The 62,071-nt window shown below is 48.6% G+C and overlaps 7 protein-coding genes across 7 annotated transcripts; 3 read left to right on the top strand and 4 right to left on the bottom strand.

Moving 5' to 3' along the window:
* Positions 1-2,369: 2,369 nt before the first annotated feature.
* Positions 2,370-2,780, bottom strand: LOC149278959 (histone H3-like). The gene has a single exon (XM_089501524.1). It carries the CDS (start codon positions 2,778-2,780, stop codon positions 2,370-2,372), a length of 411 nt encoding a protein of 136 aa, XP_089357650.1.
* Positions 2,781-4,793: 2,013 nt separating this feature from the next.
* On the bottom strand, positions 4,794-5,174 carry LOC149278958 (histone H2B 1.1-like). The gene has a single exon (XM_089501526.1). The coding sequence runs from the start codon at positions 5,172-5,174 to the stop codon at positions 4,794-4,796; it is 381 nt and encodes a 126-aa protein (XP_089357652.1).
* Positions 5,175-5,525: 351 nt separating this feature from the next.
* LOC149278957 (histone H2A type 2-B-like) lies at positions 5,526-5,900 on the top strand. The gene has a single exon (XM_089501578.1). It carries the CDS (start codon positions 5,526-5,528, stop codon positions 5,898-5,900), a length of 375 nt encoding a protein of 124 aa, XP_089357704.1.
* A 16,048-nt stretch (positions 5,901-21,948) lies between these two features.
* On the top strand, positions 21,949-22,575 carry LOC149278956 (histone H1.01-like). Its single transcript, XM_089501596.1, has one exon. It carries the CDS (start codon positions 21,949-21,951, stop codon positions 22,573-22,575), a length of 627 nt encoding a protein of 208 aa, XP_089357722.1.
* Positions 22,576-23,048: 473 nt separating this feature from the next.
* On the bottom strand, positions 23,049-23,459 carry LOC149278955 (histone H3). The gene has a single exon (XM_089501554.1). It carries the CDS (start codon positions 23,457-23,459, stop codon positions 23,049-23,051), a length of 411 nt encoding a protein of 136 aa, XP_089357680.1.
* A 2,052-nt stretch (positions 23,460-25,511) lies between these two features.
* Positions 25,512-25,892, bottom strand: LOC149278954 (histone H2B 1.1-like). Its single transcript, XM_089501542.1, has one exon. The coding sequence runs from the start codon at positions 25,890-25,892 to the stop codon at positions 25,512-25,514; it is 381 nt and encodes a 126-aa protein (XP_089357668.1).
* A 336-nt stretch (positions 25,893-26,228) lies between these two features.
* LOC149278953 (histone H2A type 2-B) lies at positions 26,229-26,621 on the top strand. Its single transcript, XM_089501560.1, has one exon. The coding sequence runs from the start codon at positions 26,229-26,231 to the stop codon at positions 26,619-26,621; it is 393 nt and encodes a 130-aa protein (XP_089357686.1).
* The last annotated feature ends 35,450 nt before the right edge of the window (positions 26,622-62,071 follow it).

The following is a 62,071-nucleotide window of genomic DNA, read 5'->3' as shown; positions in this document are numbered from 1 at the left end:
GAATTAAAAGTGTGATGAGACGTTTACGCGCAAACGGTATATTTTCCTTTCAACCCCTCCCCCTTTCCCCTGAATGCAAATCCAGCGATGCCCCTGCAGCATGGGGAGGTTTCAGAAACGGCGTCCAATCATAGACTCGCAGGCTACCGCTCATGAACCAATGAATGTGCGGCAGCTTGTCTATAAAAGCCAAACTTCTGGCGGTTTAACTCCGTGTTTACGTGCATTGAGATGGCTGAGACAGCTCCTTCCCCGGTGCCTCCGCCGGCAGAAACCTCTTCCAAGAAGAAACAGCCGAAGAAGCCGGCAGCTGCAAAAAGCCGTCCTGAAGCCCACGGGGGCCAGAATGGACTAGAGTGGGCCCTGACAGAGTGCTGAGCAGGGCTAGGCTAAGGCAGGAATTGTGGATTTTAGGGGAGGAGTTTTGGTAGGAGGATATTTAAGTTTGGTGATCACAGGGGTAAGGATCCATTTTGTTTAACCTTACCTGGTGGTGTTTGTCCCACCCTCCCTCCCATTATGTGGTTGAGATTGTGGAGTAGTGTTGCTGCGTTAGTCACAGTTGTGGGCGGTAGCTTGCCAGGTATCCATGGGGTTAATGTGGTGGTATGATCCTTGGTGGTCATAACTGGTGGGAGGTTCCTTGCAAGGAGTGGTGCTCGGAACCTCGGGTCCGGGTTGGGGCATCCTGGTATGTCCCTTCCCAAATTGGTGTATGGTATGGTGTTGCTGCATTAGTCACAGTCGTGGGCGGTAGCTTGCCAGGTATCCATGGGGTTAATGTGGTGGTATGATCCTTGGTGGTCATAACCGGTGGGAGGTTCCTTGCAAAGAATGGTGCTTGGAACCTCGGGTCCGGGTTGGGGCATCCTGGTATGTCCCCTCCCAAATTGGTGTGTGGTATGGTGTTGCTGCATTAGTCACAGTCGTGGGCGGTAGCTTGCCAGGTATCCAAGGGGTTAATGTGGTGGTATGATCATTGGTGGTCATAACCGGTGGGAGGTTCCTTGCAAGGAGTGGTGCTCGGAACCTCAGGTCCGGGTTGGGGCATCCTGGTATGTCCCCTCCCAAAATTGGTGTGTGGTATGGTACCTGGATAACTTGGCAAGCTAGGTTGGTTTTGGTTACGTCATTGTCTCTGTTAACGCATCTATGTTTATTATTTCAGGTTTTACAGGACAATGACTGTTAAATAAAACGGCTGTGGCCTTTTCAAACCCATCTTGTGTGTTGGTGTTTTATTTAATTGAGCAAATGAGCCAAGCCTGGCCCGTGAGTCGAAGCTACATCTGTCATGTGAAGTCCGGTCCCAGTGTCTCCGAGCTTATTGTGAAAGCAGTCTCTGCGTCCAAGGAGCGCAGCGGAGTGTCTCTCGCAGCTCTTAAAAAAGCACTCGCTGCTGGCGGCTACGACGTAGAAAAGAATAACAGCCGCCTGAAGCTCGCTCTCAAGGGTCTGGTGTCTAAAGAGACCCTCATCCAGCTGAAAGGAAGCGGTGCCTCTGGCTCTTTCAAGCTGAATAAGAAGCAGCTGGAGAGCAGAGAGAAGACATCAAAGAAGAAGGAAACTCCCGTAAAGCCTAAAAAAGTAGCCCCTAAGAAGGTTGTGAAGTCGCCCAAGAAAGCCCCTGCAGGAGTGAAGAAAAGCCCGAAAAAGATCAAGAAACCGTCGGCCGCTGCCAAGAAGCCTAAGATTAAGGCGAAGAAAGCTGGCAAGAGCCCAGCTAAGAAGGCCACAAAGCCCAAGGCAGCCAAAAGCTCCTCAAAGCCCAAGACATCCAAAAGCCCCTCAAAAACCAAGGCTGCCAAAAGTCCCTCAAAGCCCAAGGCAGCCAAAAGCCCCGCTAAGCCCAAGGTTATAAAGGCAGCCCCCAAAAAGTGAGAAGGGGGGGGGGTTTGGAGCGCCTCTGGTGTGTGCTTTCCCACTTAATTCTTCACACAAAAGGTTCTTTTCAGAACCATCATATCCTCCGAAAATGAAAAAAAAAGCGTTTAATCACCCGGCCGCGACTGTGGGCCACCCGCTGAGAGTCTAGCCCCATACTTGTGTGTTAAGCGTGGATTGACATATTCGGCCAGCGGTCTCGCTCGGAGCCCTGTCCGTAACAGAATAGAGATAAGGGGCGGGCTTAAAGATTGTGCTTTGCCGTTACTCGTTATGCCCAGCCGGGGACTCGGCCGCTTAACGGCTCGCTCGGTACTGGGAGAATGGTGTGAGAAGTTTCAAGCTTGGCCGCGAGCAACAGGGTTGATTTCGTGCATGCGAAGGGAAACACAAAACACAAGCTCGTTTGAGTGACAATGTGGTGGCTCTTAAAAGAGCCTTTGTGGGAGGATGAGGGGGAAAGAGTTCGCCCACACCGCGTTTACTTAGGCACGTTCACCTCTGATCCTGCGAGCCAGCTGAATGTCTTTTGGCATGATAGTAACCCGCTTAGCGTGAATAGCGCACAAGTTGGTGTCTTCGAAAAGCCCCACCAGGTAAGCCTCGCTGGCTTCCTGGAGGGCCATAACAGCAGAACTCTGGAAACGTAGATCGGTTTTGAAGTCTTGAGCAATCTCACGGACCAGCCGCTGGAAAGGCAGCTTTCGAATAAGCAGTTCCGTAGACTTCTGGTAACGGCGGATTTCCCTAAGCGCTACGGTGCCCGGGCGGTAACGATGTGGTTTTTTCACGCCACCGGTAGCCGGAGTGCTTTTCCTCGCCGCTTTGGTCGCCAGCTGCTTCCGAGGAGCCTTTCCTCCGGTGGACTTACGGGCTGTCTGCTTGGTGCGAGCCATACTGATGCGTGCCGATACGATTCACCGACGGATACAACGTAACTGTAACGATTCTGTGGCCAACTCAAGCCCTTTATAGAGTAGCGGTAAATGTGATTGGATACGCTTAATCACGCCCCTCTTTTTCATAGGCTAGGACGATGGTTTGGAAAGCCAGCCTTTGATCAAGAGACTTCGGTGTGGAGCGTTATCTTTTTTTAATTTATTTAAACTAAATGCTCGAATCGGTCATTTATTCGTTAGCTGCGGTTCTTTTTTTTATTTATTTCTTCTCCTCTCTTTTGTTCAGCCTCCTACCTAGTGAACCTGTGTACTGGCTGACCGTTAACAGCGATACGGCGACAGCTAAAAGCCCGCCTTTATCTTGGCCGCCGTTTAGCGTTTATTTACAGCGATATGCTGCCACCTAGTGGTAAATGAGGGATCGTCGAAAGCGATCACGTGGAGGTGAGGGAGGCAGAAGCTTAAGGTACTTGATGCAGTAGAGAGGTTTAATTAATAAAGGCTAGGCATCTTTGAAAGCAGATGCGGGCTTGGTGTAGGGAGTGGCGCAAAGGAGGTTGGTTTGAATTGTTCATATCCGGTTTCCTTTGATATTCCTAAATAGCCAATCGGTGTCTGAGGCACGCTTGGAAGCATCTCCAGCCAACCAACGTGAAGCATATATCAAATAGCAACGCCCCCTTGAGGCATCATGGTGCGGTTCCCTATCAGGTCCGTCTAGTATGTATAAAAGAAAGCGGGCTGGCCGTCAGTGAGTATTGTGCGGTGGAACTTGTGGAGTAAGCGTGATCATGTCTGGCCGTGGCAAAGGAGGTAAGGGACTCGGGAAAGGTGGCGCAAAGAGGCACAGGAAGGTGCTTCGGGATAACATCCAGGGTATCACCAAGCCTGCTATCTGCCGTTTGGCTCGTAGAGGAGGCGTAAAGCGTATCTCTGGGCTGATCTATGAGGAGACTCGTGGTGTGCTCAAAGTGTTTTTGGAGAACGTGATTCGTGACGCAGTCACTTATACTGAGCATGCCAAGAGGAAAACCGTTACCGCTATGGACGTGGTGTATGCCTTGAAACGCCAAGGCCGTACTCTGTACGGTTTCGGAGGTTAAGCTTGTTGACTCGTGGCCCTGAAACACCCAACGGCTCTTTTCAGAGCCACCCACACACTCTCTTAGGCTATGATCATGTCCCCGTGTCTGCCCGTGTTTTTCTATGCTCGCCTTGAAATAACCAGCTGAGCAGTGACTGGGTGCTATAGGTTTAGCTACTGGCAGCATCGGAGTGCTGGGAGTTGGGCCCGTTTGCAGAACATGTGCTGGAATCGATAGCTGGTGTCCTCCAAAGGCGTGCACGGGGCTCGCTTGAATGGGGGCCAGGACGGCCCAGGTTTAATAGGTGCCGTCTGTGGTAGATATCTGAACTCTGTATTTCCCGGTATGTGTGAGATTTTTATTATGCCTTTGTCGTCCCCTCATGTGTTATCCCTGTCCGTGTGCCACATGTCCTGCCCACGACACTACCGAGTCATGTCTTATTGGGGAAAGCCCGTATACTACAGCGCCACCGAGGTTCCTGGAGAGCTGTGTCCTCTGCTAGGATCACGCATTGTCCTTTTCAGGACAATAGACCCACGATGTAGCTCAGCTTCAGCTAGCCCCAGTGTTAAAGAAGCCCCTTCTCTCTGCAACGCTGGGTCTGTCTGGCGGTGAAGGGGTTAATCTCCGGCTTCCCAGCAGGAGAAATCAGCGATTAGCTGGAATACCCAGTCAGAGTACAGGTCGGTGCCGTCACAGGAGCCCCTTCACCTTGGGCTTCTCTTCCCAAGCAGTCTGGTCGATGGGCACGATACCCCAGCTAACCTGGAGGAGTGAGAAACACACTTCAATGCTCACAAATGCTCTTCCCAGACCTAGCAGTCCCACAAAAGCGCTAGATCATTTACATAGCTCTGAGATAGACGATGTGTATGGCTCTCAAAAGAGCCTTTGTTTATAAAGTGAGAGAACGAGGAGAACTTTACTTGGCGCTGGTGTACTTGGTAACAGCCTTGGTGCCCTCTGACACAGCGTGCTTGGCCAGCTCTCCAGGAAGGAGGAGGCGTACAGCAGTCTGAATCTCCCGAGAAGTGATGGTGGAGCGCTTGTTGTAGTGGGCTAGGCGTGAAGCTTCCCCGGCAATGCGCTCAAAGATGTCATTGACAAACGAGTTCATGATGCCCATGGCCTTGGAGGAAATGCCAGTGTCGGGATGCACCTGCTTCAGTACTTTGTACACATAAATCGCATAACTTTCTTTTCTGCTTTTCCTGCGCTTCTTCCCATCTTTTTTCTGGGTCTTTGTAACAGCTTTCTTAGAGCCTTTCTTCGGAGCATGCACAGATTTCGCTGGATCAGGCATCGCGTCTGCTGTCCTTTCAACACGCAACGCAGAAGAACGAGATGAACACTGAAGCGTTACTGCGCTGGGCCCTTCCCTTTATAGGCACAGCATGCAAATAAGGCCGTTCTGCTGTCTCGCGTCCGATTCGATGAGGATGTCACGTGAGAAGATGCGGCCGCCCATGAACCGCAGTGCCTACACCGATTGGTGTCTCAGACTATTCCCATCCGATTGGCTGTTTTGGAAAGGAACCAATCAGTGACTAATAGCGTCACGGGGGGAAGCTACAAATAGCTGGGTAAGTAAGCGGCGTTTTTTGTAACGTACTTCTTAATCACTTGTTCGCGTGGTCGGTTGTCGAGTGAAAGCATGTCTGGCAGAGGAAAACAAGGTGGAAAGGTTCGTGCTAAAGCGAAGACACGTTCTTCCCGTGCTGGTCTGCAGTTCCCTGTTGGCCGTGTGCATAGGCTTCTTCGCAAGGGTAACTATGCCGAGAGAGTAGGCGCCGGCGCACCCGTGTATCTGGCAGCGGTGTTGGAGTATCTGACTGCTGAGATACTGGAGTTGGCTGGTAAAAAGACCCGTATCATTCCTCGCCACCTGCAACTCGCCGTTCGTAACGACGAGGAGCTCAATAAGCTGCTCGGAGGGGTCACCATTGCTCAGGGAGGTGTTCTACCCAACATCCAGGCGGTGCTCTTGCCCAAGAAGACAGAGAGCCACAAACCTGCCAAGAGCAAGTGAGTGCAGTAATCGGTAACCGCAGGGCAATTAGCCAGCACCACCAAAGGCTCTTCTCAGAGCCACCCATAATCTCTGGAACAAGCTATATCTTCCCTTGCTATAAACTTGCTGCAAACGTCTTTAAAGGCAACTGCTTTCCACTGCAGTTTTTCAGCCCGATGTTTAGTTGCTGAGCTTAACGGTGGCTAAACACCATTCATACAAGCTACATCATACACCCTACCCCCCCCCCCCCCCCCCCGTCGGTTTCTGGGTTAATATTCGAGGCAAAGCTGCCAGCACTTAAATGGATAAATATGGTTCTCAAGAAAGGTGGGTGGGCAAGTGCGACCACACGGTGGCAGCATTCCATAGGAAATTGTGGTTTACCGCAAATTAAAGTGGCAGAAGCTGGGGAATACCTCAACTGTGTGATGATCGTGTAGCTGGCAATGGTCTGGGGAGCGAATTAATGAATTTGATAATCACTGTGAGAGAGACCCGTGAGTAGCTCCACTGTAGACATCTCCCTTGCCTCTGAAAGCTTAATTGCTAAGAAAGAATTAACCCTTCATATACCCCAAAGTAGTGATACGAAGTTCGCATCAGTAAAGTGAATCGGATCATTTCGAGTCATTCATTGAAATGATCCGATTCATGATCCGAATCTTTTGCCCAGTCCCTCCCTGCAGTCAAACTAACGATTGGCCCCGCCCCTTTCATTAGGGTCAATGAACCCTCCTGCCTGCCTGCCTACTCTAGCGATGTCACTGAAGGCAGAGAATCGTTCAGAGATTCAAACCATTCAGAGAATATCACTGACACCTCACTTTTATAAATAAATACATTAATAATTTTCACTGCCCCCAGGATTTAGATTCCCCTTAGATTGTCCACCTTTAGATTGCTTTACCTCTAACTGCACCTTTAGTTAACTTTATCAAATTACCGTATTTTTCGCTCTATAAGACGCACCTGCTGATAAGACGCACCTAGATTTTAGAGGAGAAAAAAAAGGAAAAAATATTTTGAGCTAAAAAATGGGCTAAAATATTTATTACAATAACTGAATAAGCTATGAACACAGTAAGACACACACAGTAAGACACACACAGACACAGTAAGACACACAGACACAGTGAGACACACACACACACACACAGTAAGACACACACACACACAGTAAGACACACACACACACAGTAAGACCTCCCTCCCTAACCCCCCTTCTCAGTATCTCCCCTCTAACTCCCTAACCCCCCCTTCTCAGGATCTCCCCCCCCCCCCGCCCCGGTCACTTACCTTAAACTCCTGTGTTGGAAGCGTGAGGCGTTTGTCTCGGGTGCCGGCGCTTCACTGCTGAGCGCCGGCGTCTGACGTCATATGCCGGCGCCCAGCGTAAAGCGCCGGCACCTGAGACAAACGCTTCCAACACAGGAGTTGAAGCGCTGAGGCAGGCGGCGGTGGCGGTGGCGGCCGCCGCCAGCAAAGGATTCCTGTATATCTGTCAGGCAGGGGGGCCCGAGAGTTGCCGAGCGGTTGTCTTCAGCAACCGCTCGGCACCCCTTGGGCCCCCCTGACTGGCAGAAATCCAGGACTCCTCTGCTGGCGGCCGCCGCCTCAGTTGCGACCCCGGATTTATCGGCGTATAACACGCAGGTAGTGTTTAAGCTCCGGATTTTAGTTAAAAAAGTGCGTGTTATACGCCGATAAATACGGTATATCGTTGCCCCCCCCCCCTCCCTCCCTGCCTGCATCTTCGCTCCATAAGACGCGGCTGATTTTTCATCCTACTTTGGGAGGAAAAAAACTGCGTCTTATGGAGCGAAAAATACGGTAACCCTCAGTCCTCAGCATTAAATTAACCCTAAACATCCCATTAACCATTACTGCCCCTAAATACCCTCATTAACCATAACTGCCCCAGCGCGGCTATCGGACCCACGCCGGCTGTCCCGCGGTCCATCCCGGGGGAAGCGTCAACCTACTGCCGCTCGGCTCCCCTTCCCGTCCTACCTCATCCATGTATCTGCATAGGTTGGAGGCTTGGGCTGGGATGTGGCAGATGAGGTTCAACACAGATAAATGTAAGGTTATGCCTGTAGCGACCAGTGTCAGGCAGCTGCTGCTAAGGCAAATAAAATCATGGGGTGCATCAAAAGGGGCATAGATGCCCACGACAAGGAAATAATTCTACCACTGTACAGGTCACTGGTCAGACCACACATGGAATACTGTGTACAGTACTGGGCACCAGTGTACAAGAAAGATATAGTGGAGCTGGAGAGGGTTCAAAGACGGGCAACCAGAGTAATAAGGGGAATGGGAGGACTACAGTACCCAGAAAGATTATCAGAATTAGGGTTATTTAGTTTGGAAAAAAGACGGCTTAGGGGGGATTTAATAACTATGTATAAATATATAAGGGGACAGTACAGAGATCACTCCCAGGACCTATTTATACCCAGGACTGTATCTATAACAAGGGGACATCCTCTACGGTTGGAGGAAAGAAGGTTTCTACACCAGCACAGACGGGGGTTCTTTACAGTAAGAGCGGTGAGATTATGGAACTCTCTGCCAGAGGAAGTGGTTATGGCAAACTCAATAAAAGAGTTCAAAAGGAGCCTGGACGTGTTTCTTGAAAGCAATAATATTACAAGTTATGGATATTAGATTAATAGGGACAGAACGTTGATCCAGGGATTTATTCTGATTGCCATATTTGGAGTCGGGAAGGAATTTTCCCCCTGGTAAGGGGCAATTGGAATCTGCTTCATAAGGTTTTTTTGCCTTCCTCTGGATCAACACAGTAGGGACACAATATGTATATAGGTTGAACTTGATGGACTTTGGTCTTTTTTCAACCTTATGAACTATGTTACTATGTTACTATGTTACCTGCTCTACCCATGGACTTCGGCTCTCGTAGCCCAGACACCCTCGCAGAGACTGGGGATCCCTTGTCACTGGAGCCGCTAGAGAGGTGGCGATCAGGCGGTGCGGCTATCGTACAAATGCCGGCTGTCCCGGGGAAACTTCGATTTGCTGCCGCTCGGGGTCCCTACGGATATTGCGGGGCTCGGTTGCCTAAGCGTGGCGCCGGACCGTCTGGGCAGGAAGGGAAGATGTGTGCCTGATTTATGACCTTTTTATCACCTAACCTGTATATAAGCCTGTGTGTTTCCCCAATAAAGTCTGTTACTTCACTGGAACGTTAGTTTCGTCTAATGCTTCAGGGACCCGCTGGATTACTAATTGTCATTTTCAGGACAATTACGGCACTGTACTCAGCTACGCCTCGGCGGGCTGCGGTGCCGTGAAGCTAGGGTCACCGGACCAGCTCGTGAGCCCTGCTCCGCTAGTGTCGGTGTGACGGACTGACCAGGGACCTCAGGTTCTCCCTCTCCACCAAGAGCGACTTCTCCCTTCAGGACAATAATTCCCCGCAATCTGTAGGCAACCGGCACCACTAAGTCTTGGAGATAAAGAGCACACATTATCTTTATTAGATTATCTCTCAGACCTTAGTGTGCCGTGTGCAAACTTTTACAAAATAAGGCAATAATATACATTTTTATTAATAACACATTAAAGAGTTTCATGTCACTGGATAACATTAACTGAGGGGTAGGGTGACTCTAGGAACCATCACATTACTCCCCCCTTTGTTTCCAGTGACAGACCCGGCTAGACGGGTCGGCTTAGGGCTGTTTCTTTGGTTAGGTGGCTAACTCCGATTGCAACGCGCAAGCATAGTCCTGGAGGCCATCGAGGAGTCGATCTATCATCCTTTGGAACGTCGCCGGAGCGTTCTTCAACCCAAACTGCATTACCCTAAATTGGTATAGTCCCAATGGGGTGATGAAGGCCGATCTCTCTTACCACGAGAGATGCGGTGTAACAAATCATCTACTCGGGGCATGGGGTACGTGTCAGTCACAGTCCGATCATTGAGCCTGCGGTAGTCTACACAGATGCGGGTCGTCCCATCTCTCTTAGGCACTAGGACTACCGGAAAAGCCAAGGGGCTCTCGGACGGCTCAATCACTCTCAGATCGAGCATCTCCCTAATCTCCATTAACATCCCTTCTCGGACAGACTCAGGAACTCGGTACGCCGCTTGGCGTAATGGGGTCTGCCCTGGAGTCTCCACGCGGTGGTGCATCCGGGGAGGGCAGAGAGTAAGCCGCCTCTCTGGTCTAACAGCTGGTGAACTTGGGCCTTCTGGAATTCCCCTAACTGCACCGCTAACTATATCGTGCCAAGTTCCCTCGTCCCCTACGTTACCTGGGGCAACGGTAATCCCTCAGGGTCATCTATCGCCGGGGTGCAAATAACTGCTACTTCCTCGGGACGCTCCTGGTAGGCTTTCAACATGTTCACACGGAAGGTTCGCTGGATCCTTCTGTCTGCACATTTAGCTACCATGTAGGTGGTGTTGCACAGTTGCTTCACCACCCGATACGATCCCTGCCACACCACCTGCAGCTTATCCTGACGGGATCGTTTAAGCGCTAGGACCTTCTGCCCTACTTCAAAGGCGCGGCTCCGGGGCGGTCCGGTCGTACCACCGTTTCTGCCAACCTTGCGCCACTTGAAGGTTTTCCTGGACCATGTCCAACACATACTCTACTATGGTCGGCCCTTCGGTCCCTGCCAGTGCTCTCTAAGCAAATCTAGGGGGGGAACGGGTGGCATGGTCCACGAGAGTGAGGATAAATTTCCCTTGTTACTCCCGGTAGCATAGGAGATAGCTCCGCCTATCCGAATAGGGCAGGGAAGATTTAAACCCCCAGAACCTCCCTTTTACCCACAGTTCTTTCCTGCCCTATCCTGGTAGGTACATCCCCCATTTGTTGTTTTCAGAGCTCGTGGCAGAGCTCTCCTGTCCAGCGCTGCAGTCCTGCTTTGGGTAGCGGTCAAGCGTTTCTCGGCCATTTTAGCCCTCTCCGGTCCGGTCCTCGGTAGGAACCTGTTTACCGGAGCAGGGAAAGGCTCCTTCACTTAGGGTCCTCGGTAGGACTCTAGCCTACTTACCTTTAGCAGCCCTTGGGCGGGCTAACTGGAAGCAGAACGCCGGGACTCTGCTTCAGTCTGCCGACGATTTCAGACAGGAAGCGTCTGATCTTTGCGGTGGCGTGCTTCCGGGTTCATCTCAGTCTGCCAGGAGGCATCTGAGGTCAGGAAGGGGGCAGATCTGTAAGCAGCTCTCAGGTCAGAGAAGGTTTTTTGGCGGTTTTCTGGACCTTTTTCCCTTGGTTTGGTAAGGTTTTTTATTAGCTTGTACTGCTTTTAGTTTGTAGTTTTCTTCTGATGAAGAGTCCTGGCTTCCTGAGATTTTCTGTTCTGGTGTTTTCTGCCTCTTAACCCAAGTAGGTTATGAGTCTATGGGAATTTGTCTGCGTTTGTTTTTTCTTTTTGTTTTAACCGTCTCCTATCCTTTATTATCAGGATGTCACTAGATAAGCCAGACCTCCCTGAAGAATCACCAGCCCCTAGGAAGGCTGCATCCAAGACGAAACATTTTGCCTGTAAAAACTGCAAGGCTACAATGTCTGACGCCTCTAGGAAATTTTGCTCATCCTGCCTCAAAGCCAGAAAGGAGTCCATTTCAGAATCCAAGGAATGGATGAAGGCTGAGCTTCAGTCCACGTTTCTGCAGATTAAAACCTCTGTTATGTTTTCTTTACCTCAGCCTAGACCCTCGGCCTGGGTTCCGGCCCTCTGGTCAGGATCCTTACACTTCAGATTCTGAAAAGGAATGGCAGATGTAAGATCCCAAATCCCTAGAGGATGGGGAACTATCGGAAGAATCCTTCTTATTTCCAGCAGAAGAAGTAAACAAGCTGGTTACTGCCGTAAGGGCTGTTCTGGATCTGGAAGAAGAGCAGCCAAAAGACAAACCAGGGCTCCTTTAAGAAACCTAAGGTTTTTCCTATTCATGAAACCTTAAAATCCATAATCACTGACAGGGCTGGCCCAAGGCAAAATGCCGCCTAGGGCGAATTTTAAAATGCCGCCTAGGGCGAATTTTAAAATGCCGCCCCCCCCTCCCCTTATCTACCCTTCCTCTCTCTCCATCCCTGCCCCCCCCCATTATCTACCCTTCCTCTCCCTCCCTCCCTCCCGCTCGGCTCCATTGTCGGGCCGGCCCTGATCACTGACCAGTGGAAGGCTCCGGAAAGAAGGCTAACTACCTCTAAAAGGGTGTCCAGACTCTTTCCTTTTCCAGACGATTTATCTGAGCTCTGTTCATTCAACTCCCAAAGTTGATGCTCCAGTGGCCAGAGCCACCGGAAGATCTGCTATACCTTTAAAAGATTCCTCTCATTTTTCGGATCCCATGGATAGGAAGGCAGAAGGGGCAGCTAAGAGATCTTTTGAAGCCTCAGCAGCTATCTTTAAGCCAGGCATTGCAGCAGCCTCAGTAGCTAGGACTATGCGCTTATGGCTTCAACAAATTGAAGATGATATCCTAAGCGGTGCAGGAGAAGAGGATATCCTCCGTGGCATCTCAGATGTGAAGAGCGCTGCTGATTTTTTTATGTGACACATTTGTGCGGGATTCCCTTTTCTGGCAAAGATCTGTTTGGGAAAGAGCCTAAACGTAAACCCTTACCTCGTTTTCGTCCAAATTGTTCGTTCAGGTCCTCCAGAGGTCAAGATTCCGACCCCAGGCTCGGTTTCGTGGTAGGGGCAGACCCTTCCCATCTAAACATGAAGATGGAGCCGCTAAGAGACCTTGACGCCAGGAGTTGTGCGGTAGGGGGCAGGCTGAGAATTTTTTTTCCACCTTTGGGCTCTTGTTTGTCCAGACCTTTGGACCCTGGGGATCATTTCCAGAGGGTACGGTCTGGAGCTTGTCAGCACTCCCCCAGAGCGTTTTATGATGTCTACACCTCCCGCGGATCCTTCCAGGAGAAAGGCACTTTTGGATCTGGTGCAGGATTTTGTCAAGAAACAAGTACTTATCCCAGTGCCTGCTGCCCAAAGAGGAAGAGGTGTTTACTCCCACATCTTCGTGGTTCCCAAACCATCAGGAGACTTCAGGCTTATCATAGACCTCAAGGTTCTAAATCAATTAGTGAGTTCCAGGAAGTTCCAATTGGTTGATGCCAGAGGAAGACCCTGCAGGTGACCAATAGGCTCACTTGCACGGTCTTTGTAACCCCTGACAGCGAACCTATGGATTTCCGCTCCCGTTAACCCCTTCGATGCTGCGTTATCTAACACAGCATCGAAGGGGTTAACGGGAGCGGAAATCCATAGGTTAAAGGGCCGTGCAAGCAACCAATAGGCTTACTTGCACGGCCCCTTAACCCTTTAAAAAACAAAGTTAACACCTAACTAATTGAACAGGGAGGGAGACCAGTGGTATCAGCCAGGTAAATTGCAGCATTGAGGTTTTAAAACACCAATGCTGCAACTTACCCTGCCGATGCCACTGATCTCCCTCCCTGTTCAATTAGTTAAATGTCCGTACAAGCGACTTTATTGGTCGCTCGTACGGACATTTAATTAATTGAACAAGGAGGGAGACCAGTGGGATGTGCTGGGGAGGTTGCAGCATTGAGGTTTTAAAACCCCAATGCTGCAACTTACCCTGCCGATGCCACTGATCTCCCTCCCTGTTCAATTAGTTAAATGTCCGTACGAGCGACTTTATTGTTCACTCGTACGGACATTTAATTAATAGAACAAGGAGGGAGACCAGTGGGATGTGCCGGGTAAGTTGCAGCATTGGGGTTTTAAAAGTCTGCACGAGCGACCAACAGAGTCGCTCGTGCAGACTTTTAAAACCCCAATGCTGCAACTTACCCGGCACATCCCACTGGTCTCCCTGTTCTATCAGTTAAATGTCCGTACGAACGACTTTATTGGTCGCTCGTACGGACATTTAACTGATAGAACAGGGAGACCAGTGGGATGTACCGGGTAAGTTACAGCACCAGGAGCCTAAAAGTCTGTACGAGCGACCAACAGAGTCGCTTGTACAGACTTTTAAAATCCCAATGCTGCAACTTACCCGGCACATCCCACTGGTCTCCCTGTTCTATCAGTTAATAAATGATAGAACAGGGAGACCAGCGGGATCTGCCGGACAATTACGGCACCAGGAGTTTAACAGTCTGTACGAGCGACCCTGTTGGTCGCCAGCAGGGGGCTCGTCTGCCATCAACCAATGGCAGACGAGCCCCCTTCTGACGACCAATAGAGTTGCTCATACGGACATTTAAACTCCTGGCGCCAGAGCGGCTTTAACCCCGTTTTAACCCCTTAACCGGGGAAAACGAAGAAAACCCGAACACGAAGAATGTCCGCGAATATTCGCCCGAAGAGAAGACAGGACCAGGCGAATATTCGCGGAATACGAAGTTGTTTTTTTTTGCCGAAGACGAGCACGAAGACGAACACGAAGAGCCCCCTGGTGCCCAAGTCTAGTTATTATTATTATATTTATTTGTAACCTGTTTGAATGTAGCTGCAGCTCCAACCTTCAAAGAGACGATCCTGTAATCCGTCTGGGGCTCTTAATCAGCCAGCACAGCCCTGTCTGCCCAGGCGGCACCCGCACTACAGGGGGGATAACACAGGTGGGGGAAACCCATTGTATCTCTTAATCTCCTCACCCGATACATCCCCTGGAAACTGATGGGATTTGTGATGGGATGTGGCTGATGGGATTTGTGATGGGATATGGCTGATGGGATTGGGGGTTGGGTTCGGTGCTCATTGAATTGAGATTGTATATAAATTCTGTGTGTAATAAAAGGAGAGTTCTGTTTTAACCTCAAAGCATGAAGTCCTGTCTCATGATTGAGGGAAGTGCTGGTCTGTGACTGCTTTCTTCGGACAGCCACAGCGTGTCCGCTGACTGGGAGAGGGAAGGAGCTGGCTGGCGGATGTGTCCAGTCTGGGGCACAGGACGTTCCGTCACAAGGTCTCTCTAAAGATGTAGCTGATACCTTGATGAAGAGCCAGAAACAAGGTACCAACCTCGGTTACCACGCCGGCTGATCTCTGCTCTCCTGGCAGCCCCAGCAGCCGGTAATCTATAGGAGGCCTCTTCCCCGAACCACCCCTGGTCCGTGCCCCCACCACCCGTGGGGTATCTCACGGTCCGTCACGGAAACTTTGAACTGCTGCCGCTCGGGGTCCCTTCGACCGATCGCCTAACCTTTTGGACAGGATATACTCAGGACCCCGAGCTATCGGCACCCGGGGATCGCCGCCGCTCCTTCAGGATCACCCCCGAAAACACCGGTTTAATGTGGTACGGCCATTGCGGGGCTCGGTGGCCCTGATAAGGGCAGCACCGAGGCTTAACTAAATAGCAAGACGAGACTCGTAGTGAGGCAAAACGGGGACTCTTTATTTGGGAAACACACGGGCTTATAAACAGGTTAGGTACACCCGCCAGACGTTACTTCCCTCTGCCCATAGTCACCGGACATAGACTTGGATTAACAGGAAATACAGCCTATCAGGAACCTCGTCAGCACTCTAGTATACGGAAGTGTAGCTGTCATGATTAACTCATATAATGTAGTGGATACATGGAAGGATAATCCAGCAGAGGTGGTTAATTCCTTTGTGTTAGCAATGTTGATCTAAATCAGTTTCTTTGTACATGCCCTCCATATCTGATCTGGCAAGAGGTGTCATCTTCCCAGGACCCCTGTGGTGATTCATGGCCTAACTGATAAGGATCCTTAGTCGTAGGAATTCCATTCCTATCTTAAGTGGAGGGGTTTTCCATCACCTTTACCCCACCATAATTTATTGGCACATCAAAGATGGGAACCAATTCTTGGAAAAGGTGTCATCTAATTGGCCATGTGGTCAGAGGGATGTTTTCTTGAAACAGAATCTGATTTAGGGGCAATGCAGCGACCTCAAAGCAGAACTTCACGATAAACTCTGATCGGAACAACATTGTAAGAAACCATCTGGACTTAACGAGTACCCACAGGCCGGCTTATTGAAGAAACCCGTGAGTGAGGGTCCTGTGTTTAAGTCCCATCGTTTTAAGAACTGTTTGCCATTTTGTTTTTCTTTTGTACGTCTTGTTTTTTTGTAATTGTGGCACTGTGTAATCTTTGTCTTTTTGTTATTAAAATATTCATAATCCAAGTCTGTCTTTGGGCTCTAGTCAGGGCCGGCCTTAGGGGTGTACGACCTGTGCGGCCGGGACTTAAATTAAACCATTGTTTTTTTAGTTAGTTTTTTTTTTTTTTAACTTTATTTAACATCCTCCATGTTAAATACAGTTTTTAACTTTATTTAACATATTTAACAACAAAAAACCTCCCCAATGTTTTAATTTAAATCCTGGGCAGGGGTGCCGAGCGTCGCTCGTGAAGTTTTCAGCAACCGCTCGGTGCCCCTCACTCTCCGTGACTCCGTCCGGTGCCGGCGTTTCATGCTGAGCACCAAAATATGATGTCATATTCTAGCGCTCAGCTGTGAAGCCAGAGCCAGAGGTGGTTGATAGTGAGATGGGGCAGAGGTGGTAGATAGTGATAAAGGGGGAGAGGGGATAGATAGTGAGAAAGGGGAGTTTCCTTTCTTTTTGGGGGATGGGGGGCCATCAGAGGAGTAGTCCGCACAGGGGCCAGAACACCTAAGGCCGGCTCTGGCTCTAGTATAGATATCCACAAACCCTAAGAGAGGATAACACGTTACCGTATTGTTATTAAGTTCTAGAGGATATATACCGTATTGGTCGCACCCTAAAAATTTGGTGCTTTTTTAAAGAAAAAAAATTCTGCCACCCCCGAGATATGCTGCCACTCTATCCCCCCCTTCCCGAGATTTGCTGCCACTCTACCCCCTCCGCCGCGGGAAGTACCGGAAAGGAAGATTGTTAACGTACATCACACAGATGTTCACCGGCTGCGGCGACGCGAGCATAAACAACCTCCGGCAGGGGAGGCTGTCTGAGCGTATCAGAGAGTAGAATGCAGGTCCCCTGCACCGCTGCGGGGGATCTGTATCATAACGGGACGCATGTCCCGGGCGTCGGGCGCTAGACCCCGAATATAGGCCGCACCCCCACTTTAAAGACTTAAAGGGGGGGGGGTGCGGCCTATATTCGGGCAAATACGTGGTGGGTTGATATATATAGAGAGAGATAAATGTTCTAGTTCGGATTTCTCACAAATCCGGTATCAAAATCGTGAGCGGTGGCAGACTACCTGAGGGGATAAAGGCAGGATTTGGGGGTTCATTTGGTGTGACGGCCCCGGGTTAATCGGTGCCGTCTGTGATAGTTCTTGTTTGTGATACCTGCATTTCCCAGTATATGTTGTTATTATGGTGTGTGCTTTTGTTCCCCTTGTTTGCTACCCTGTCCAGGTGCCACATGTCCTGCCCCCTCCCTCCTTACACAGACTACAGTAGAGACCCCCTACTGGGCTGAGTGCTAATACTCAGTCATATGCAAAGGAGGGCAGGATGTAATTCCCTTGTGTTTATTGGACGCAATTCCCTTGTGTCTATTGGACGCAATTCCCTTGTGTGTCTATTGGACGTAACTCAATCCCTTGTACTGTTTAAATACCCCTGTGTTCCCAAATAAAGAGAGTTCCTGTTTTCACCTCAACATGAGTGTTGCCTGATGCTTGGGGTGGGCTGATATGATCCTGTATTGTCCTTTTCAGGACAATAACCACACTGTGTAGCTAAGCTTCGGCTAGCCACAGTGCCAAGGGAGCTCCGGTGCAGCGAAGCCCCCCTTCTATCTACAACGCTGGTTATGCCCGGTGCTGAAGGGGTTACTTGTTGGTGTCCCGTCAGGAGGAAGCAACGTTTGGCGGGAGTACCCAGTCGGGGTACAGGTCGGTCCCGTCACATTTGGTATAACTGATGCCTTGTTAAGTGGTGAAGATAGTAAATACAGAGGACTGGTGCTATTAACCACTTCCTCCCCAGGGCCGGCCTTTGGGGTGTGCGACCTGTGCGACCGCACAGGGCGCCACACTCCAGGGGGCGCCGCGGAGTCCTCCTACGCCGCCGCGGGGTCCTCCTCCGATGCCGCCGCGGGGTCCGCTGCCGCCCCCTCTGCACCTAAATGAAAACATAGTTGGTTTTTTTTGTTGTTGTTTTTTATTTAACATCCTCCATGTTAAATTAAGTTTTTTTTTACTTTATTTAACATGGAGGATGTTAAATAAAGTTAAAAAAACCAACAATGTTTTCATTTATGTCCCGGGCAGGGGCGCCGAGCGGTTGCTCGTGAAGTTCTCAGCAACCACTCGACGCCCCTTACTCTCCGTGACTCCGTTGCGGTGCCGGCATCTCATGTTGAGCGCCGGACTATTCCGGCGCTCACTATGAAATGCCGGCAGGACTCCTCAAGGTAAGTTAGGATAAGGAGAAGTAGGGAGAGCGGGGGGGATAGTTTGAAGGAAGGGGCAGGGGGGGTAGTTTGAAGGGGTAGTTTTTGAAGGGGCAGAGGGGGGGTAGTTTGAAGGGGCAGAGGGGGGTAGTTTGAAGGCACAGGGGGGTAGTTTGAAGGGGCAGAGTTGGGGGTAGTTTGAAGGGACAGGGGGGGTAGTTTTAAGGGGCAGAGGGGGGTAGTTTTAAGGGGCAGAGGGGGGGCGCCAGAGGAGTAGTTTGCACAGGGCGCCGGAACACCTAAGGCCGGCTCTGTTCATGCCCACACCCTCCACACCGTCACAGCTTGGCAAGTAGTCCTGACCGTGACATATGTGGTGGCAGCGGTGGGATAACTAAAATATTTACTATCTTTTTCTGTACCAGATTTCAGTGTTGCCGGATTTGCTAGTTAATCCAGGCACTAAAAAGAAATTGTTTCTCAATTTCCAAAGTCTGAACTCTTGCATACTTGCATATGCATACTTAGTATATTTACACCTCAACAGTGTGATGGAGTGTGTGACGGAAGGGTCCATCACTGGGGCCCCTTGAGAGGACCGAACGCAGGCCTGCTACCCACAGATTATGGACCCTGCCTCCCTGCCCTGGCGAGTGGGACTGTTGTCCTCGTCTGGGGGGTTAAAAGGCCACATTTGAGAGGTGTGCATTTTTCAAATTGGAAATGTGACGTGTGGTCACTGCCCCCCGTGTTATTTGGGACATTGTTGAACCCGGCCAATTCAATTTACCCATCAAATCATACATTTTAAAAAAAAACACTGGAAAACCCATGGACATTTAACACGCTAGCATTTTAACTCTTTTCACGCAAGAATTGTCTGACACCGGCCAAACCATTCTTTTCTTTGGCCAATAATATATAGTGGACGTGGAGACCCCATTGTATTGTTAATCACTTTAATGGCCCTATTGCCCCTGGGAGTCCAAATTACCCAGATTAAGGGGGCCGGTTCTGTAGCCGTTGTAATCCAATACCTGACTGTTTATGTTAATGTTCGCTTTGCTGGCTATATCTAGCCATGTGTGTAAAAAATAAAGTGTTCTTCATTTTTATATACCCTACACTGCTAGTGACTGGGGAATCTGGGAAGGGAGTGTTGCCAAGGCTAAGGGAGCACAAGTCAGCGGAGGTAGTCGGTCGTACTAGCCAGCTCTGTGACATTACTGACATGGAACGACAACATATTTTCACAGGAATGCAGGGGTAACTGGGGCCTGATCACAGAATTAAAGAAGAGTCTGGGCATCTGTCTGCCTTTACTAACTATGGCATAACTTTTACAGTAAATCAAAGAAATAACATTGGGAAGCGACAATGAATATATATATATGACATTATCAAATAGAATGCACAATGTAACAAATATGCCACAATTATATAATACTGTAACAGAATACATTAACATACTCTGCAGCACCGTATATAGTATGTCAGTGTAATTTATTTATCGAACAATACTACTACTCTGAGCCATCACATATAAATGGAACTAACTTTATTTATATATATAATACATTGCTGGTATAAATACACATTATGAGGCCAGGAAGCGGTGAGAAGGGGCCCCCAAGTGGCAGTCCGGAAGCTGTGGGAGGGGGGCCCCCAAGTGGCAGTCTGGAATCCTTGGGAGGGGGGCCCCGAGTGGCAGTCCGGAAGCAATTTGAGGGGGTTCCCCCATTGGCCGTTTGGAGGGGGCCCCCGGGTGGCCCCCTGGAATCATTGGGATATGGGCCCCCAAATGGCAGTCTGGAAGCTGTGGGTGGGGGCCCCCGAGTGGCCTTCTGGAGGGGGGCCCCCGAGTGGCCTTCTGGAGGGGGGGGGCCGAGTGGCCATCAGGAAGCTGTGGGAGAGTGGCCCCCGCGTGGCAGTCAATCATCCGAGTCGCAGTCAGGGAGCTGTGTGAGCTTTCTCAATCCGCACGGAGAAGCGTCCCCTCCTGTTACGTGACAATTAAAGGAACGTTCGGCACCCTCTCCTCGCCGGCATTCATTTATCACAAAACCAAGTCAATGAACGCCTGGACAGCTGCCAAACCGCAACCAATCAATACACCGGGACTGCTGCCAAAACGCAACAAGAACACCGGGACTGCTGCCAAACCGCAACAAGAACACCGGGACTGCTGCCAAACCGCAACAAGGACACCGGGACTGCTGCCAAAACCATCAAAGTACTCAACAAGAACAACAAGAAACTAAATACCTAAGGAGCGGGACTCGGCTCCCTAGTCAAGGCAGGAATCAATTTAAAATGTTATTTAAAAAATATATTAAAAATGTAATTTCACGTCCATCCGCTCTCTCCCTCCTCCAACTTTTTCTTGCCTTGAGCAGATCTGGGATCTCCAGAAGACACAAGAAAGGAAGGGGTTGATCCAAACAGACACTCGGGGGAGGGGCTAGGAGAATGAGAGAGGTAGTAGACGGCTAGATTGTCCCTCCCCTGTCTCCGTATTGGTGCCGGCTGCTGAAGAGGAAGCCCCGCCCTCTTCAGTAAGTCTGGTGCCGGCTCCCCCTGTCACAAAAATACAGGCTTCGAAGGGCTGATTACAGGGCAGGGGGAGGGGGACACGCTAGTCTGCTGCTCTGGGCCCCCAATATTAACGTATAGTCATAAGTCAGTCTGTGTGTTACTATACAGAGGTCAGGGGGTTTTGTATAGAAGTCAGGCTGTGTGTTACTATACAGAGGTCAGTCTATATGATCATAGATGTAAAGCTGTGTTTTACAGAGTTCACACACACACACACAAACAAACAATTCACAAGGATCTTTCCTGTTATTATTTAAAGAAATAGTATATACATCATTAATACGCAGTGGTGCATGCACACAAACACATTCTCACGCATAACCCTTTCCTCACTGACGTATGCTCACGCGCTAATACACACAAACACACTCTCGCACATAAAACGTCCTGATAAGACAAAACCTAATCTTAATAATTACTTTTATTATTTTGAATAATAAATAAATAATATAATATGTTAATAATAAATAACCCCTAAGTAAACTCCTGTCAACTACGAGTCCTAAGACCGGCAGGCAGCCAGACACTAACAGTAGAAATACAATTTATTTTAAATTATTTAATTGATTATTATTAGTTAAAAATATTCATCATTTGTAATGTTATTCTTTAATGTATAAATATTAGGCTATTCTTAATATAATAATTAATAATAATTAATGATTGGGTTATATAAATTTATAGATTAAGTTTAAGGGTAAATTAATATTTAATAGGTGAAATGAAATAATTTATTTTATTAATTATCTGTATTCATTATTTTATTTATTTATTATTTCACACCTCTTGGGTGCTGTTCCCTGGCAGTTTTTTTTTTTTTCCGGGGGGGGTGGGGGCTGCTTGGTGTAGGAAATTCAACTGCTTTGAATTAGAAGTGTGATGAGACGTTTACGCGCAAACGGTAAGTATATTTTCCTTTCCACCCCCCCCCTCTTCCCCTGAATGCAAATCCAGCGATGCCCCGGCAGCATGGGGAGGTTTCAGAAACGGCGTCCAATCATAGACTCGCAGGCTACCGCTCATGAACCAATGAATGTGCGGCAGCTCGTCTATAAAAGCCAAACTTCTGGCGGTTTAACCCCGTGTTTACGTGCGATTGCAACTCTTTCGTGGCGGGATCCAGGCATTGAGATGGCCGAGACAGCTCCTTCCCCGGCGCCTCCGCCGGCAGAAACCTCTGCCAAGAAGAAACAGCCGAAGAAACCGGCAGCTGCAAAAAGCCGTTCTGTGAAGTCCGGTCCCAGTGTCTCCGAGCTTATTGTGAAAGCAGTCTCTGCGTCCAAGGAGCGCAGCGGAGTGTCTCTCGCAGCTCTTAAAAAAGCACTCGCTGCTGGCGGCTACGACGTAGAAAAGAATAACAGCCGCCTGAAGCTCGCTCTCAAGGGTCTGGTGTCTAAAGAGACCCTGATCCAGCTGAAAGGAAGCGGTGCCTCTGGCTCTTTCAAGCTGAACAAGAAGCAGCCGGAGAGCAGAGAGAAGACATCAAAGAAGAAGGAAACTCCCGTAAAGCCTAAAAAAGTAACCCCTAAGAAGTCTCCCAAGAAAGCCCCTGCAGGAGTGAAGAAAAGCCCGAAAAAGATCAAGAAACCGTCGGCCGCTGCCAAGAGTCCCAAGAAGCCAAAGATTAAGGCGAAGAAAGCTGGCAAGAGCCCAGCTAAGAAGGTCACAAAGCCCAAGGCAGTCAAAAGCCCCGCAAAGCCCAAGGCGGTCAAAAGCCCCGCAAAGCCCAAGGCTAAAAAGGCAGCCTCGAAAAAATGAGGAGGGGGGGCATGGGTTTTGGAGCGCCTCTGGTGTGTGCTTTCCCACTTATTTCTTCACAAAAGGTTCTTTTCAGAACCATCATATCCTCCGAAAAAGGAAAAAAGCAGATAATCACCCGGCCGCGGCTATGTGGGCCTCCCGCTGAAAGCCTAGCCCCATACTTGTGCGTAGATTGACATATTCGGCCAGCGCTCTCGCTCGGAGCCCTGTCCGTAACAGAATAGAGATAAGGGGCGGGCTTAAAGATTGTGCTTTGCCTTACTCGTTATGTCCAGCCGGGGACTCGGCCGCTCAACGGCTCGTTCGGTAGTGTGATAATTGTGTGAGATGTTTCAAGCTTGGGCGCGAACAACAGGGTTAATTTCGTGCATGCGAAGGGAAACAAGCTCGTTTGAGTGACAATGTGGTGGCTCTTAAAAGAGCCTTTGTGGGGGCTGTGGGGAGATCGCGTTCGCCCACACAGCGTTTACTTAGGCACGTTCACCTCTGATCCTGCGAGCCAGCTGAATGTCTTTTGGCATGATAGTAACCCGCTTAGCGTGAATAGCGCACAAATTGGTGTCTTCGAAAAGCCCCACCAGGTAAGCCTCGCTGGCTTCCTGGAGAGCCATGACAGCAGAACTCTGGAAACGTAGATCGGTTTTGAAGTCTTGAGCAATCTCACGGACCAGCCGCTGGAAAGGCAGTTTTCGGATAAGCAACTCCGTAGACTTCTGGTAACGACGGATTTCTCTTAGAGCTACGGTGCCCGGGCGGTAACGATGTGGCTTCTTCACGCCCCCGGTAGCCGGAGCGCTTTTCCTCGCAGCTTTGGTCGCCAGCTGCTTCCGGGGAGCCTTTCCTCCGGTGGACTTACGGGCTGTCTGCTTGGTGCGAGCCATACTGACGCGTGCGGATACGATTCACCGACAAATACAACGTAACTGTAACGATTCTGTGGCCAACTCAACCCCTTTATAGGGTAGCGGTAAATGTGATTGGATACGCGTAATCACGCCCCTCTTTTTCATAGGCTAGGACGATGGTTTGAAAAAGCCAGCCTTTGATCAAGAGACTTCGGTGTGGAGCGTTATCTTTTTTAAATTTATTTAAATTAAATGCTCGAATCGGTCATGTATTCGTTAGCTGCGGTTCTTTTTTTATTTATTTCTTCTCCTCTCTTTTGTTCAGCCTCCTACCTAGTGAAACTGTGTACTGGCTGACCGTTAACAGCGATACGGCGACAGCTAAAAGCCCGCCTTTATCTTGGCCGCCGTTTGGCGTTTATTTACAGCGATATGCTGCCACCTAGTGGTAAATGAGGGATCGTCGAAAGCGATCACGTGGAGGTGAGGGAGGCAGAAGCTTAAGGTACTTGATGCAGTAGAGAGGTTTGATTAATAAAGGCTAGGCATCTTTGAAAGCAGATGCGGGCTTGGTGTAGGGAGTGGCGCAAAGGAGGTTGGTTTGAATTGTTCATATCCGGTTTCCTTTGATATTCCTAAATAGCCAATCGGTGTCTGAGGCACGCTTGGGAGCTTCTCCAGCCAACCAACGTGAAGCATATATTCAAATAGCAACGCCCCCTTGAGGCATCATGGTGCGGTTCCCTATCAGGTCCGTCGAGTACGTATAAAAGAAAGCGGGCTGGCCGTCAGCGAGTGTTGTGCTGTGGAACTCGTGAAGTAGGCGTGATCATGTCTGGCCGTGGCAAAGGAGGTAAGGGACTCGGGAAAGGTGGCGCAAAGAGGCACAGGAAGGTGCTTCGGGATAACATCCAGGGTATCACCAAGCCTGCTATCCGCCGTTTGGCTCGCAGAGGAGGTGTAAAGCGTATCTCTGGGCTGATCTATGAGGAGACTCGCGGTGTGCTCAAAGTGTTTTTGGAGAACGTGATTCGTGACGCAGTCACTTATACTGAGCATGCCAAGAGGAAAACCGTTACCGCTATGGACGTGGTGTATGCCTTGAAACGCCAAGGCCGTACTCTGTACGGTTTCGGAGGTTAAGCTTGTTGACTCGTGACCCTGAAACACCCAACGGCTCTTTTCAGAGCCACCCACATCCTCTCTTAGGCTATGATCATGTTGTCCCCGTGTCTGCCCGTGCTTTTCTATGCACACCTTGAAATAACCAGCTGAACAGTGGCTGGGTCTGGCTATAGATTGAGCTACTGGCAGGATCGGAATGCTGGGAGTTGGGCCCGTTTGCAGAACATGTGCTGGGATCGGCAGCTGGTGTACTCCAAAGGCTTGCGCGGGGCTCGCTTGAATGGGGGCCGGGACGGCCCAGGTTTAATAGGTGCCGTCTGTGGTAGTTATCTGTATTCTGTATGTCCCGGTATGTGGGTGAATTTTATTATGCCTTTGTCGTCCCCTTATGTGTTATCCTGTCCGTGTGCCACATGTCCTGCCCACGACACTACCGAGTTATGTATTATTGGGGAAAGCCCGTATACTACAGCGCCACCGAGGTTCCTGAAGAGCTGTGTCCTCTGCCAGGATCACGCATTGTCCTTTTCAGGACAACAGACCCACGATGTAGCTCATCTTCGGCTAGCCACAGTGATAAAGCAGCCCCTTCTCTCTGCAACGCTGGTTCTGTCTGGCGGTGAAGGGGTTAATCTCCGGCATCCCAGCAGGAGAAATCAGCAATTAGCTGGAATACCCAGTCAGAGTACAGGTCGGTGCCGTCACAGAGGAGGCGTAAAGCGTATCTCTGGGCTGATCTATGAGGAGACTCGCGGTGTGCTCAAAGTGTTTTTGGAGAACGTGATTCGTGACACAGTCTGGATACCCCAGCTAACCTGGAGGCGTGAGAAGCACATTTCAATGCTCTTCCCAGAGCTAGCATGTCCCCGACAAAAGCGCTAGATCAGTTACATAGCTCTGAGATGGACGATGTGGGTGGCTCTCAAAAGAGCCTTTGTTTAAAAAAGTGAGAGAACGAGAACTTTACTTGGCGCTGGTGTACTTGGTAACAGCCTTGGTGCCCTCTGACACAGCGTGCTTGGCCAGCTCTCCAGGAAGAAGGAGGCGTACAGCAGTCTGAATCTCCCGAGAAGTGATGGTGGAGCGCTTGTTGTAATGGGCTAGGCGTGAAGCTTCCCCGGCAATGCGCTCAAAGATGTCATTGACAAACGAGTTCATGATGCCCATGGCCTTGGAGGAAATGCCAGTGTCGGGATGCACCTGCTTCAGTACCTTGTAGACATAAATCGCGTAGCTTTCCTTTCTGCTCTTCTTGCGCTTCTTCCCATCTTTTTTCTGTGTCTTCGTAACAGCTTTCTTAGAGCCTTTCTTCGGAGCAGGCGCAGATTTCGCTGGATCAGGCATCGCGTCTGCTTTCGTTTTCGCACGCAATTCAAGAGAACATGATTAACACTGAAATTACTGCGCCGGGCCCTTCCCTTTATAGGCACCGCATGCAAATAAGGCCGTTCTGCTGTCTCGCGTCCGATTCGATGAGGTTGTCACGTGAGAAGATGCGGCCGCCCATGAAACGCAGTGCCTACACCGATTGGTGTCTCAGACTATTTCCACCCGATTGGCTGTTTTGGAAAGGAACCAATCAGTGACGAATAGCGTCACGGGGGGGGGGTAAATGAGCGGTGTTTCTTTGTAACATACTTCTTAATCACTTGTTCGTGTGGTCGGTTGTCGAGCGAAAGCATGTCTGGCAGAGGAAAACAAGGTGGAAAGGTTCGCGCTAAGGCAAAGACACGTTCTTCCCGTGCTGGTCTGCAGTTCCCTGTCGGCCGTGTGCATAGGCTTCTTCGCAAGGGTAATTATGCCGAGAGAGTAGGCGCCGGCGCACCCGTGTATCTGGCAGCGGTGTTGGAGTATCTGACTGCTGAGATACTGGAGTTGGCTGGTAACGCTGCACGCGACAACAAAAAGACCCGTATCATTCCTCGCCACCTGCAGCTCGCCGTTCGTAACGACGAGGAGCTCAATAAGCTGCTCGGCGGGGTCACCATTGCTCAGGGAGGTGTTCTACCCAACATCCAGGCGGTGCTCTTGCCCAAGAAGACAGAGAGCCACAAACCTGCCAAGAGCAAGTGAGTGCAGTAATCGGTAACCGCAGGGCAATTAGCCAGCACCACCAAAGGCTCTTTTCAGAGCCACCCATAATCTCTGGAACAAGCTATATCTGTCTTGCTATAAACATACTGCAAACTTCTTTAAAGGCAACTGCTTTCCACTGCAGTTTTCCAGCCCGATGTTTAGTTGGTGAGCTTAACGGTGGCTAAACACCATTCATACAGGTTACATCATACACCCTACCGCCCCACCCCTCACCCCCCAGCCGTTTCTGGGTTAAAATTAGGGATTAATCTAGCCTTGGTGCAGTATTAATCTAAATTTTATTAAAGACAGGAGGCGAGTAATTTGCATTAACCTTCTTTACTGTTAACCTCCAGCAGCAAAACAGTTAACAGAAACAATAAAAACAACCAATAAGAACACAGTAACAAGTCTATAAAAGTCTGCACATCTTGGCACTCCTCCTCTTTCTTTGCGCAGAAGCTGAACCGACAGTCAGGAACAGCCCGGAAGAACTCAGGAACACAAAACCACGCTGAGAAGAACCACAGCAGCGTCAAAAACCTCAGACAACCGGAGGACGACCTGGAAAAACAAAGAATCGTGAAAGTACCATGCAACCATAAGCCAAACATGACAGAAAAAACACCAGGCACGGTAATGAGACAATATACTAACAACAGCCCGACAACAACCCCCCAACAAAACCCCAAGACTGCAGGGGAGGGCAGGGCGGGAAAATACTCGCCTCCTGTCTTTAATAAAATTTAGATTAATACTGCACCAAGGCTAGATTAATCCCTAATTTTATAGCAAGACAGGAGGCTTCGTATTTTGCAATTTTAACGCCCCGAAACCAACGCCAAAGCGGCGTGAGCCGGGGCCCGAAAATAAAAAGTCCGAAAAGTAGATTCCCGTGACCAATCCGCCGCTGACAAAAGGTCGGAAAGGGAACAGCCCGCGGAGAAAGCCGCGGAGGCAGCGGCACCGCGGACCGAATGAGCCCCAAAGGAACTATCAATACCGGCCAAAACGAGAATCCACCGGATCCACCTGGAGAGAGTGGGAACAGAGACAGGCCGAAAAGGACGCACGTAGGAGATGAAAAACGGACCAGAAGAGGAAGACCGAAACGGGGCCGAACGGGCCAAATAAGCCTGAACACAGCGAGCCACGCAAAGGCGCGGCCGGTCAGGAAAATAAGGGTAAGAGACAGAAGTAGAACTGGATTTAGTTCTACGAAAAACGGAGACCGATACCCCGTCAGGAGAAAAAACAAACGAGGATACATCAAAAGCCCGAACGTCAGACACCCGACGGAAAGAGACGAGGCACAACAACAGAGCAGTCTTGGCGGAAAGCTGGCGAAAGGACAAACCGTCGTTGTCCGGCCAACTCTCCAAAAAACAAAGCACCCGGGAGACATCCCAAAAGGACTCATAACGAGGCCTAGGGGGCCTAGAAAGACGAACACCTCTGAGAAGACGGCAGACCGCTGGATCCTTACCGACACCCAAGCCCTGAACCGGAACGTGAGCTGCCGAGATGGCCGAACGAAACAAGTTAATGGTGCGGTAAGACCGACCCAGGGAAAAAAGATGGGCCAAAAAATTAAGAACCGCCGTCACAGGAGCTGTAAGGGGATCAAGGTGTCGAGCCAAACACCAGCTACCCCAGGCATGCCAAGCCTGGAGGTAGGACCGTCTGGTACCCGGAGCCCAGGATCCCCAGAGCAGATCTCGAGCCGACTCCGATAAGCCCGGCACATGCCAGGATCCCCGGAAACCGACCAGGCCACGAGAGTCAACCGATCCTCGAGGATGAGAGGGTGAGGGTTCCCCTCCGGATCCCGAAGCAGATCCCAAGACGAGGGAAGGATCAGGGGATCCGCACACGACAGTTCCAGAAGCAACGGGAACCACGGCTGTGTCCTCCACAGGGGTGCTATCAAAAGGATTGAGACACCCTGACGCCTGACGGAGTGGAGAGTCCGGAGGATCATGTTGAACGGGGGAAAGGCATACGCTCCCTGGAGCGGCCACGACTGCAGGAAGGCATCTACCGCCAAGGATAGCGGATCCGGGAGCCAACTGAAGAACGCGTCTGTCTGACAATTCGCTCTGGACGCGAACAGATCCAGATGGAGGGGACCGCGACAAAGGTGGAGAGAGTGGAACACGCTTGGAAGGAGATGCCAATCGCTCACGTCCCTCCAATGCGGCCACGAGGTTCTCCTTGCCCGGCAGGTACTCCGCGCGGATGGACAAGTGGTTGTCCAGGCAGAACTGATAGAGCTGCTTGGTGAGCTCTGTGAGGAGCCTGGATCTCGAGCCCCCCAGCCTGTTGATGTAGCGGACGGCGGAGACGTTGTCCATGCGCAACACTAGGGAACAGTGAGTAACCCCCTTCAGGAAACTGCGAACCGCGAACGAGCCCGCGATGAGCTCCAAACAGTTGATATGAAGGTCGCGTTCCTCCGAAGTCCACGGACCCCCGGTAGCCACGTCGCCGCAAACGGCCCCCCAACCAGAGAGGCTTGCGTCCGAGTCCAGGACGAAATCCGGGCTTGACCCGAAAATGGCACGACCGTTCCACGCATCCATGTGGACCAACCACCAGTGGAGCTCCAGCCGAGCATCGTCTGACAAGGAGATCATCGCGTCGTAGGAGGCCGACTCGCGAAGATGCCGCGTCTTCAGTCGCTGGAGGGCCCTGTAGTGGAGCGGGCCCGGAAAGATGGCCTGAATGGAAGCCGAGAGCAAGCCAATGACTCTGGCGAGATTTTGAAGAGGAACCAGGCCGCCACGAAGGAGCCTGCGAATCTCCTTCTTTATGACCAGGACCTTGTCGCGAGGGAGCCTGAGGACCGCCGCCACCGAGTCGAGAGAAAAACCGAGGAACTGGATAGACTGCGTCGGAACCAAGACCGACTTGGCCTCGTTGATAACGAAGCCCAAGTCCTGAAGCAGATGAACCGCAAGGTAGGTATCGCGACGAAGGGACTCGACGTCCTGGGCCATGAGAAGGATGTCGTCCAAGTAAATTATGGAGCGAATCCCGCGCGCTCGAAGGAACTCCATGACGGGCTTCAGGAGTTTGGTGAAGCACCATGGGGCGGAGCTGAGTCCGAACGGAAGGCAGGTGAATTGCCAGAGGAGGCCTTGCCAGCGAAATTGAAGAAATCTCCGATCGTCGAGATGGATAGGGACAGAAAGGTAGGCATCCTTGAGGTCGAGGCGGGAGAACCAGTCGTTCTCCCTTAGCAGGTCGCGGAGGAGATGAATACCCTCCATCTTGAAGTGACGATACATCACATGTCTGTTGAGAGACCGAAGGTTGATGACGGGGCGGAACTCCCCCGATTTCTTGCGCACCAGGAAGATATTGCTGACGAAACACGGAGGGGAGAGCGCCCGTTCTATGGCACCCTTCCATAGAAGGGAAGAGAGCTCGGCGTGGACCAAGGAGGCCGCATCGAGAGACAACCTGGGGAGTGGAGGTGGAGAACTCTGACAAGGAGTGGAAAGGAACTCCAGACGAAAACCCACTACAGTTTGAAGGACCCAGGGATCTGACGTAAGGCGAGACCAAGCATGGAAAAAATGGGCGAGCCGACCCCCGACAGGAATATGAGGAAATATATGAATCAGTCTTACCTGAGGCTGATCTTCCTCTGGTGGACGTGTAGCCTCTGCCTCGGTATCCACCTCTGGAGAATGGGACTCGAAACTGGGAACGGTAGGTGGTGGAGGCGTCTGGAAAGCGGGGTCTAGAGGCCAGCGAGGCCGTTCTGCTGGCGGCACGACCCCTCTGTCGACCAGCACTGGGGGAAAAACGAGTTCCCGTGCGAAAGACACGTCTCATGTTACTCTGGGCCTTGTTGAGCGAGGTGAACAGATTGACGTGCTGACTGAGGTCCTTGATGAACTTCTCACCGAAGAGTAGACCCTTGGCGTCAGCGCCCAGTTCCTTGGGACCTAATTCGGCCAACTTGGCATCCAATTTAAATAGGGCTGCCTTACGTCGTTCAGACGATATCGCACAGTTGGCGTTGCCCAGCAAACATAAAGCTCTCTGGGTCCAGTCACGGACCAGATGGGGATCCAGGGGAGAGCCGTCAGAGATGGCCTCGTCGGCCATTTGGAACACCTGGGTCAAGGGGCCCGCTACGTCGAGGAGCTTATCCTGTGCCGAGCGCAAGCCCAGTTCAATGCCCTTACGAGGGTCTTTGCCATTCTTGGTTACAAAAGTCACAAAGGTCTGATCAAACTCGGGCGTATTGAGAACTTTGTCCCGGACCGTGGGTCTAGGACATTCCGAGCGGAGCCTCTGGCGCACCTCTTTATCCAGGGGGCGACGAATCCAGAACCTCAGGAACTCTGCAATGTGGGCAGATGGTGTCCATTCCGAGGAACGAGGATGGCGCAGAGCCCTGGGGTCGAACAGCGGGGTACCCAGATCATCCGTGACCTCAAAAGGTTGATCCGGAGCGTGAGACGGGTTGAAAGAGACCTTCGGAGGATCTGGAGCGAAGTCCTGGTTCCGCAATGGGGAGGCCGGACCGGAGGAGCCAGCACAATATTCATCTAGAACCTCATAGTCGGTGAGGTCTTCAGTAGGGGAAACCATAGGAAAGGTTGAACTGCGGGGTTTCTTCAGCGGAGCTTTTCCCTTCCCAGATGTGGAGGGCAATTCGTCCCAAGTGCGCTTGTGAGAAACTGCCGTAGCCGCAGGGGATGCAAGGCCGCCAGTGTCAGAATCCTCCACCTCAACAGGGGAAGCGGGAGGCGAGGAAGGGCGAGCAGAATGGCGTTCCTCCAACGCAGTAGGGAAAGACGCAGCCAGGGCGGAGCGAAGCCAGGCTTGGACAGCGGCAGGAATTTGAGTTTGAGATTCGTCAGCCATTGCACTCCAAATGTGTCTATGGGAACACAAAAAATAACAGGAGTGAGTAAAATCCGAGTTCGGATGTCGGCAGTAAACTGGGGTTCACCCAATATGGCAGTAAGCGCTGAACAGGGGGTCACCCCTGGGAGAGGCTGAATACAGTCCGTAACGTGGTGGCAGAGTGGGGTTCACCACAAATGATAACCGCAGGGGTTTACCCTTGATATAAGCGGTGGGGTCACCGTAAGGCCGAAAGGGGGTTACCCTATGGCAAATAGAGGGCAATGAGGAGGCCCTAGGCAGCAGGGGGTTCACCCAGAAATACTGAAGGGTTAAAATCCAACGTGGGAGTATTGGGCCACAATAAAAGAAAAACGACTTTAAAAGAAATCTGTGGTGTGAAGCTACACCTGTAGGAAAAGAAAATTTGCACACAATGCGGCCGACAAGGCCCAAATACAAAAGAAATAATGAATAAAGGATGCGCAGCGTGGTGAAGGCCGCCGGAAAACACCAGAGCCGCCACCACGCCGCGGGACACCGGGAACAGAGGCCCCGCGATGAACGAGGCCGCCGTTCAAAGAAAAATAGGACGTCCCACGGCAAGAATGAAGGCCGCGGAATGGAGACGAGATGGGCCGCAACGCGGCCCGAGCTCCCCTGGCACGGCGACGGAGACCGGCCGCGGGGCGAAAGAGCCGCGAGGACTGCGGCGCCAAGAGGCGGGACAGAGCGCGGTAAAATAAAACCGCCGCGGAAAGGACGACCAGCCGCCACAGGGGGCGAGCCCGCCGCAACGGAAGGAGTCGAACCGCCACAGGTAAGAGGACGAACGCAGCCGAAAATGGCGGGCCGCCGCGTGGTTGAAACGCGGCAGCACACCGCTCGCGAGGGGAAGAACCACCTCGCGGCAGGCAGATAAATAACCCACGGGCAGAGATCCGCCCGGGAGTAAAGGAGCCCTGGGGCACGTGGCCAACAAAAGGCCGACGCACCAGGGCAGGGAGGAGGAACAAACGCGAGAAACACAAGCGCAGGTAATGGAAATATAAAAAACAATAATAATAAGGATAAGGGTAGTGGCGATAAGAAAAAAACAACTAAGTAATGTAAATAGAAGATACTGGAATGTTCTCACCTGGAGGTTAAGCAGCAAAGAAAGAGGAGGAGTGCCAAGATGTGCAGACTTTTATAGACTTGTTACTGTGTTCTTATTGGTTGTTTTTATTGTTTCTGTTAACTGTTTTGCTGCTGGAGGTTAACAGTAAAGAAGGTTAATGCAAAATACGAAGCCTCCTGTCTTGCTATAAAATTCGAGGCAAAGCTGCCAGCACTTAAATGGATAAATATGGTTCTCAAGAAAGGTGGGTGGGCAAGTGCGACCACACGGTGGCAGCATTGCATAGGAAATTGTGGTTTACCGCAGATTAAAGTGGCAGAAGCCGGGGAATCCCTCAGCTGTGATGATCGTGTAGCTGGCAAATGGTCTGGGGAGCGTATTAATGAATTTGATAATCACTGTGAGAGAGACCCGTGAGTAGCTCCATTGTAGACATCTCCCTTGCCTCTGAAAGCTTAATTGCTAAGAAGGGATTAACCCTTCATATACCCCAAAGTAGTGATGCGAAGTTCAGATCAGTAAAGTGAATCGGATCATTTCGAGTAATTCATTGAAATGATCCGATTCATGATCCGAATCTTCGGGTCACTCAGTGTGACTCATAGGAGTTAGTGTTTCCCCAGTCCCTCCCTGCAGTCAAACTAACGATTGTCCCTGCCCCTTTCATTAGGGTCAATGAACCCTCCTGCCTGCCTGCCTACTCTAGCGATGTCACTGAAGGCAGAGAATCGTTCAGAGATTCGAACCATTCAGAGAATATCACTGACACCACACTTTTATAAATAAATACATTAATAATTTTCACTGCCCCCAGGATTTAGATTCCCCTTAGATTGCCCACCTTTAGATTGTTTTACCTCTAACTGCACCTTTAATTAACTTTATTAAATTAACCCTCAGTCCTCAGCATTAAATTAACCCTAAACACCCCATTAACCATTACTGCCCCTAAATTAACCCTGAAGACCCTCATTAACCATAACTGCCCCGGCGCGGCTATCGGACCCACGCCGGCTGTCCCTTACCGTCCTACCTCATCCATGTATCTCCTGCCCTACCCATGGACTTCGGCTCTCGTAGCCCAGACACCCCCGCAGAGACTGGGGATCCCTTGTCACTGGTGGCGATCAGGCGGTGCGGCTATCGTACAAATGCCGGCTGTCCCGGGGAAACTTCGATTTGCTGCCGCTCGGGGTCCCTACGGATATTGCGAGGCTCGGTTGCCTAAGCGTGGTGCCGGACCGTCTGGGCAGGGAGGGAAGATGTGTGCCTGATTTATGACCTTTTTATCACCTAACCTGTATATAAGCCTGTGTGTTTCCCCAAAAAAGTCTGTTACTTCCATGGAACGTTAGTTTCGTCTAATGCTTCAGGGACCCGCTGGATCACTAATTGTCCTTTTCAGGACAATTACGGCACTGTACTCAGCTAGGCCTCAGCGGGCTGCGGTGCCGTGAAGCTAGGGTCACTGGACCAGCTCGTGAGCCCTGCTCCGCTAGTGTCGGTGTGACGGACCGACCAGGGACCTCAGGTTCTCCCTCTCCGCCAAGAGCGACTTCTCCCTTCAGGACAATAATTCCAGAAGATTTTTCTGCCGGAGAACAAAATTCAGAACATTATCAGCCTTACCAGCTTGATTCTTTCCAGACGTCTTTCCAGTCTACGGCTTATCATGCGACTTCTTGGACTGATGGTTTCTACAAGGCCTGCCATGGCATGGGCGCTTCTGCATATCCGTCCTCTACAATGTCTCGTCCTGTTGATGCCCTCCGGCCCAGTGTCAACATCAGGTGGTGGTGGAGTATGTTGTCTCTGAGGCGACGGTGGTGTCTCTTTGCGCCCTTCATCCCAGGGCCAACATCAAGTGGTGGTGGGGTATGTTGTCCCTGGGGTGAAGGTGGTGTCTGTCCCCAACATCAGGTGGTGGTGGAGTATTTTGCCCGTGAGGCGACGGGGGTGTCTGATGACACCCTCCGGAACAGGATCAACATCAGGTGGGGTTGGAGTATGTTGTCTGTTGGCACTCTCAGGCCCAGGGTCAACATCAGGTGGTGGTGGAGTATGTTGTCCCAGGGGCGACGGTGGTGTCTGCTGACACCCTCTGGCACAGGGTCAACATCCGGTGGGGGTGTAGTATTTGCCCCTGAGGCGACGGTGGTGTCTCTTGCCGTTGTCCGGCCCAGGGTCAACATCAGGTGGGGGTGGAGTATGTTGCCCCTGATGTGACGGTGGTGTCTGTTGATGCCCTCCGGCCCAGGGTCAACATAGGGTGGTGGTGGAGTATGTTGCCTCTGTGGTGACGGTGGTGTCTCTTGCCGTTGTCCGGCCCAGGGTCAACATCAGGAGGGGGTGGAGTATGTTGCCCCTGAGGTGACGGTGGTGTCTGTTGATGCCCTCTGGCCCAGGGTCAACATCAGGTGGGGGTGGAGTATTTGCCCCTGAAGCGGCGGTGGTGTCTGTTGACACCCTCCGGCCCAGGGCCAAAATCAGGTGGTGTGAAGTATGTTGCGATGGTGGTGTCTGTTGACACCCTCCGGAACAGGGTCAACATCAGGTGGGGGTGAAGTATGTTGTCTGTTGACGCTCTCCGGCCCAGGGTCAACATCAGGTGGTGGTGGAGTATGTTGTCCTTGGGGCAACGGTGGTTTCTGCAGACACCCTCTGGCCCAGGGTCAACATCAGGTGGTGGTGGAGTATGTTGTCTCTGAGACGACGGTGGTGTGACAGAACCCTCCATCACTGGGGTCCCTGGAGAGGCCTGAGAGCCAGCCTCCTCCCTATCGACTATGGGCCCGGGCCTTGTAGAGACTTCTGTGTGTGGATACAGGGGTTCAGTCTGCTGATGTACCCCATGTTTTAGCACTCAGAGTCTCAGAACTGTAACGTCAGCTGGACATCCTGTGGTAGGAAGAAGGCTGATTGTTTGTGCATTGTTAATTGTATAGGTGTGAAGTGTTTCCCCTGTTAATGTGTGTTAGCCGTTGTCTTAAGACCCCCTGTAGGTATGACTAGGTGTCACTGCTGCATACCTAATTATCAATTACATAACAGATAGCTGTTAATCCTGTGAGCTCCTGTTATCCCTGTGTCCTGGCCATTGTCTGTTTTAAGCCAATTATATGTCTTTCGTCATTCCACGTCTACGTCCCCAATTAATGTAATTATTTATGTCTCATGTCATTCTGTCCTTCCCCCGGATATTGTGTTGCAGGATTCGACCTAATTACTTCCTTCCCGCCATGGTAATTAGAGCTATATATACACAAGTAAGAAAAGGGGCAAGACAAATATCACATGATCTGTCTTTGGTTTTAATAAATTAGTCCTGTTTTCACCTCAACATGAGTGTTGCCTGATGTTTGGGGTGGGCTGTAGCCTCGCTGTGTAGCTAAGCTTCGGATAGCCACAGTGCCAATGCAGCTACAGTGCAGCGACGTCCCCCCTTCTATCTACAACGCTGGTTGTGCCCGGCGCTGAAGGGGTTACTTGTTGATGTCCCGTCAGGAGGAAGCAACGTTTGGCGGGGGTACCCAGTTGGGGTACAGGTCGGTCCCGTCACAGGTGGTGTCTGTTGATGCCCTCCGGCCCAGGGTAAACATCAGGTGGTGGTGGAGTATGTTGTCTCTGAGGGGACGGTGGTGTTTCTTGGCGCCCTTCATTCCAGGGCCAACATCATTTGGTGGTGGAGTATGTTGTCCCTGGGGCGAAGGTGGTGTCTGTTGACACCCTCCGGCCCGGGGCCATCATCAGGTGGTGTGAAGTATGTTGCGACAGTGGTGTCTGTTGGTGTCCTCTGGCCCAGGGTCAACATCAGGTGGTGGTGGAGGTTTTCGCAGTTACTCCCGTACATAGTAACATAGTAACATAGTTCATAAGGTTGAAAAAAGACCAAAGTCCATCAAGTTCAACCTATATACATATTGTGTCCCTACTGTGTTGATCCAGAGGAAGGCAAAAAAACCCTTATGAAGCAGATGCCAATTGCCCCATACCAGGGGGAAAATTCCTTCCCGACTCCAAATATGGCAATCAGAATAAATCCCTGGATCAACGTTCTGTCCCTATTAATCTAATATCCATAACTTGTAATATTATTGCTTTCAAGAAACACGTCCAGGCTCCTTTTGAACTCTTTTATTGAGTTTGCCATTACCACTTCCTCTGGCAGAGAGTTCCATAATCTCACCGCTCTTACTGTAAAGAACCCCCGTCTGTGCTGGTGTAGAAACCTTCTTTCCTCCAGCCGTAGAGGATGTCCCCTTGTTATAGATACAGTCCTGGGAGTGATCTCTGTACTGTCCCCTTATATATTTATACATAGTTATTAAATCCCCCCTAAGCCGTCTTTTTTCCAAACTAAATAACCCTAATTCTGATAATCTTTCTGGGTACTGTAGTCCTCCCATTCCCCTTATTACTCTGGTTGCCTGTCTTTGAACCCTCTCCAGCTCCACTATATCTTTCTTGTACACTGGTGCCCAGTACTGTACACAGTATTCCATGTGTGGTCTGACTAGTGACTTGTACAGTGGTAGAATTATTTCCTTGTCGTGGGCATCTATGCCCCTTTTGATGCACCCCATGATTTTATTTGCCTTAGCAGCAGCTGCCTGACACTGGTCGCTACAGGTAAATTTACTGTTAACTAAAACTCCTAAGTCCTTTTCCATGTCAGTCATCCCCAGTGTTTTCCCATTTAATACATATTCCCAGCCTGGATTTTTCTTCCCTATGTGCATAACCTTACATTTATCTGTGTTGAACCTCATCTGCCACATCCCAGCCCAAGCCTCCAACCTATGCAGATCCATTTGTAATCGTGCACTGTCCTCTATTGTGTTAACCACGTTACAGAGCTTAGTATCGTCTGCAAAGATTGATACTTTACTATACAATCCCTCTACAAGGTCATTAATAAATATATTAAAAAGAATAGGACCCAAAACTGACCCCTGTGGTACCCCACTAGCAACAGTAACCCACTCAGAGTATGTACCATTAATAACCACCCTCTGTTTCCTATCACTGAGCCAGTTACTTACCCACATACACACATTCTCCCCCAGCCCAAGCATTCTCATTTTATGTACCAGCCTTTTATGTGGCACCGTATCAAATGCTTTGGAAAAATCAAGATATACGACATCCAGCGATTCACCCCGATCCAGTCTTGAGCTCACCTCCTCATAAAAGCTGATCAGGTTAGTTTGACAGGACCAATCCCTTGTAAACCCATGCTGATATGGAGTCATACACTTATTTTCATTGAGATACTCCAAAATAGCATCTCTTAGGAAACCCTCAAACAGTTTACACACAACAGAAGTTAAACTAACAGGCCTATAATTCCCCGGGTCACTTTTTGTCCCCTTTTTGAATATTGGCACAACATTTGCTATGCGCCAGTCCTGGGGAACAGACCCTGTCACTATAGAGTCCTTGAATATTAGAAATAGAAATTAGAACGCGGGGGTGAATGCCATCTGGACCTGGTGATTTGTCTATTTTGATTTTTTTTAGGTGGCACTGCACTTCTTCCTGGGTTAGACAGGCGACATGTACTGGGGCAGTTATCTCATCCTGCTGTATATTACCTGGCATTTCATTTTCCTCTGTGAATACAGCAGAGAAGAATATATTTAATAGATTAGCTTTTTCCTGATCCCCGTCTATAACTTCTCCCTCATTACTTTTTAAGGGGCCAACGCTTTCATTTTTAACCTTTTTACTATTTATATAGTTAAAGAACATTTTGGGGTTTGTTTTACTCTCTTTGGCAATGAGTCTTTCTGTCTCCACTTTTGCTGCTTTTATCTGATTTTTACATATTTTATTTTTTTCCCGATAGCTTTTTAGTGCTTCCTCACTGCCTTCCTGTTTTAGTAGCTTAAATGCCTTTTTTTTGCCATTTATTACCCCCTTTACATTTTTATTTATCCACATTGGTTTTCTCTTATTCCTGACTCTTTTATTCCCATACGGTATGTACCTTTCACATTGAGAATTTAAGATATCCTTAAAAATCTCCCATTGAGTGTCTGTACTCTTGTTTTTGAGGACATTTTCCCAATTTACAGTGTTAAGGGCTTCTCTTAGTTGATCAAACTTTGCCTTCCTAAAGTTCATGGTTCTTGTGGCTCCTCTAAGAGTTCCCTTATTGAAGGACAAGTTATAATGTATCATATTGTGATCACTATTTCCTAGATGCCCCCTGACCTGCACATTAGTTACTCTGTCAGGTCTGTTGGTCAATATTAAGTCCAGTAGGGCGCCCCCTCTGGTCGGGTCCTGTACCATTTGGGACAGATAATTATCCTTACTTATAGTCAGAAACCGGTTTCCTTTATGAGATTCACAGGTCTCTGTGTCCCAGTTTATGTCGGGATAGTTAAAGTCCCCCATAATAACCACCTCATTGTGATTTGCTGCCTTGTTTATTTGCTTTAATAATTGATCTTCTGCTGCTTCCATTATATTTGGTGGCTTATAGCAAACCCCGATCAGTATTTTATTATTTTTCTTTCCATATATTTCTACCCATAATGACTCCACATTATCATTTCCCTCACATATATTCTCCCGCAGTGTGGCCTTTAGGCTGGACTTTACATAAAGGCAAACTCCTCCCCCTTTTCGTTTTTTTCGATCCTTCCTGAATAGACTATAACCCTGTATGTTAACCGCCCAGTCATAGCTATCATCCAACCATGTCTCTGTTATACCCACCATGTCATAGTTTTCTTCAGACATTATTAACTCCAGTTCGTCAGTTTTATTGGTCAGACTTCTGGCATTAGTAAGCATACAATTTAGAGGTGTATGTTTTTTTTCCCTATGAAGCCTATCCCTATTGACTATTCTAACCCCTCCCTCCGCTCCACCCCCAGGTACATTTATAAGCCCCAGCTTTCTATCTACACTATCTTCCCCTTCTATATTGTAGTTTCCCTCCCCCCCTTTACCTAGTTTAAACACTCCTCCACCCTTCTGGCCATCTTCTCCCCGAGCACAGCTGCACCCTCCCCATTGAGGTGCAGCCCGTCCCTACCGTAGAGCCTGTATCCGACAGAGAAGTCGGCCCAGTTCTCCATGAACCCAAACCCCTCCTTCCTACACCAGCTTCTGAGCCACTTGTTTAGCTCCCTAATCTCCTTGGATCTTCTTGGAGATCGGTGCTTCCACAAAAGGAAAGAATACCCGCCTCACGCATGCTGCTTTGGGAGGTAATAATGTGAATGTTAAGGCTAAATATACTTACAAACTCTGAGAGATAATGAGGGGAAGGCAGGTGGCAGCAGACTGAGGGGCAGGGACAGGCAGGTGTCAGCAGACTAGGAGGCAGAATCTGGCAGGTATAAGCAGACAAAGGAACAAACGGAGAAAGGCAGGCAGCAACTGACTGCAAGGAGTGGGGTTAAGCAGGTGGCAGTGCACTAAGAAGAGAAATAGACAGGCTGCCCACTACTAGAAGGTGAACAGGCAGGAATAAGCAGGCAGCAAAATAGGGGTGGACCAGGCACAAAGGAAGAGGCTGCCAACACACAAGTCAGTAAACAGGCAGTCTGTTTCAGAGTAATGGGGTTAAACAGGCAGGCGACAGTAGAATGGGTAAGAGAACTGGGTGGAAAAAAGTGGGCAGCAGCAGACTGCTATGTAGGAGAGGCAGAAGGTAGCAGCAGAAGCTGGGTAGAAGGGGAGCAGACTGCAATTGTGAAGGGGAACAAGCAGGCAGCATCAGACTGGAAAGGGTACAAAAAAGTGACACTTGACCGAGAGAGGTACAGCCTGGAGGCAACAGTCTGGAGGGGGATTAGGCATTCTGTAGCAGGCTAGGAAGAGAACAGACAGTTGGCATCAGGCTGGGAGAGCTAGAGAAGAGTGGCATTAGACTGAGGAGGAACACAGCCAGGCAGCAACATACAGGGGGTGTTAGGCAGGCAGTAGCATACTGGGAAAGGGGAACAGACAGGTGTAATCAGACTGGGAAGGGTAGAGGGAAGTGGCATTAGACTGAAAAAGGTAAAGCCAGACAGCAGACAGAAGGTGAATAGGTAGATAACTGCCAATGGGTTATTTAGGCAGGTGGCAAAAGATTGTGGGAAGTAACAGACAGGTGGCAGCAGAGTGTGTGGATAATTGGCAGCAGGCTGGAATAACTGGCAGGTAACCGACTGGCAGTACACTGTAGGGAAATGGGCAAGCAGCAGATTGGAAAGAACAGGTAGCGTTAGAAGCACAAAGGTGAGAGCGGGGAGGAAGCATGTAGTAGCAGGCTAGAGTGACAGACAGGGGGTAGCAGGTGAAAGTAGGCTTAAGGGGCAACAGGTGGGCAGCAGCAGACTAGGAAGGAGAACAGACAAGTGGCAGTAGATCGGGGAAGTATAGGCATGAGAAAGCAAACTGGGTGTAACACGCAGGTAGCGAATTGGGAGACAGATGACAGAAAACTAGAAGGGGAAAAGGCAGCCAATAAACTGAGGGCAGGCACCAACTTATCAGGGAAACTTGGAGGCAGCAGAATAAAGGTCTGAACAGTGGACTGCAGAATGGTAGAGGTAATAGGCAATCATCAGACTGGATAGAAGAAAAGGCAGATAGCAGCAGAGGGTAAGCCAACATGTAGGTGGCATCAGTATGTGGAGGGAGAGGCCGGATTAGATTGGGTGAGGAACAGGCAAGCAACAGCCTCTGAGGGAACACACAGGCCCCAGCAGAATGGGGGAGATAGGCAGGCGGCAATTGACCAAGGGGACACCGAACTAGAGGGCAAAAGGTATGTGGTAGGTTACTAGAGGGGAAATTGAGTGAATAGGTAGGCAACAACTAGGAAATTGTAGGCAGCCAGCAGATTGGAAGGGAGTGCAGGGAGGAATAGGCAGGCAACAATCATGGGATGTGTAGCCAGTCAGCAATAGCGCAAGAGGGGAAGTAGGCAGGCAGAAGTTAACTGAATAATAGGCAGCAAAATGGAGGGGGACATCTAGGGGGAATAAGAAATAATTACGCGAGCAGCAGATGGGGAGGGAAAAGTAGACAGCACAGTGGAGGGGAGGGCTGCTGGCTGGGTGGGGGGCACAGTCATAAAGCAAAAGTATTGGAGGGGAAAATAAGGTTAAAACTGTACGCTGAAAACTGAGGGAATAGAGGTAGGCAAACCCAGGCAGGCAGCTTGAGATGGAAAAGGTATGGGGAAGTGGTATTAGACTAAGGAAGGTACAGCCAGGCAGCAACAGACTGGGTGGAGGTGGTAAGATGCAGCAGTTTTTTGCAACCGGCAGGCAGCAGACTAGGAGGGGAAAATGAAGGTGGGAATAGGAAGACAGCAAACGGGAGGGAGAGGCAAGCAGCAACATACTGGAGGGGGAACAGTCAGATAGCAAAATAATAAGGGGAAAATGAGCGCGGGAACATGTATGCGGCAAACTGTGTGAGGCAGGCAGCAGATGGTGCGTCATATGTTGAAAAGAATAGGCAGGCAGCAGACTGGGGGCAGGCAGGCAGTAGCAGATTGAGGGAAACATGAAGGAAGGAATAGGCAGGCGAGGGAACAAGCAAGCATCAGAGTGAACTTGAGAGAACAGGCAGCAGCAGATGACGGGATGTGCACAGGGGGGGGGGGTGAAGCGGCAGTGGGCAACAGACTGGCCGGATAGGAGGGTGGTAACATACTAGGGTGAGCTAAGTAGATGGTGATAGACCAAGGGGTTGATAGACAGGGGGCAGCATGCTAGAGGGCAACATGCATTTGGTTGGTTACTAGGGCAGAACAGGGATGCGGCAGAAGACTGGACACAGCAGACAAGGGACAGGCAGTCATCAGACTGGGGGCATGCAGTAAAGAATAGGCAGGCAGTGGACTGAGAGGGATCATGCAGGAATAAATAGTAGACTTGTGCATTCGTCTTCGGGCGAACATGAAAACGAACACGAAGAGTGCGTTTTCGTGTTCGTTCCGAAGACATGAAGAAGAGAAGACAGTGCCGGTAAAACGTAGGCGAAGACGAAGACTCACACACGAAGAATCTTCGCCTTCGTCTACTATTCTCCCCGGTCCCTTCCCCATCTAACTTACCTTATCTTCACAGCATCGCGGGATTTCCGCTCCCGTTAACCCCTGCGATGCTGCGTTGGATAACGGGAGCAGAAATCCGTAGGGTAAAGGGCTGTGCAAGCGACCAATAGGCTCACTCGCACGGCCCCTTACCACTAGTTGCTAGGCAGAAAAAAAAAAATAACCTGGGACCCTGCTGCAACAGTTAAAAGTCCGTGCCAGCGACCAACAAAGTCGCCGGTACGGACATTTAACTGACACAGCAGAGACACCAGTGGTCTCCCCGCTGTGTCAGTTAAATGTCAGTGCCAGCGACCAACAAAGTCGCCGGTACAGACATTTAACTTAGCATAAATAACTTACTATAACTTCGGACACAATGCTGCCCTCTGTTGGTTTTAAATTAAGTAGCATATGCTTGAAATCCAAAGTTATTCTGCTACTCGGTGTAAAACCAACAGAGGGCAGCATTCTGTCCGAAGATATATTAGCCATATGTGGCAATGTGTTCATTTTCATTTATTAATTATTTAAATAAAATATATTTCCATGATCCGCTGGTCTCCCCGCTGCAACAGTTAAATGTCCGCACTCGCGGACATTAATTTTGTCGAACTTCCAAACTCTTTTTTTCTATTTATTTTGGGGTTTTTTTGTATTAAACTGTTAGACGAAAGGATCATGGGAATAAATGCAAATGAGCTCACGGCCCCATATGGCTTATATATCTTTGGACAGAATGCTGCCCTCTGTTGGTTTTACATTAAGTAGCATATGTTTGAAATCCAAAGTTATTCTGCTACTCGACGTAAAACCAACAGAGGGCAGCATTCTGTCCAAAGATATATTAGCCATAGTCTAACAGTTTAATACAAAAAAACCCCTAAATAAATAGAAAAAAAGAGTTTGGAAGTTCGACAAAATTAATGTCCGCGAGTGCGGACATTTAACTGTTGCAGCGGGGAGACCAGCGGATCATGGAAATATATTTTATTTAAATAATTAATAAATGAAAATGAACACATTGCCACATATGGCTAATATATCTTCGGACAGAATGCTGCCCTCTGTTGGTTTTACGTTGAGTAGCAGAATAACTTTGGATTTCAAACATATGCTACTTAATGTAAAACCAACAGAGGGCAGCATTCTGTCCAAAGATATATAAGCCATATGGGGCCGTGTGCTCATTTGCATTTATTCCCATGATCCTTTCGTCTAACAGTTTAATACAAAAAAACCCAAAATAAATAGAAAAAAAGAGTTTGTAAATTCGACAAAATTAATGTCCGTGAGTGCGGACATTTAACTGTTGCAGTGGGGAGACCAGCGGATCATGGAAATATATTTTATTTAAATAATTAATAAATGAAAATTAACACACTGCCACATATGGCTAATATATCATCGGACAGAATGCTGCCCTCTGTTGGTTTTACACTGAGTAGCAGAATATTCTGCCCGAGAATATATTAGCTATATATGGTACTGTGATCATTGGTCGACAGCAGGAGGCCCCCTGCTGGCGACCAATGGAGTTGCTGATACACACATTTAAGGTACTGGCGCCAGAGCTGCGTTAACCCCGTATTAACCCCTTAACCGGAAAAAACGAAGAAAAAACGAATATTCGCCCGAAGAGAAGACAGGAACGGGCGAATATTCGCGGAATACGAAGATTTTTTTTCCCCGAAGACGAGCACGAAGACGAACACGAAGAGCCCCCTGGTGCCCAAGTCTAATAAATAGTAAGGCAGCAAAGTAGGGGCAGGTAGTTAGCCATAAATCAAGGAGGAGATAGGCAGGCAAAACCAAACTGAAGAGGTACAAGCAGACAGCATTAGACTGGGTACGGGAAAGTGGCATTAGACCAAGGGAGGTACAGCCAGTCAGCAACAAGAGGGAATAGGAGGGAAAAAGAAAGGCGGGAATATGGTGGGAGCAGGCAGGTGGCAGACTGGGAAAAATATGCAGAAATTAATAACCATGCAGACAGAGTGAAACAGACAAGCAGTGGCAGGACACTGGGAGAGGAACTCACAGGCGACAGAAGAAGGGGACGCAGGTAGGTGAGTCAGGTGACAACAGACAGCGGGACAAGCAGGAAAAGCAACAGAAAGGTAGTGAACAGGCAGCATTAGCAACAGAACAGTGGGCACATACAGGAGGCAACAGACTGGGGGAGGCTGCAAAGGGGTAGCAGCAGATAGATGGAAACCAGGCAGCTGATATTTGACTTTGGTAAGGAAAACTGTCAGAAAGTAGGCGAGAAGCAGAGTGGGGGGAACAGGTAGTTAGTGGAGTGGGAAGGAGGAACAGAAAGGTGTCAGCAGATTAGCAGGGGAACAGGAAGGGGCGAATAGGTAGGCAACAAACCTGGAAGGGATCGCGATTTTTAACCCTGTGCAGGATTACACTTACTAAGCCATAGAAACACCTAATAATGGTCCAAATTACATGTTTTAAATGCAGCTCCATGTTACTTACGACACTACGCTTATAGGCAGGGGGCACCATACTAGAGGGCAGAAGGCATGTGATAGCTTACTAGGTGGGAACAGTCTTGCTGCAGAGATCTGGGGGAATAGGCAGGAAGAAGACCGGGAAGTGGTAGGAAGCCAGCAGATTGAGGGGGACTCGTAAGAAGAAATAGACAGGCAGCAGAATGAGGGGAAACATGCAGAAATGAATAGGCAGACAGCAAATGGGACGAGGCAGGCAGAAGCAGGCTGGGGAGGAATAGGCAGGCAGCAAAATTGGGGTGGGGTGATTGTTGGAAAGTAAAAGGCACACAGCAGAATGAGGAGGGGTAAGTGGCACCAGGCTGTGGCAAATGTCCAACAACAGACTAGGAAGGGAACAACAGGCAGCAGAGACCTTTACTCTGCTGCCTGCTCCCCGTCTGGGGAGAGAAAGGAATAGGCAGAAGGGGAGCAGGCAGCAGAGAAAAGGTGAGAGAATAAGCAAGCAGTAGAGTGAAGAGGAGGGATAAGAGGTAGGCAGCAGCACAAAGTGTAGGAGTGCATTAAGGCGGGGAGGGGAGCAGGCAAGCAGTAGCAAATTGTGAAAGGAAATAGACAGGTTGCATCAGACTGGGAAGGGTAGTGGAAGTAAAGACAGGAAGCAGCAGACTGGTCTAGTGACAGGCAGGCAGCAAACACGAGTGGTTGAATAGGCAGGTGGCTAACGACTGTGAAAGTAACAGGCCGGGGCAACTGGAAGGAAGAGTGAAAATGAGAGAATAAGCAAGCAGCAGAGTTAAGAGGAAGGAAAGAGAAAGATGGCAGCACAGAGTGTAGGAGTGCATTTAGGCAGCAAAAGACAAGGGTAACAGGCAGTCAGCAACAGACAGGGGAGGGGGGAAAGGTGGCTAAAGATTGTGGGAAGTAACCGGCAGCCAACAGCAGTTGGTTATAAGTGGAAGCAGGCTGGGTGAACTGGCAGGCAGTAGAATAGGATGGGAAAGGAAGATGGGGAGTAGTCAGGCAACAAATTGGGTGGGGTAGACAGCTGATTGGGAAGACTATGCAAAATGGAATAGAGAGGCAGCAGACGGATGGGTGAAACAGACAGGCAGCAACATGAGACTGGAGACGAATTGGCAGGGGGTAGCAGATAAGAAAATAGGTGGGGGAGAATGTAGATGACAACAGAGTAGGGAAACAGGCAGTTAGTAGATCAAGGACATTATAGATGGGGGCAGCATACTAGAGGGCAACAGGCATGTGGTAGCTTACCAGGGGGTAACAGGCATTTGGAAGAAGACCAGGGGAATAAGAAGACAGCCATCAGATTGGGGGGGGGTGAAGGAACGAATAGGCAGCAGCAGTCTGAGGGAGATGGGGAAGAGACAGATACCAACAGAATAGGAAGGGAGAAGGAAGGGGGTATTTGTGCAGGAAAGTGGGGATGTGTGGACCAGACAGAAAAGGCAGGTAGTAGATGGAAGGAAGAAGCAGTCTTCAGCAGACTGGAGTGGAGATAAGGCAGGAAGCAGGGGGCAGGCAGCAATAGACCAAGAAGGGGTGTAGGCAAAAGGAGACTGGAGAAGAATATTTTTTCAATTTTCTTCTTTATAGAGTGTATACTGTATTGTAACTCTTGCTGCAGGGTTTAATTTACTCTGCTTCTTAATTCATTTGTTTTTAGAAAACTTGGGTGGGCAGAAAGCAGATTAGCAGGGGAATTGGCAGGCAGTAGAACAGGGGAAAAACAGGCAGAGGACATCATACTGGTAGAGCGAAGAGGCAAGCATCACACTGGGTAGCACAACAGGCAGGAGACAGCAGGTGGCCGAGGTCGGGGCAGGCAGCACAGGTTCAGAATCAATAACAAAGCCGAGGTCGGGGCAGGCAGTGTAGGAGCGAAGGTCAGGAACAATAGCTGAAGTCTGGTACACGGAAATCAGGTAGCGAAGGTACAGGAGTACAAACGAACAAACACACACCCCGAGTAATACAGACTCTTTACACGGGCACTAAGCACTGGGCAAAGAGGGTTTATATGGACTAGAGGCGGGGAAAACATCCAATGGATGGGCGATGACGTCATCGCGACTGGCACCCGAGAATGGCACCGTCGCGATGGCAACATCGCCAACAACAAGCTCTGCCTGTGTTACCTCCGCGCGCGGCGTGGAGGGGCCACACAGGCAAAAGCGGTAGCAGACGAGCGCTTCGAGTGTGTCGCGAGTGTGTCGCGGCAGATCGGTGATAATCACTAGTGATGTCCGGTTCATGAACGAATCGTTCATTTGATCCGGTTCTTTTTAGTGAACTCTGGGGTCACGTTACAGCTCATTAATTCACAGAGGAACGATGACTCATAGAGTCAGAGAGTCGTTCAAAGATTCGAATGATCCGAAGAGTCCAATGATTCAAATGATTCGAAACTTACAGGGATCCGGATCTTACAGAGAATATTACTGATACCATACTTTTATAAATAAATACATTAATAATGTTCACACTGCCCCCAGGATTTAGATTCCCCTAAGTTTGCCCCCCTTTACCTATAAGTGCACCTACAGTTAACTTTATTAAATTAATTAAATTAACCCTTATACCCCATCAACCATAACTGCCCCTGAAATTAACTGGGAAAAGAAAAAATGTCGGTGCGCTAAGCTAGTCACAGGCTCAAATAATACAAATGTATAATACGAGGCCCACCAAACAGGTGTAAGCATGCTGCAAAAACAGTGTATTGGCTGTACAATGTATACAAAAAACAAAAACTGTCTGCGCTTCTTACCCTAATAAAGTTGGCAACAAATATATAAACATAATATAAATGAGAGGTTGTGGTTATATGAATTGGCCAGAGCATAATTAAGCTCACCCGCCACGTCAAGGCACACTCTCAATAGGGTGAGAACCTACGCTCACCTCCTACATAGTGGGCACACAAAGCAGTTTATACTGCTACCAAAACCCTATTAATGTGTTGGGGGAGGTGCAATTAAACCTCCTCCCTATTAACCCCTGGACAGCAAGCTGCAACCAGACTAATGAGGAGCCAACAACCTCAAATATGTGCAAACAGGGAAAAGAAAAAATGTCGGTGCGCTAAGCTAGTCACCTCCCCCAACACATTAATAAGGTTTTGGTAGCAGTATAAACTGCTTTGTGTGCCCACTATGTAGGAGGTGAGCGTAGGTTCTCACCCTATTGAGAGTGTGCCTTGATGTGGCGGGTGAGCTTAATTATGCTCTGGCCAATTCATATAACCAAAACCTCTCATTTATATTATTTTTATATATTTGTTGCCAACTTTATTAGGGTAAGAAGCGCAGACAGTTTTTGTTTTTTGTATACCTGAAATTAACCCTAAATACTCCATTAACCATAACTGCCCCTAAATTAATTGCATGTACTCCAAATAAATTACCTAATAAATTGGTATGGTTGATGGGGTCTTTAGTGTTAATTTAGGGGCAGTTATGCTTAATGAGGTGTTTAGGGTTAATTTGGGGGCAGTTATGCTTAATGGGGTGTTTAGGGTTAATTTGGGGGCAGTTATGCTTAATGGGGTGTTTAGAGTTAATTTGGGGGCAGTTATGCTTAATGGAGTGTTTAGGGTTAATTTGGGGCAGTTATGCTTAATGGGGTGTTAAGGGTTAATTTTAGGGGCAGTCATGGTTGATGGGGTGTTAAGGGTTAATTTTAGGGGCAGAGATGGTTGATGGGGTGTTTAGGGTTAATTTAATGGTGAGGGTTAATTTAATTAATTTAATAAAGTTAGCTTAAGGTGCAGTTGCAGGTAAAGGGGAATGTAAATCCTGGGGGCAGTGATTATTAATGTATTATTTATAACAGTATGGTGACATTCTCTGAATGATTAGAATCCCAATGAAGGCAGAGAGTCGTTCAAAGATCCGGATCTTACAATGATCCGAATCTTTGAACGACTCTCTGCCTTCATTGACATCACTGGAGGCAGGGGGGAGGATTCACTGAGTAATGAAAGGGGCGGGGCCAATCGTTAGTGTGCCTGCACGGAGTTACTGGAAAACAGTAACTCCTGTGAGTCACACTGAGTGATCCGAAGATTCGGATCATGAATCGGATCATTTCAGTGAACGAATCGAAATGATCCGATTCACTTTAATGATCCGAACTTCCCATCACTAATAATCACCCGATCGCCGCGGCAGCTTGACTCGAGCCGTGACTGGGCGGTAGGCGTGGCCTTCCGCTGCGCACGCCCCTCCGTGCATGTGGCACGCGCACGACCACAAGGAGAGGACGCGCGAGCGGCACCTCGGGAGGTCCGCCCATCCCAGACGGGACGGCGCGGGAGCCCGACCGGACAGGTAAGTGTAACAGCCGTAGTGTGAGGGGGAGGGCAAGTGGCAGCAAACTGGAAAGAACTGACAGAGTATTTGGGAACATATATGCGGTAACAGACTGGGAATAATAGGAAGCAGGTGGCAGCAGCAGCATTAGGGGGAAAAAGGAAGGAGGGAATATGTATGCAAGAAACGGGGGTAGCAGGCAGCAGACTGGGGGAAAGATGCATGGAAGAATAGCCAGGTAGGCAGGGGGCAATAGACCAAGGGGGTGATTGGCAGGGGCAGCAAACAAAATGAAGGCATGTGATAGCTTACTAGGTGGGAACAGGCATGCTGCAGATAACTGGAGGAATAAACAGACAGAAGACTGAGAAGTGACAGGAAGCTAGCAGATTGAGGGGGGCTTGTAAGAAGGAATAGACAGGCAGCAGAATGAGGGGAAACATGTAGGAATAAATAGGTAGACAGCAAATGGGGTGAGGCAGGCAGAAGCAGACTGGGGAGAAATATTCAGGCAGAGATTTTGGGGGGAGGGTTGAGAAGTCTCCATTGGTAGGCAGGCAGAAAAGAACAGGTCTAAGTGACATTAGACTGAGAAAGGTACAGCCAGACATTGGCAGACTGGGTGTTAAGGGAGGCACTAGAATACTGGGAAGAGGAACAGGCAGGGGGCATCAGACTGAGAAAGGTAGAGGAAAGCAGTATTAGACTGAGGGAGGTAAAACCAGGCAACAGACTAGAGTGGTTGAATATGCAGGAAATAGCCAAGGGTTTATTGATCAAAAAGGTGGCAAAAGATTGTGGCAACTGTCAAACAACAGACTAAGAGGGGAAATGGAAGGCGGGGATAGGCAGAGAGCAAAATGGGGGGCATCTGGGCAAAGGAAGGAATAGGCAGATGGGGAGGGAACAAGCAGGCAGTAGAGTGAAGAGCAGAGGGAAGAGGTAGACGGCAGAACAAAGTGTAGGAGTCCATTTAGGCAGCAACAGACTAGGGGAACAGGCAGTCAGCAACAGACTGAGGGGTAGGCAGGAAGCTGAAGACTGGGTAGGGGAGTGGGCAAGCAATAGCAAACTAGGCTGGCAGCATCAGACTGGAATGGTCAAGTAATTAAGCATTAGACTGAGGGAAAGCAGCAGACTAGGAGTGGAAAAGGAAGGCTGGAATAGGCAGGAAGCAAACTGGGGGGGCAGGAAGGCAACATCAGAATGGGAGGTGAACAGGTGATAGTAGATGGGATGAACAGTGAAGAGGCAACAAACAGGAGGAAAGGCAGGCAGCAGTAGATCAAGGACATAATAGGCAGGGCAGGGTAAACATGCATGTGGTAGATTACTAGGGGGGAAGAGGCATGTAGGAGAACACTGGTGGAATAATCAGGCAGCCAGGAGATTGGGGTAAACATGTATAAAGAAATAGGCAGGCTTTAAACTAAGTGGGAACATGCAGGAATGTTTAGGCTGGGAGGGAACAGAGCAGGGGTAAGACCATGGAAGACTAAGCTGGCAGAAGCAGACCGAGGAGGATAGGAGAATAGGAAGGCAGCAAACTAGGGGGTTAGGACAAGGCCCCATCTTCGGGGTGGGGAAGCAGAAAAAATTAGGCAGGCATCAGACTGACGAAGAAGGAACCAGGCAGCAGAGTGAATTGGAGAGAACAGGCAGGTAGTAGCAGACTGGGAGCCGGAAAAGGCAGGCAGCAGATGGGGGGGGGCAGGAAGCAGACAGAAGGTGAGCAACAGACTAGGGGTGAGGATCAAGCAGGCAGTAGCACGTACTAGACTAGGCAGGTGGCAGTCGATGGGAAGTGAAAGGGCAGGCCACATCAGACTGTGGAGGGACAGGCAGAATTAAATTGGGTTGGGAACAGGCAAGCAAACTGGGGGAGGGGACAGGCAGGGGGCAGTAGACTGAGCGTGTGGGAAGTTGACAGCAGACTAAGGGAGAGCAGGGATATGGGACCAGAATGACACAGGGGGAATGAAGGATGCAGCAGACTCAATGGGGAATAGGCAGTCAAGCAGACTAGGTAGGAGAACAGGCAGGGACAGCAGACAGGGGAAATGGCTGTTCCCCCCAGTCTACTGTCATTTATTTTTTCTTACAATCAGTCAGCAATAGACCAAGGGGGGAATAAGAAGGCAGCATCAGATTGAGAACAGGTACAGGAAAGTAGGCAGTAGCAGATAGGAGGATAACAGGCATTTCTTATCTTACTAAGGAGGAACAGGCAAGAGGCAGAAGACTGGTGGAATAAGTAGGCAGCATACAGAGTGTACATGCAGGCAGTAGAAAACTGGGAGGGGAAGGAAGAGGCAGGAGGGCAGTGAGGAAGCAACAGACGGAGGAGAAACAAATGAATTTAACCTTTGAAGGGTCTTGTGTAAGCAGCATTTTGCGGGGATCACATTATTCACACAATACCATCTGCACAGGGCGGAGATACTTTAGTTATTAACGTCTGATAGTGAAGTGATCGAGCAGCAAATAAAGGAGAAGATACGTTTTACATGGCAACAATTTCTGATTTAAGTACCCTCACCGTATAAGCCTCTATCACTTCCGCTTGGAGGCAGTTCCATATATCTACAACTCTCAGTAAAGTAAAACTTCCTTCCGTTACATCTAAGCCTCTGACCCTCTAGTTTATGACATTTCTCCTCCTTTGCATAGATAAATCACAGACATCTTGTCTTTTTTTATAAAGAAATATTAATTTAATATATATATATTTTTATTCATATCTCTTGTTTTGTATAAAATGATGTCAACAAATATTTTACAAATACATTAACATTTAAGTGGCACTTTACCGTTTGATGGGGAACTGCCATATCTGCGATAAGACTAGGTTTCATTCCAGCATTTAATAAAACCTCTTACATTATTATATGTGACTTGTGAACAGAGCCGCGAGGGCAGAATGCGTTGGGAGCAGCTGCTTTCCAGCCACATGTGACTCCAAGGACAGGCGACCAAAGCTACGTCCTTCATGTTTATTAATAAACGGAAATAACGGTAACCCAACAGTTATAGCAGACAACAAGGTTGTTTATTAGTATCAGATTAAAATTGCATTTTCAAAATCTTGCACTGTCCCTTTTAAACAAAAATGTTAAAAAATATTTAGCTGTTTTCTTTTTAAAGCAGTTGGAGTTGATATAGTAGACAGCAATGGCGGCGTCCAGGTCTGCAGATAAAGGGAGTTTATTGGAATACAGCTTATTACTGTATATGCTGCTGGGGGGGGGTTATCTTAATGTATATAGCGCGGGGGGTTATATTACAGCACTAGGGGGTGGAAATCTGCACAGCCCCCAAATCTCCAGGTGTCCAAATCAGGGTCCCTTTGTTAGGAGTAAGGAGGGGCAGGATAGGACCATGAAGTGGGCAGACTGGAAGATGTGAATGCCCTGTGAGTGTCGTGGCTGTTGGGAGCTATGAATCTGAGAACTGATCCTATGAGTGCTGGAACACAGAGTCGCGTGTTACTCCTGGACATGTTGCCATTTCCGCTTTATGTTCCAGGTTACAGTGTTGGTAACTACTGCAATAATTCAGGGGGTATTACAAACGCAACATGTTCTAAAAATGTTTGGTCCCTTCCGTGCCAGTACTTACCCTCTTTCCCTGCTGGGGTGAAGGGGGCTTGTTGAGCAGAAAGATCTGCGCCTTTGCTGCTCTCAGCGCTTCTGCACATCATTATCTCTGCTGGTTGGCGAGTCCCCGCAGAAACCTTCTAGCTCTGGCTCTCTGCCCCGGCACAGTCTCCCTTCCAGTAATAACCCTGATTTGGGGCAGATATATAACTCTACATATACAACAGTCGCTAAGATGCTTCTGATGACCTGGAAGCCTGTTGGAGTTCAGGCCCCTGAGTGCATCACGTGAAGCAGCGTACGACATAATCGTGTAAATATTAACACATAATGTATAAAAAAATAAAAGTAAAAATTATCAGTGGATGCGAATGTTATCACGTAAACCGTGTATTGTTACTAAAAAAGCGAAATGCGTAATTATTCGGCTTCCCGCGGCGCATCTGACGGCAGCTCAGGCCGGTACCAGAACCTTTGTGTCCGGAGTCCGGCAGGAAAACGCGACATCAGCTTCAGCGAGCGGCGGATTTACCGCAGGGAAATCACACGGGGAACGGACTAAGAGACGCCCTGCAAGACTTTCCTGCTCCGAGTAACAAAATCCTACTCGCCGTATTAATGCCTCCCACGCCCGGAACGGATGTGGAAAGGCACCTCGAGCCGCGACCCAACAGATCAACAGGAGGATAAAATTGGGCCGTTTTCAATAAAATAAAAAAGCTGTAATGTTTGGATTTAGTGCAATAAAAGAGGCTAATGAGGTTTATACCCAGCCAGGGCCGGTCTGGTGTTGGTCGGATGGTGCTGGCACTTTAAGGCCAGCGGCCGCCTGATGTTCACATAGCAGCAGCACCTGATCTGTCACTGGAGCAGCAGATTGGGAGTGTGAGGGGCCGATGGTCATTAAAACCCGGCTTTCCCACCGGTCCGATCTGATGGTGGAGCAGTTTGGGGGTTCCTGCTGGATTTAAACAAATTAATTGCATGAGAAGTAGAAGTCTATCCCCCTGTTCTTGTGTTGTTTAGGTGGGTGTGACGGGCCCCCTCCCCATTGATGATGTCATAACACCAGCATGCAAGAGACGTAAACATTTGTATCAATTTATAGCATTAAAGGGAAGCTCCAGTGACCCCATGCAGCCTCAGCAACACAGAATGAATATTTATTTATATAGCGCCATCATATTCCTTAGCGCAGTACAATGTGGGGCTGTGCGAGTACTTTAATACTCAATAAATACATAATCACCTTTGTGGGAAGCTGCAGCTCCTTCTGAAGTCTCACCTTCATGCCATTGATTAACTTAAAGCAGCCAATCAGTGACAGAGAATTGCTTGTATTGAAATCAGTGTAAGCACTTTCTGTGTATGCGCACGCAGGGTCCCGTTAGCTCCAGAGATGGTCCCAGGGGGGCTCTGACTGGCGGTGAGTATTTCATGAGGCTGGGGACGGTAGGAGATGTGTTCAGCCAAACAGATCTACTGCAAGCCAGGGAGTGTGTGTGGGGGGGGGGGGTTAGGAGGCAAATACATATTCTGCAGAAATAGGCAGAAAGGAAAGAGGGACTGTACCTACACCCAGGGACACTTGGGACATATGCACTGAGACTATGATTATTAATCATTCCCTGTCCAGTTAATTCAACCGGACAGGGAAGATAAAAGAAGTCATATTGGACACATCATCTAATTAGAAAAGGTTTCCGTTTTCGGTTTGTCTGTAAAAGTTATGTTGCCTAGAAACCACCTTAACAAAAGGGAAGAGATAACGCAATGGGGAGGAATAATCATGCAGATTCTGAGAATAGGAAAAGAAGTTTGTGACAGATCTGCCTTAACATTCCCATCTACTTTATAAACCGGAAACCACTACCTTTGTAACTAAATTCATCCAAACTTCACATCGCTTGGTACTCGGGTGGGTGGGGAGCTAATAAAGTGGTCTGGCTTCTACTGAGCTTTCACACAGAGGCCTCCATGGATTCCATCTATCCGTCCGTTTCTCTTGCGGTAAAGATTCAACCTTAATCAGTCGTTGGCCTGGTCTTAGATTCAGTTCCCATATGCCTATCCCATGCACTCTGAAATTATCTCACATCTACCACTTCTGCTGGAAGGCCGATCCACTTATCAACCACCCTACTTCCCTCCAATAATCTTTTCCCGTTACTTTGTTTTGCTGAAGCCCGGGGTACTACTCGCCATTGGATATATATATATAAAACGGTTTAATAATGGTGTAACTTACGGGCTTCTGGTTGATGCGTCTGCTCCATTCTTGCGCCATTACAACTGGAAACGGATAGGTTTCCCAAGAGACACCTCAGCATGCGCAAGTTGCCCGTTACTCAGTGCCCAGGGAGGGTGTACATCCCCACCCTCTATCTTCTGCAATTCGGGAACCCAAAGCCGGAAATAGTCACCCTATGGAGTAAAAACATATAGATATGAACACTGGTATACATCAAGGGAAAAACACTATATGACGGAAGATGTGATTGGTCGATTCTGTAACATTATGTAAAAGGTAACGTATCTTCCGGGGCGATGTGGCCGCTGTGATTGCGTAACACGGAACTTCATTTGTTTATTGACCCGACATTTAGTTATTCTTCACTTCTTCCACCAAGTTGTGTCCGAGACATTTAAGGGTTAAACCCTGGTTTCAAAACATAGCTGCCAACAGTCCCACTTATTAGATAACAGAATTAATCTGCTTCTAAATATCTCACCCAGTTACATAAGTAACCTCAACTACACCCACTAAAATAAAGTCACCCCTCTGTTGAAACGGGGAGGAATTACTCACATTGCCATCATAATCCAGTCCTTGCTTAGTCATGTTGAACTTTCTGCTCTCTCGCGGGTCGTTTCTGATCCCTGCGCTGTGTAGCCAGTACCCGTAATTACTACGAACGTCACAGTCCACCTAGCAGAGAACAGAGTAAATGCGGAGGTGGCTTATTACCAGAAGAGGCCACCAATGGGATTCCCAAAGCCGAGGCCAGACCTAATGATGGAGTCCACTTCAAGATACTCCTGCTAGGAGGCTGTTACACTTATCTACCACCCCTTCAGGAAAAAAAAAATAAAAAAATACTGGTATTTTAGAGATTAAAAATAAAAAAAGAAATCATTGAAAAGGATGCATTATGGAGTTTTTGTAGTTGTGTTAGGAACAAAAATAGATCAATTGCTAAATAGTAGTCGCTACTCCTTCCCCTCCGATAGAAGGAGAATTAACGAAGAAAACAAATCAGAACAAAACGAGAACACAAATAACCTCTCCTCTCCTCTCTGGTGGCTTTAAGGTTTTGAAGTAAATGGGAAGATTCTCAGGATTGTTACTTCAGGTTATTTACATGAGTATCAGGGTCTTGGGGTGAATATGATGATTCTGAAGGTTTTTCCCCACCTGCCAGGGTATCGGGTTTAATGGGCAGTTTCTCAGGATTTTAACCCCATCCTCTGAATCTAAGAGTGAAAGGGCAGATTCTAAGGGTGTTCTAAATGGGCAGAGTGTCTGGGTTTTATACCCCAGTGTCAGTCTCGGGGTGAATGGGCAGATTCTAGAGGTTTTTGACAACAGTCTAAGCGTACTGGAGTGAAATGGGCAGATTCTCAGGGTTTTTATCCCAGTCTCAGGGTGAATGTGCAGATTCTAAGGGTTTTTGCCCAAGACTCTGGTGGGAAATGGGCAGGTTTCTGTTCTTAATCCATCTCAGATTCTCAGGGTGAATGGGCAGATTCTCACGGATGTTCCCCAGTCTCAGAGTTTCGGGGTGAATGGGCAGATTCTCACGGATGTTCCCCAGTCTCAGAGTTTCGGGGTGAATGGGCAGATTCTCACGGATGTTCCCCAGTCTCAGAGTTTCGGGGTGAATGGGCAGATTCTCACGGATGTTCCCCAGTCTCAGAGTTTCGGGGTGAATGGGCAGATTCTCACGGATGTTCCCCAGTCTCAGAGTTTCGGGGTGACTGGGCAGCTTCTCAGGGTTAGAACATACCCATTAAGATAAGATTAATAACTGTTTCTTTAATGCAGTCTTAGAGTCTTGGGCTCCTAATTCCTCGATTTGGCTTAGAAATAAGCCTGAGGGCATGTACAAACGCGGGAGATGTAGAGTCTGCCAATATATTAAGCCAACTCACTGTTTTAAAGACACGACGGGTTTAAAAACTTTTGGAATCAGGTCCTTCATAGATTGGCGTAGGGTAGGTGTTATATACATGACCGATTGAGCTTGTGGGACAAAATACATTGGGAAAACTTTTAGAGAACTCGGGATAAGAGGGCTCGATTCGGTTAGAGATACGAGGGACACCCCAGTCTCCCGTCATGAAAAGCATCGTAGCTATTGAAAAGATCAAACAATCACCATGAAAAAGCGATATTAATGTGAAATTACTAAGGAGTGAGTGTTTTTGGTAGTTACAGACCATCTCCCCCAAAGGGCTGAATGAGGGGTTTTCGTTTGCTCCATTCATTGAATAATATAAATATACACATCCAATTTTGTGGTAATATGTGATAAACACAATTTTTATTTATTTTTTCCCCCGTATTTATAATTATTGCTCCTGGTTTCCTTTTGGGGGGTCTCTGTGGCTGAGGTACATCTATATGTGCAAAATGGGATATATACATTTTACCTGTAACTATACACAAAGATCTAGTGCAAGTATATCATTATTATGAAATTGGTACATAATGACTCTGTGAGGAAGTGGAATACATGAGTTGGGGCAGGACATAAACCATCATGATTTCCTGACTGATCTGTCATTTAAAATATCATCAGGTACGGGCTATTGATGCTCTGTTTAGGGCATTATCAGCCACGCGATGATAAGCGTTGGTACTTCTTTTGATATGTGATGCAGAAGTGGGGAGCCCCGCTCCTGGATGGAATGATGCAATATGCTGCATTTATTTTTCTTTTTTCTCTTTGATGCAGGCAGTCCTAGGATGTTTGTAGGCGAGACAGACTGACAGATTAGGGCACCGTCTACATCATCTGATACGGAGAATGTCACTATGGGAGAGTAACTTTATTAGATGTAGGCGGTCTGGGATGTAGGGAGGAGCGATAGGGTGAATAGTTATACATAGTGTCTGTCGTTAGGAGTCTCTATGTTGAGCGGTCACTGACACTGTTTAGATACTTTGTATTGATCTCATACGTTACACTTACTAATAAGAGTTACGTTTTGATGGTAGGATTTATTTGTTTGACTGGATAGTTTCTCAGGATTTTTCCTCCAGGCCAGGGTCCCCATTTCCCCTCCTACTTCCCGCCCACTTATGCCTATGCACAGATAGCCCCTCCCCCATGATGCCATCACTACCAGAAGGAGGAGAGCGCCTGGTACTCTACAGCAGGAAGTTCCCAGGTATGGATATAAATCAGTAAATATACCTATGTAATGATGTTTATAGCGCCATCACATTCTGCAGCGCTGTACAATGTGCATGTATATGTATTAGAACCCTGTATTATGTGTAAACCATGGGAGCCACCATATTAACTTTGTGTTCTTATAATTTGCATCATTGTACTGTTACCCTTCTCTTTGTAGAAGGTTTCACTTCAAATTTGTGACCCCCCCCCATTTTCTGTATAATAAATGGTATGATCCATACTAGATGTTAAATTTTATTGCCAAATTGATTAATGGTTGGGAATTTGTGATTCGAGATCAATGGAAGAAATCACAGTACAGACGGAAACTTGTGATGTTCTTTGATTGGCAACTGGTGACCAAGGGAGCATCCTCCTGAAGACGGTTAAGAACATTGAAGAGATCTCAGAGGTTGCTCCATTGCCGTGGCCAGGCAAGAATCTAAGGGCTGGGTGATGGTTCCCTAGAGAGCAGCCTGCTTGGTGGTGAGGGCCACGTACAACATGAAGGGTCATCAGTTATTGGGATTTGTGTGGACCTGAAGCCTTGTGTTTCGGAGAGCAGTTGCTCCATCTTCACACGAAGTTGAGTGCTAACTGGATTGCTCAGCTGTTTATCTCTTAGAAGAGAGGCTTTCATTGCTCCAACAGCATCTTCAAACTTCTCAAGGTATTTGGCCACAGATAGCTGTTGGTGTAACTCAATGTTGTCCTCAATGAGGTCCTCATTGGCGTATTCAGCTTTGAACAGTTCAATCGTGAGGTCTTCAGCAGCATCAAGATGTTCAGATGCGGACATCTCCATGGCATAAAGTCTCTTTTCCAGGTCTTCAGTCTGTAAGTCTTTGGAATTCTTTAGTTCTTGAAGAAAAGTGACTTTTTTGCTCATGTCTTCTAGGCGCTCTATCAATTCTTCATTCTGCCTACGAAGGCTGTTGATAACTGCCTGGAGCTCTTTTTTCTCCTGAGACAGGCCATAGTCCTTTTCCTCAGCCAGGTTGAAATAATTCCATGATATGCGATCAGGTGACACCTGATAGCTTCTCGCGGTGGTCGCACGATGCTCTCTCAGGTGTCTCGGTGACTGGTTTTCATACCTCCGGCTGTAGTCACGTTCTGGATTTAGATTTTCTTCCAGATTTGAGACTCTATCCACAAGACAAGACATAGACCGTCTGTGTTCCATCTTCATCTGGAACATGGAGTTGTTGATGTTCACCAGAGAATGCACAAGGTGCAGATGGTGTCCGGATCCATGTTGATGTCTCTCAGAGTCTTCTCTCTTTTTGCGTATTAATAATATGATACAGAGGAGTATAAAAGCTCCAATGTACCCCAAACACAATAGTTGGCTCAGATATACATCGCGCTGGGCTTTGCACATCTTCGCTGTCGCCTGCTCTGTTGAGCAATGACCAGTTTACCAGTCTCACACTCTATTGATACCCTGTGCTACTTATGACATCACAATGAGGCTGTTGACGGAACACCAGGAATGATTGGTTTATGGCATAGTGGGCGTGGCTTTAAGCAGCCACACCCAGTTTTTGAGAAGGTTCTTTTATGAGTGTTTTTTTAAAAGCCCCGCCCACTTCCTAGCCACACCCAAAGAGTACACTGAAAAAACTGAATCTGCATTTCACCCCGAGACTCTGAGCCCGGGTTAAAAACATAAAGAATCTGTGTATTCACCCGCGATTCTGAAACTGGGATAAAACTCTTTAGAATCTGCCTATTTAACCCAAGACATTTAAACTGATAATTTGCTAATTTACCTAAGATACTGGGGTAAAAACCCAAAGAATCTGTCCATTCACCCGAGATTGTGAGACCTGGTTACAATCTCTCAGACTAGGGGCAATAACCTTGAATATGCCCATTTACCCCAAGACTTAGAACTAGGATCCCCAGAAGACCAAAAAGAGGGAGCCTCTTCAGCAGCCTGCACCAATACAGAGACAGGGGAGGGACTATCTAGCCATCTACTCCCAGGTGTAATGTGTAAAAGCTGGGTATCATGGTTCTGATGCGTGATGGCTGGGTGTGGCAGGAGCGAGGTGTGATGTGTAGTGGCTAGATGTAATCGGCATTAGATGTGATGGCTGGGGGTCATAGGAGTGGTCAGTGATTGAAATGAGGTATTGGGGTGAGGTGTGATGAAACAACACCCCAATATGTGTTCTGCAACATCTCCCAACTACAGTGATTCTGCCCTTTAAGGGGTTTTCCTGGCTGTTTGAGGGCAAAAGGGCTTTTACACGTATAGCAAATAAAACCATAGAGTTTTGAAAACTAGACATCCCAGGGTATTTCAAATGCTGATATTTTAACTCTTCCCATGCACACATTTTATCACCAGCATTCATCAAAGTTTGCAGTATTTTTTTCTGTTTTTTCCGCACACATTTTACTTCAGGTATGATTTTACGGTTCCTGGTACCTTAATATATGTTCAATATCATCTATTGAGTACAGTGATAACCCCATGCACGGGTTTGTTGGGGGGTTAAAAGGCCACATTTGAGAGGTGTGCATTTTTCAAATTTGGAAATGTGACGTGTGGTCACTGCCCCCCGTGTTATTTGGGACATCGTTGAACCCGGCCAATTCAATTCACCCATCAAATCATACATTTAAAAAAAAAAAAACAGACAACCCATGGACATTTAACACGCTAGTATTTTAACTCTTTCCACGCAAGAATTGTCTCTGACACCGGCCAAACCATTCTTTTCCCTGGAAATGTTGGCCAATAATATATAGTGGAGGTGGGGACCCCATTGTATTGTTAATCACTTTAATGACCCTATTGCCCCTGGGAGTCCAAATTACCCAGATTAAGGGGGCGGTTCTGTAGCCGTTGTAATCCAATACCTGACTGTTTATGTTAATGTTCACTTTGCTGGCTATATCTAGCCATGTGTGTAAAAAATAAAGTGTTCTTCATTTTTATATACCCTACACTGCTAGTGACTGGGGAATCTGGGAAGGGAGTGTTGTCCAAGGCTAAGGGAGCACAAGTCAGCGGAGGTAGTCGGTCGTACTAGCCAGCTCTGTGACATTACTGACATGGAACGACAACATATTTTCACAGGAATGCAGGGGTAACTGGGGCCTGATCACAGAATTAAAGAAGAGTCTGGGCATCTGTCTGCCTTTACTAACTATGGCATAACTTTTACAGTAAATCAAAGAAATAACATTGGGAAGCGACAATGAATATATATATATGACATTATCAAATAGAATGCACAATGTAACAAATATGCCACAATTATATAATACTGTAACAGAATACATTAACATACTCTGCAGCACCGTATATAGTATGTCAGTGTAATTTATTATCCATTATTTAGTTGTCGAACACTACTACTACTCTGAGCCATCACATATAAATGGAACTAACTTTATTTATATATATATATAATACATTGCTGGTATAAATACACATTATGAGGCCAGGAAGCGGTGGGAAGGGGCCCCCTGAGTGGAAGTCCGGATGCTTTGGGAGGGGACCCCCCGAGTGGCAGTCTGGAATCCTTGGGAGGGGGGCCCTGAGTGGCAGTCTGGAATCCTTGGGAGGGGGACCCCTGAGTGACTGTCAGGAAACTGT

Source organism: Sceloporus occidentalis, unplaced genomic scaffold (assembly GCF_023333645.1).
Source record: "Sceloporus occidentalis isolate IW3139 unplaced genomic scaffold, rSceOcc1.0.p SCAF_176, whole genome shotgun sequence".
NCBI classification, from domain to species: domain Eukaryota; kingdom Metazoa; phylum Chordata; class Lepidosauria; order Squamata; family Phrynosomatidae; genus Sceloporus; species Sceloporus occidentalis.
Note: the sequence above shows the minus strand (reverse complement) of the source record. Positions and strands in the feature narration are given on the sequence as shown.

Bases quoted from the DNA above. Each gene is read 5' to 3' on its own strand.
- LOC149278953 (XM_089501560.1), top strand. From the start codon at position 26,229: ATGTCTGGCAGAGGAAAACAAGGTGGAAAGGTTCGCGCTAAGGCAAAG.
- LOC149278957 (XM_089501578.1), top strand. From the start codon at position 5,526: ATGTCTGGCAGAGGAAAACAAGGTGGAAAGGTTCGTGCTAAAGCGAAG.
- LOC149278956 (XM_089501596.1), top strand. From the start codon at position 21,949: ATGGCCGAGACAGCTCCTTCCCCGGCGCCTCCGCCGGCAGAAACCTCT.
- LOC149278955 (XM_089501554.1), bottom strand. From the start codon at position 23,459: ATGGCTCGCACCAAGCAGACAGCCCGTAAGTCCACCGGAGGAAAGGCT.
- LOC149278959 (XM_089501524.1), bottom strand. From the start codon at position 2,780: ATGGCTCGCACCAAGCAGACAGCCCGTAAGTCCACCGGAGGAAAGGCT.
- LOC149278958 (XM_089501526.1), bottom strand. From the start codon at position 5,174: ATGCCTGATCCAGCGAAATCTGTGCATGCTCCGAAGAAAGGCTCTAAG.
- LOC149278954 (XM_089501542.1), bottom strand. From the start codon at position 25,892: ATGCCTGATCCAGCGAAATCTGCGCCTGCTCCGAAGAAAGGCTCTAAG.